This window comes from Lotus japonicus, chromosome 4, assembly GCF_012489685.1.
Source record: "Lotus japonicus ecotype B-129 chromosome 4, LjGifu_v1.2".
In the NCBI taxonomy this organism is placed as follows: Eukaryota; Viridiplantae; Streptophyta; class Magnoliopsida; order Fabales; family Fabaceae; genus Lotus; species Lotus japonicus.
The window spans coordinates 76707909-76777878 of NC_080044.1; the positions used below are offsets into that span (position 1 = coordinate 76707909).

At 34.0% G+C, this 69970-nt stretch overlaps 9 protein-coding genes, 1 long non-coding RNA gene and 1 pseudogene across 14 annotated transcripts; 6 read left to right on the forward strand and 5 right to left on the reverse strand.

Annotated features, from left to right (window-relative positions):
• Positions 1 to 891: 891 nt before the first annotated feature.
• LOC130714552 (legumin B-like) lies at positions 892 to 4246 on the reverse strand (annotated as a pseudogene).
• A 1241-nt stretch (positions 4247 to 5487) lies between these two features.
• Positions 5488 to 12579, reverse strand: LOC130714180 (uncharacterized). The gene is made up of 4 exons (XR_009011186.1): positions 12138 to 12579; positions 11810 to 11996; positions 11193 to 11285; positions 5488 to 5664 (listed from the first exon to the last, which is right to left on the reverse strand). It is a non-coding gene; the product is annotated as an uncharacterized LOC130714180 (long non-coding RNA).
• Positions 7713 to 10782, forward strand: LOC130714179 (uncharacterized protein At4g14342-like). 2 transcript variants are annotated; one of them, XM_057564072.1, is made up of 4 exons: positions 7713 to 7846; positions 7976 to 8061; positions 8154 to 8247; positions 10430 to 10782. In XM_057564072.1, the coding sequence occupies exons 1-4, from the start codon at positions 7841 to 7843 to the stop codon at positions 10475 to 10477; spliced, it is 234 nt and encodes a 77-aa protein (XP_057420055.1). In that variant the 5' UTR covers positions 7713 to 7840; the 3' UTR covers positions 10478 to 10782. The 2 variants fall into 2 exon arrangements, 1 of the variants encoding a protein (XP_057420055.1); XR_009011185.1 differs by lacking the exon at positions 8154 to 8247 and having other exon boundaries at positions 7731 to 7846.
• Positions 12580 to 14660: 2081 nt separating the features above from the next.
• LOC130711113 (phosphatidylinositol 4-phosphate 5-kinase 7-like) lies at positions 14661 to 22121 on the forward strand. 3 transcript variants are annotated; one of them, XM_057560604.1, is made up of 12 exons: positions 14661 to 14809; positions 15051 to 15094; positions 15198 to 15284; positions 16281 to 16444; positions 16577 to 17650; positions 18134 to 18301; positions 19208 to 19373; positions 20356 to 20466; positions 20550 to 20737; positions 20918 to 21072; positions 21170 to 21314; positions 21581 to 22121. In XM_057560604.1, the coding sequence occupies exons 4-12, from the start codon at positions 16428 to 16430 to the stop codon at positions 21861 to 21863; spliced, it is 2307 nt and encodes a 768-aa protein (XP_057416587.1). In that variant the 5' UTR covers positions 14661 to 14809; positions 15051 to 15094; positions 15198 to 15284; positions 16281 to 16427; the 3' UTR covers positions 21864 to 22121. The 3 variants fall into 3 exon arrangements, with proteins under 3 accessions (XP_057416587.1, XP_057416586.1, XP_057416588.1); XM_057560603.1 differs by having other exon boundaries at positions 14665 to 14860; XM_057560605.1 differs by having other exon boundaries at positions 14666 to 15094; positions 16572 to 17650.
• A 4060-nt stretch (positions 22122 to 26181) lies between these two features.
• Positions 26182 to 28971, forward strand: LOC130715272 (transmembrane emp24 domain-containing protein p24delta4-like). Its single transcript, XM_057565352.1, has 4 exons — positions 26182 to 26508; positions 27537 to 27749; positions 28458 to 28534; positions 28650 to 28971. Exons 1-4 carry the CDS (start codon positions 26299 to 26301, stop codon positions 28792 to 28794), a joined length of 645 nt encoding a protein of 214 aa, XP_057421335.1. The 5' UTR covers positions 26182 to 26298; the 3' UTR covers positions 28795 to 28971.
• Positions 28972 to 31079: 2108 nt separating this feature from the next.
• LOC130715806 (F-box protein At1g10780-like) lies at positions 31080 to 33888 on the reverse strand. Its single transcript, XM_057565927.1, has 4 exons — positions 33583 to 33888; positions 32275 to 33036; positions 31610 to 31890; positions 31080 to 31518 (listed from the first exon to the last, which is right to left on the reverse strand). Exons 1-4 carry the CDS (start codon positions 33584 to 33586, stop codon positions 31282 to 31284), a joined length of 1284 nt encoding a protein of 427 aa, XP_057421910.1. The 5' UTR covers positions 33587 to 33888; the 3' UTR covers positions 31080 to 31281.
• Positions 33889 to 35964: 2076 nt separating this feature from the next.
• Positions 35965 to 37538, forward strand: LOC130711979 (60S ribosomal protein L30-like). The gene is made up of 5 exons (XM_057561791.1): positions 35965 to 36123; positions 36266 to 36371; positions 36479 to 36580; positions 37163 to 37231; positions 37313 to 37538. The coding sequence occupies exons 1-5, from the start codon at positions 36103 to 36105 to the stop codon at positions 37351 to 37353; spliced, it is 339 nt and encodes a 112-aa protein (XP_057417774.1). The 5' UTR covers positions 35965 to 36102; the 3' UTR covers positions 37354 to 37538.
• Positions 37539 to 44032: 6494 nt separating this feature from the next.
• Positions 44033 to 45483, reverse strand: LOC130715948 (basic blue protein-like). Its single transcript, XM_057566110.1, has 2 exons — positions 45234 to 45483; positions 44033 to 44377 (listed from the first exon to the last, which is right to left on the reverse strand). The coding sequence occupies exons 1-2, from the start codon at positions 45406 to 45408 to the stop codon at positions 44178 to 44180; spliced, it is 375 nt and encodes a 124-aa protein (XP_057422093.1). The 5' UTR covers positions 45409 to 45483; the 3' UTR covers positions 44033 to 44177.
• A 2563-nt stretch (positions 45484 to 48046) lies between these two features.
• On the reverse strand, positions 48047 to 49714 carry LOC130715429 (basic blue protein-like). The gene is made up of 2 exons (XM_057565527.1): positions 49446 to 49714; positions 48047 to 48527 (listed from the first exon to the last, which is right to left on the reverse strand). Exons 1-2 carry the CDS (start codon positions 49612 to 49614, stop codon positions 48328 to 48330), a joined length of 369 nt encoding a protein of 122 aa, XP_057421510.1. The 5' UTR covers positions 49615 to 49714; the 3' UTR covers positions 48047 to 48327.
• Positions 49715 to 59812: 10098 nt separating this feature from the next.
• Positions 59813 to 60580, forward strand: LOC130713384 (uncharacterized). The gene is made up of 2 exons (XM_057563156.1): positions 59813 to 60002; positions 60342 to 60580. The coding sequence occupies exons 1-2, from the start codon at positions 59813 to 59815 to the stop codon at positions 60578 to 60580; spliced, it is 429 nt and encodes a 142-aa protein (XP_057419139.1).
• A 3753-nt stretch (positions 60581 to 64333) lies between these two features.
• Positions 64334 to 69899, forward strand: LOC130714267 (UDP-arabinose 4-epimerase 1-like). Of its 2 annotated transcripts, none has more exons than XM_057564169.1 (11): positions 64334 to 64559; positions 65413 to 65571; positions 65812 to 65936; positions 66799 to 66912; positions 67008 to 67115; positions 67220 to 67311; positions 67961 to 68102; positions 68201 to 68295; positions 68771 to 68900; positions 69185 to 69329; positions 69423 to 69899. In XM_057564169.1, the coding sequence occupies exons 2-11, from the start codon at positions 65511 to 65513 to the stop codon at positions 69659 to 69661; spliced, it is 1251 nt and encodes a 416-aa protein (XP_057420152.1). In that variant the 5' UTR covers positions 64334 to 64559; positions 65413 to 65510; the 3' UTR covers positions 69662 to 69899. The 2 variants fall into 2 exon arrangements, with proteins under 2 accessions (XP_057420152.1, XP_057420150.1); XM_057564167.1 differs by lacking the exon at positions 64334 to 64559 and adding an exon at positions 64636 to 64655.
• Positions 69900 to 69970: the final 71 nt, after the last annotated feature.

Genomic DNA, 69970 nt, shown 5'->3' on the forward strand with positions numbered 1-69970 from the left:
TGGAGTCACTTTCTGGGCGCGACTAGTTGAAAATTGGGACAAGAATTTCGCCGATAAATCCATGAACCCTGCAATTGAACGCGGTGGGAGCGTTGTAAACCAAGTCATTGCTGACTTCTTAAGAGTTGAAGGAAGCATTTTACACTTCAGAGCATCTGAAGCGCCCACAATAACCATCTTGGTGTTGAAATACACCAAATGATCCTTGGGGTCAGAATCTCCGTAATAAGAATCAAGAACCAAAGTCTTCAAATTATCTGGAACGGTTGTGTTTGCAATGTCTTCTATGAACGGTTGGAAATCTACCACCATCTCTGCCATTCTACGATCGCCCTCATGCAAGCCCCGATCTTGGTTGATCTCAGCAAGTTGAGTTTGCAGTTGTTGATTGTGTTGACGAAGATCAGTTAGATCCGCCATGATCTGTTGCAAAATGTCGGACGGAACATTTTCATGGTTAACATGATTGTCCCTTCCGTTTGCTCCAGATCGATTCACCATTTTCAGTGAGTTTGAAGCCTAGGATTGAATTCCTCGGCCCCACGGTGGGCGCCAATGTTCCGGTCTAAATCTCCGGTCAGGGCTAAGCAATTAAGCAACCAAAGTAGAAAATGACAAGATAGCAAATGAGTAAAAAAGTGTTGGATCCCCCACCGCATGGGCGGTGTCCTCTTTATATATTATGAAGTTTTGACCCGTTCGGGTCATGGGTCGCCTGGACCAATAGTACAAATTCGGTAAGCCCACCTGATACAAATATTGTAAGCCCAATAACAGTACAACAATGATGTTTCATTCATGGAAAACATGTAAGAAATGAGTTTTCCAATCTCAACTCAACATATTATAACAGAAATGGTAAATTTAATAATAACAGAGATAACTTTTAAGCCAACTGGGTTTAATTTTTTTTAACAGAAATATGCAGATATAATTCTGTCATTTATATCAATAACAGAAATGAGGGCAATAATGAAAAATAATTTTTAAGCCAACTGGGCCTATAGACTATCTGCTTGGGCCTATCTCGAATGGAGGCAACTGGCCCAATTATTGGTGTATCAGATAGACAGATGAGCTTCTCAGCATCAAGCTTTAAGCCAAGTCAATACATATACACAAATGATCCAAACTAAATGGCAGGGGATATGAGATTTGTGCTATGCTTGATCTTAGATATGATAAGTTTTTGAAATTCTGAATCCACATTAAGAGCCACTTGTTGCACAGTAGGTGATAAAGTTACCCAAACTGATTCCTTGCCGGCTAACTCTTCAATTAAAGGCCTGTAAATGGATACAAGCACAAATTTGTTAGCTGTACTTTCAAATAATATGATCAAACCAATCACTCTCCATATAAATAAATACATTTGTACAAGTTTCATTTTAACCAAAAGCTACACACAAAAAATATGCATTAATTGTTAATTGTACTTGTCATACTTTCAAACACTATAGCCAAACCAACCATTTAATGTCACAATTTCATCTCATATGTTATTTTTTTAATTCTTAATCAATAGAGAGCACATATTTGGATACAAGGTAAAAAATCACGATAAAAATAAAATTACGAGATAGTCACAAAAGTTAAGGAGAATTGTTTCTCTCCACCGTGATTTTGACACACCATAATTTTCCAGTCCATACCTAAACATGCACTAATTCTATTTAATGTTCAAACAACTTACTTTGTAGTTGTTACAATAGAGTAACTCTCCATTCCTTCTTCACCTGCCATTTCAGCAACCACAAAGAACTGAGGCACAACAAGCAATTGGCCAGCCTCAACTTGAGTGTCCAATACCCTCTTTCCATTCAAGCCCACAATTTCAATCTTGCCACCTCCTCTAGCAATGTAAATCACTTGAACCGCAGGGTTGGCAAGGTATGAAGGTGCCTTAATAGCATTAGAGGGGTGTACAAGACCCGGCCCTACCCGCCAACCCATCCCGACCCAAGCCTTGAGGGCCGGGTTGAACCCGGCTCGATCATTAAAAGAGACCGGGTTCAGGTTGATCTTTGAGTTACCCGACTTCGGGTAGGGTCGGGTTCGGGTTGACACTCGGGTCACCCGGCCCGTCCCACATATATATTTTATAAAATTTTAATTTGTTATAATGATTAAAATGTGATACATGGTGCTCAAATTTATCTTACCATGTAGATGAGATTAAAATGTTTAACATTTACCTTATGAATTAAATAAACGTTTGTCAAACTATGGACACTTTCATGCTCTAACAAGAGAAAATCATGTGTGTGTATTATGCATATGTGAGACAAGTGAAGAAATGATCAAACAAAATGTAAACCTCTCAAGTGCAATAGATTATGAAAAAATTGGATCATTTCAAGTTATTTCTTCTAAAAAATAGTTCCAACTTATAACTCTTTTAGTATGTTATTATCTTTAAATCTTACAATTATTATCAAATAGTCTTAAACTTATTGTCCCTCGGGCCAACCCGGTCCCGTCCTACATAGACCCGTCATAAATTGGACCCGCATAATGTCGGGTTGCTTCGGGTCTAGGGACGGGTTAGGGTCTATGAATTGACCCGATCAATATTTAGGGCCGGGTTAGGGTTAACCAAAACCCGTCCCAACCCGTCCCTTGTACACCCTTAATAGGTTCAAGTTTCACTCTAATCACACTTAACCCAACATCACCAATAAAAGGAAACTCTTCCTCTGTTAAGGTCTTCACTAATCCACCATTTTCAACTTCAATTTCAGGGTGTGCAAGATCTATGTTGTAGATTAGCTTTTTTGTGAGGTCAGTTTGGGGTTTTGGCATGGGTTGACACTTTTCTACCTAGATTACCACAATCCCAGTTTGGCTTTTTGTTAGCTTGTTAACCTCATCATCCCTGTTCAAATGATACACTTTGCTTGTTAACTCTGTAGAGAAAGCTCCTATGAGTCCTTGAACTCCAGTTAGAAAGAAATAGTTGAATTGGCCAGGAACATTAGTCTTTGAAGTTTCCCCTAGAAAAACAATGATGAGATCTGAGTCTCCCTCATTGAACCACCATGAAACAGATCCATTTGGTACGGGTATGACATCTCCCTGCTTAAGCCTCAAAACCAGTTCTTTTTTAGTGTTGGGGAGCACCATCCCAACCCAACTATGCCTTGAGTTCCTGCATGTGTTCCAGAGTCAATAATGATGACATTGTAAGGGAAATTATAAGGATAAAACACCAATCATTAATTCTTTGTTTTTATGTTTTCATTTAACACAAGGAACCTCCACATCCATCAGTCAATTAGTTTTCGTGTTTGCTATGGTACCTTAACCCAAATCAAGGTATGATACTCAAAATGAGATAATTCAATAATAAAGAAGCATGTACACGTTATAATTTTGATGTTATTTTATAATAATGATGCAACTTTTCATTCTTGGAGACATGAGATTTGTAGGTTATATTTTTTTAAGCTTTGTTCATCCGTCAATCTTGGTCATTTTGCGCGCATCTCAATCATCACCGTTCATCTCTACACTAAACCATTTTTCATTAAAAAACAAATTTCATGAGCTGAAACTAATTAAATAGTAAAATGAAATGCGAAAATATAAAATTTACCTAAAAAAATATAATAATCATCTATTGAATTACTCAACGCGCGGGTACCATACCCAAAATATTTCATGGGTACCACAGAATTTACCATTATTTTTTATCTGAGAAAATTTGTATCCAGATGAAGTTGACTCTCGCAAAACTTTTTTTTTCATACACTGAACTCAAACTTAAAATCTTACTTAAAAAAATCAAACATGTATCACCTTAACTACCTACCCCTAGTACTAATCATTCTTTATATTAATACCAATTGTATAATTCGAATTAAATTAGAAAATATGTTAAAAGAAATGGTTTTGTATACGGTGGAACAAGAAAAATATGATTCACATGTTAAACTTATGTGCAAATTAATTTTAACACATAAGAAACAAGCAATAGTAAATAATTGGTAAAAACATAATTCATGATTAGATGAGTTTTTAACATTATCTACCATAAAATTGCAGTAGTACCTTGAACAACATAACCAACTTTGGGTGAATCTGCATAGCGGGGAAGAGCGAAGCCCCGAGGCTGAAGCAAAAGTCGACCAGCACCTACTTTGGCCGTAGCTAGCAGTGGCATTTGAGAACTTGACCAGATGTAGTAACCTCCACCATCTCCCTCAAACATGGCTTTAGCGGTTTTTGACGTCAAGTCCAACTCCATTGACATTTTTGGATACCTTATTATTGAAGCTTATCAAAACTTATTTACTAGAAAATGTACTGAATAAACTCCAATAAATAAATAGTACTCTTGCTTCCAAAGAAGTATGTGTACCTGAGATCTATAGAGAAAAAAATATAGAGTGCTTTCTGAAGAAGTGGAGGAATCGACCCGATGAGGCATGCAAAATTGGGGGGTTATTTAATTTATATAGTTGAGAATTTGGTAAGGTAGCGTTCCTGTCATAATGTATTTAGTCAATTTCTAAACTAGTTTCTCTAAGTTGAGGCCATTTTTTACTTCTCTTTTGAGGTGATCTGGCGTGTTACACTTACTCTTGTAGGTTTTCATTTGTGTTGTGCGATTTAATATTTATTATGTAACTTGAATTCACAAAATGCCATGGTGATTACATGTTGATTTAGAGGAAACTTATTTTGGAGTCTTAAAACAATACATATTTAGCTTTTATTTGAAAACTGAAGAGCCCACGTTGATTTAATTTCTTTGCTAACCTTACAATTTATACCACCATACCCATCCAATAATCTAGGATACATACGACTCCATCTTAAGAAGATGAACATTGAAATAAACATTTTATAACATATTTGTTCGTCTTCATTGAAGTATTTACATTTAAAAGTTGTGACAATGAGACTAATATCTTATTACACGGTCAACACACTTAAATAGTATGAACATTTGTCTATTAAAAAATATTAAAATAACAAAACTAGGAATTACACATATTAAATGACCTATATTAATATCATCAAGTTAATCGAATGATCTTTAATTTGTTTAGTTTTCTCATTCGGGCTTTTGTAACCATGAGTAATTTGCCCCAACAAATTGTGAAACATGATGATTATGAGTTTATGATACACACCTAATGATAACGCGCTAGTTGCCCCTTCTGTACCTCGATGGGGATAAGCAAATAATGGGGCCTATATCTTATCAAACATGCATATGGCATGGAAATGAAGATGCATGCAAGTGCCTCAACTTTAAACAACACTTCTGTCATTTCATAATGAGACATTAATACTGTCACCTAAAGTTTGTCGTTTATGTATAGAGAAGGATTCATTTATATAATAAAAAAATGTTTGATTTCATCCTTCTTACCTTTAAAAATAATAACATAAAACTATTTACATGACACTTATCCAATAATTTTTTTGGTAATTGATTCTATAATATGATATTAGAATCTTTATAATCTAACGGTTGGTCTAGAGTTCAAACTTAATAAATACATAGGTATGCCAAACTAAATAGCAGGGGAGATGAGTTTGTGCTTTGCTATGAAAAGTTTTTTCTGAATCCACACATTAAGAGCCTCTTGCTGCACAGTAGGTGATAAAGTGACCCGAACTGATTCCTTCCTAGCTAACTCTTCAATTAAAGGCCTGTAAATGGATACATGCACAAATTTGTTCAGTTTACATGTCATACTTTCAAATAATATGACCAAACCACTCTCTATAAATTAATTATGTATTTAGAATTGATTGTAGAAGAAATTTAAAAAATACACTAATTTTTGTAATTTTTATTAGTTACATGTGTCATGCTTTCAAACACTAATTTAATCTAATAATTTCATGTCATGTGCTACTTTTTGGATTGTTTGATAGAGATTTGAGATGATTATAATTTTGTCAAATTATGTGAAAGAAATCAGTTTTTGATGGCGACAAAATCTTAAAGGTAATTGGTTATCAATGTAAAGATTTTTATTAATTAGTAGGTAGCCTGTGCGGGTATTTTTAAAAATACTTTTAATAGGAAAAAATGAATGATGCAAGATACATAGACAAATTGATGAAAGGATAATTGAAATTGAAACACGTTGAATTAATTTACGGTGAGTGAATTAAAGAGTTTTTTATTGAAATATTTGAAAACAATAATTTTTTTTACAGAGATACTTGAAAATTGAGTTTTTTTTATTTAGATTAAAAAGTTTTTTATTAAATTTTTTGAAAATCGATTACGTAGCTTATTGTCAAAGTGAGTTTTAAATAAAGTGTTTCACTAATTATAATGAGAACTCTCTTCACGCAGTTTCATAAACACGTACGCGTCACAAAGTAAAAAAATAATAAGGTGGTGGCACTAGCTCTCTACATTAAATTTATTTTATTTTCTTTCAAAAAAAGTTATTTTTTTTTTTAAAGCAAAAGAAGTTTACTCAACAATTCTCTGTTAAGATTTTTTTTTGTTAATCTCTGTTAAGACTTTTGAGAACATGTCTCTCAGAAAAAAAAAAAACTGCATAACACTCACCAATCCAAAAAAAAAAAGCCAACCAAAATAAAGAACCAGCTAAACGCCCACCGATAAGAGAAAAAAATTCTTCAAAGAGTTCAACAAAATCAAAGCAAATGCCCCACCACAAAAAACCAAAGATCAACGATAAAACACCAACTCCAAACTTTCGTGTAACTCTCTCTTGTTAACTTTGGGCCTGAGTCCCTTATAAAGATTAGACCACGACAACACATCAAAATTTTGAGGCAAAGCCCAAAATCCATTAAAGTTTTGTGCAATTGTTGCTCTCTTTAGCTAGGGGTGTATAAGGGACGGGTTGTGACGAGTTTTGGTTAACCCTAACCCAGCCCTAAATATTGATCGGGTCAATTCATAGACCCTAACCCGTCCCTAGACCCGAAGCAACCCGACATTATGCGGGTCCAATTTATGACGGGTCTATGTAGGACAGGACCGGGTTGGCATGAGGGACAATAAGTTTAAGACTATTTGATACTAATTGTAAAATTTAAAGATAATAACATACTAAAAGAGTTATAAGTTGAAACTATTTTTTGGAATAAATAACTTGAAATGATCTAATTATTTCATAATCTATTGCATTTGAGGTTTACATTTTGTTTGATCATTTCTTCACCTGTCTCACATATGCATAACACACACACATGATTTTCTCTTGTCAGAACATGAAAGTGTGCATAGTTTGACAAACGTTTATTTAATTCATAAGGTAGATGTTAGACATTTTAATCTCATCTACATGGTAAGATAAATTTGAGCATCATGTATCACATTTTAATTATTATAATAAATTAAAATTTTATAAAATATATATGTGGGACGGGCCGGGTGACCCGAGTGTTAACCCGACCCCGACCCTACCCGAAGTCGGGTAACTCAACTATGCCGTGCCAGAGCCACTTTTGAGGTGCAATAACAATAGCAACTCACATTAAAATTTATCTCAGAGAGCAACTCGATAAATTTCAGTGATGTTGATGCTCTTGAGATCATTTATTTGAAAATATAGAAGATATGACTGTAGTCGTACTCGATAGGTTTGTCTCAAAAGGATAAATTAATTAATTTTTAAAATATAATTTTGTAAACCGTTTCAAATCGAAAAACCACCGATTTAGACCGGCTTGTAATAGTACGGTTTAACGGTCATTCCAGACGGTAACCGATCCGATTACCGGTTAAACCAGCCGGTCCTGTCTTTTAAAAATTCAATTCTGTAGTTCTGTTCATACCTAACCTAATTATAAAAATTTCTTACTCTGAACAGCACTTTGAGAGAACTCGTGAATCATGCAGGTATTCCGAATATCTTCAAATCGTTCTCTTCATCTTTCTGCTCACTGTTTCGATTCCAACCTTGACGCTGTTATACGATTTCGTTTCTTTCTTCTTGTTTCACTGTTTCAATCTATACGTTATATGTAGGCCAGTGACAGGTTTAACATCAATTCCCAACTTGAGCATCTTCAAGCCAAGTATGTTGGAACTGGGCATGCTGATATGAACAGATTGTAGGTCTCACTCTGTGTTTTTCCTTCAATTATTGACTTCAATTTTTTTTTTTTAATTTTTGTGAATGGGCCGTGAACATTCAACGTGATAGCTATGCTTCATATATGGGTCATTACCCCTTGTTGTCATACTTTGCTATTGCTGAAAATGAATCTATTGGAAGAGAACGTTACACCTTTATGCAGGTTCTTTCCCTTCTTTGTCTATTGAAAACCCTAATTACTTGAAAAGTTTAAATTCTTTGCTGTTGAACTTGTGTTTGTTAGTTACCCAGTGTTATTAATTGCGGATTGAATAGCGGTGAGCCTTCAAAGCGCTACGCGACAACACTGTAGTTATATTTGTTGTTATGTTATTAGGGAGGATAATTTTGTCTTGTTACTGCTTTATTTTTATTAGTACCTCTATTTGCCCTATTTTTCTGAGACACGGTCTTTTCCTTTTTATATCTTTTCCCATTTGTGTATGCCAATGGTTTTGAGATGGGTCTTTAGTTCTATGCTCTGTAGATGCATGTTGTTAGCTTGTTATTCTCATTCATGGGAGATAGATAGGACTCAAATATGCATTATGTTAAGTAGCAGCAGTTTGAGTGCCCCCTCTTACTTTTTTGGGGAGGTTTGTATCATAGGTGAAGTGGTTAAGTGAAAAAGGACAAGTAGAAGGAGGCATGAGTATATCTGAGTTGTCAGATGGTTAGTATTTTCTCTCATAGAGCTTATACCAGTATTTTTTGGCAATTTTGAAGGAAGCAGTAGAGTTCGTGGCAAAACATTGGTAGATATGTGTGAATTGTGAAAGCAGGATCTTTTATGATAGTGAAGAAATTTCCCTTTCTAAATGGAGTAGTTTGATTAGGTTAAGATTCTCAGAGTTTGTCATGAGATTTAGCAATAGAGATACATAATGGATTCCTATAGACATCAACTTGTGGTTGGTTGACTTGCTATTAATTGATTACATGTACAGTACATTTTGATGTAGTTTAATAGTATATCAACCTTTTCCTTGGTATTTAAGTGTATGCACAATTGATTGTTTCTTGTATGCAGTGGCTGAATACTATTTCATCATTGTCCTAACCTGTTTAAATTAGTCTGCCCTCTCAGCCGTACACAATTCCCTTGGGGTTAGTCTCGCAGAAATACCTGTAGGAAGGCTGTGGTCATAAATGGAAGGAAAGAAAACCCTGCCCTTCCATTGACATGCTTATCTTCTAAGTTCTAATAAGTGGTTTGGATTTTTTTTTGGCGGGGGGTTCAGAAAAGAAAGAGGGATGCACTTTTTTAATGTTTGTGAGTTTTAGTCTTTAGAGGGGAACAGAGGGTCAGGGAACAATGGCCTCAGAAAGCTCTTTCAGAGTTCTTCCTTTTCCCACCTCAGTTTGTGAGCTTTTAGATGGTAGATGGTTATCTTTCATTTTGTTTCTTTCCTTTTAAATCCTTTCTTCTCTCCATTTAATACAGAAGAGGCACTATTAGATGGAAGAAATAAATCAGTACGTTAGCAGAGAATTATAATTTCTCTTTAGAGAAGATGAAGAAATACAGAGAAGAACACACAAACTCATCAGCTAAGCAAAGCTAATTAAATCTCTTTGCATGTCCGACAAATATTTCTTTGATATAGCTATGGTTAGCACCATGTAGAGGCTATGAAAATATCTTATTAACTTTATCTAATTGGATAAGCAGCAACGAAAACTTGTGCTCAAATTTCAGGCATTCCTTTCTAATAATGAGCACCAAGCTACAGCCTACATTATATACTCCTCCAATTGGATTTTTACCTTTATTCTTCCCTAAACCTTGGAAGTCACATAATAGAAATTGCTTCAAACTCTCTGCACAGTTCCTAATTTCACGAATATTACCAGTCTAGTCCTCCAAAGATTACACTAAATTAGTCCTTTTAAAATTAAGGTCTCGCCATCTTATTTCCTTTGGGATTTTATTTATCAAAATTGTGACTGAATTTAATCATGCAAAGTTGTAACACTTCAATATTTGAAGAATTAATTTGGTGACAAAAATCATCGAACTTTGGAGGACTAACGTGGTGGCAACTTTATCTTTGGAGGACCAAATTGAGAGTTAATTCAATCTTTAGTTTACATGACACTAGTTTATTGTAAACCATGAAGAACATTCTTGATACTATATTTGCCATGCAGTTCTGAACCAGTTGAACTTTGTAGTTTTTTTCTATTTTTTAATGTTAATGTCCTTATTTAGGGTTTCTTGTCAAGTTGCTTTCTGATTCCTTGTTACTAAACACTGAGCTATTGGATTGGAATAAAATTGTCTACTGGCATCCATACTTTTAATGATGTTGTTACTTTTTTGACAAATTCTACCTTTTTCACAGAAAATGCTCCTGCCTTGTGGTTTGCCTCCGGAAAGAGAGGAGGATTAGAGGTTCCATCTGGATGACAACTGGATCATTACTGTGTTAGTAGACACTGATCATTTGTTGTACTGTGTTATCTGATTCAGGAAACAGATTGTTGTGTGCTACTTTGATAAGAGCTTGTTCCATTTCACTTTTTTTTCTTCTAGATGCTTATGTTTCAGTTGCTATGGAGCTTCAAAAATTTGGTCTCTGAGGTGTTGAGTTTAGTTTATTAGCTGTTGTGTTGGCATACCATGTTAAATGTGTAAATGGTTAGTGAACAAGAGTCTGTTAATTTATTGTTATACAAGAATAGCTTTGAACTACAATTTAAGGGTTGTTTGAGTAAATGAACATTCTTTCTAGAATTCACTGATTACAATCTTAACAACAATGGGCTAGTTAGTTACAAATACAATAGACAGCACCAGAAGCAAACTTTGAGGTCATTGGCAAACCTACAATTCAGATAAGTCTACTTCTAGTTTTGACAGAATTGTTCCCCATAAAATAACAGAGATTAAAGAAAGACTACACTTCGGAGCATTTTATTGGAATGGAACTATCAGATTTTTAAGCAGGTGTTTTTTATCCTTGAGGATTTTTTATTCTCCCTTCTCTTTATCTCAGTGAATTCCTTCTTTTATTCAGAAAATAAAAAGAAAGAAGGACTACATATGCTTATAGTATATGGAGATTCCTTATCACACTAAAGGTTCAAATCAGAGGCAAGACTTACCTCAGTCCCTAACCGCTTATTCAATGCTTCATTCCACATATTTGCAGAATAAGCGGGCTGCAATCTAGTCCACATAGACATGACAGAAATTACCTGCACAGAGAACAAGATATTCAAAATCAGACATCCATAGCACTTGAAGTCTGAGCCTAAGAGCTTAATGTTAGAATTTGTTATATGCAGGGAAGTGAGGAGGGTGTAGATTGGTTGCTTCATGTGCTTTTAGGTTCAATATTTGCACAAACACAGGGAAGAAAGCGAGAACCCTTTCCCTTATAAGAGAAAAGATAACATGTATGTATCACGAGCAAAAAGCAAAATTCATCAAAATTCTTGATGCCAACATAGTCCTTCTATCCCATTGTCAAGTACCTTTCTGTGTCTCTAGCAGTAAGGGTGTTGCTTTCCAATGTCAAAACCTCTACCTATTTCTTCCCTAAACTGTTTTACACTTTTTGATTCAAATTACCTTCAAGCAACCAGTTCAAACATAATTGTTTCATAAAATGTACAGTAGTCTACTCGAAAAACAGTATGTTGTTCATACAATCTGAGGTTACATTGGATATTCTCATTGTATATTTTTGTGTTTTAACCAATAAGGAAAAGTTTACTACCAAGTGAGCATCAAGAGGTGGAGGATAGTTGTCAGCTACAGTGTGAATCCAGCTGCAGTGGAGTTAAATTTTGCACGCAAGTCTGGATGCAGGGGAAGTAAGGGCAGGCTATCTGTGGATTGGAACTATCTTTAAGAGCCAATTCCCACCACTCTTCCCACGGAATTACCACTATTATTTCTTCACCCTGAACAGAGACAGACCACAAAATAAGGCTATCAATCTACTAAAATAGATCAGACGCGTTACCATCCTAAATGACCACAACATTCTCATTTTAGTAAACAAATAAAAGGATATTCTAGAAAAACTACATCCTGTTATATACCTCTTCATTCTCATGCCCTGATTCGCCAACCCATAAATTACCCATACCATCTTTCAAACAAACAAACTGCAGTATGACCGGCGAAGGAACCGGTTACCCACTTTTCTAGTGTCTCAAAACCACCCCACCTACCTAGGATTTTTGACACAGCTAAGAAGTCTCCTGAATGAACATCCAGGTTGGCTTTCTGACCCCATGCATTGTTAGCGAACAGAGGCAAAACATCAATCAGAGAAACACAGAAACCCCATGCTGCTTCACCTGTTCAATACAATAACAATAATGATCGATCAGCAACAACAAGATTGCAAAAACATACAAATCCATGCAGGTCCAGCTATGTGCAGCCTCAGTCTCTAAAAGAACAAACAACTACTTGTCACCAAAACCAAATAGTACTAACTTGACATCATTAAATTAAAATAATTACTTCAATTAGTCTTTCTAGAATATAAGGAAAATTACACTCAAAGTCACCCAAAGTTCCTCTAAATATGCATATTGAATGTTTTTTTGGTGCTTATAGGCATCCAACACTCGAGGAAATTCCGTTGGAGCCGGTAACATCCATATCATGATGTTGCCAACTCTTCCAGTAAGGATTTTCTTCATACACAAGAATCGAACTCGAGACCTTATTTAATGAGAATCAAACATGTAACTCAAACAACTATTTGTCACCAAAATAAAAAAACTACAAACTTGACATGATTAAATTAAACTAACTAGTTGAATTAGTCTTTGTAGAACATAAGTAAAATTACACTCAAAGCTCCTAAATATGCCTATTGAATGTTTTTTCAGTGCTTATAGTTATCCAACACTGAAGACAATTTTGTTCTAGCGAGGAACATCTCCATCATGGCGGAGCGGCCAACACTCCCAGTGGGGGAATTTATTTCATCCACAATACTCGAACTCAATCGTGACATTACTTCAAACGAGACATTACTTCAAACGAATTAAACATGTAACACTTAAACCAATGGTTCGCTGGTTATTTAATGTTATATTGTGCCTATTAAATTAAATAAAATTAATTTAATTCTCCAAATTTAGGAAGGAAAAGAGATGAAAAAAAGGAACCTGGAGATAGAGAACGGCACCGCCAAAAGGCGATGATGAAGAATGATTTGTGGGAGTGAACTCAAGAGTAGCTTTGTTATCAAAGAAGCACGCCCCTTTCCATTGAATTGAAGTTTGATAGATTGTTCTTAAATCTCATTTTTATGTCACTTTGTTTACTATCATCAACTAGTGCATTGATATGTCCTTTTAAAATGATAACCATTTTTCAATCAATGTAGAAAAAATGCTAATAGTCCAATTAAAATTAACTCTAAGTACCAACAATAATGATAACCATTAGAATTTAAGTACAGTGTATAAGAAAGCTAGTCCCATAAAAATAAATGTGGATGTGCACGAGACTTGAAGACAAGATCATCTAATAAAATCAATTACTAACTTGATTACGTGATAATTGAGGAAGGTAGACATGCCAAAAATGTCAATAATGTTGCACGTGACATGTCTGCACAGGGAAAGGGAACCCGAAGTCTATGTTTTTTGGGCTTTTCTCAAAGTGGGACACAAGTATATATATATATATATATATATATATATATATATAGAAAACACTTTCACTGTCATGCAAAGTTTTAGAAAAATTGTTCAACCAGTAATTGAACAGGATGGAGGTTTATGATGATTCAAACAATTAAACCAATAGTTTAACTAGGTGACATCACACTTGAAAAAGGATAAAATTACAAAGTTGTACGAGTCAGCTTATTTCATTTATAATTTTATTTATTTATTTTGAATTCAGAGTCCAATTGTTTTAATCCAATTGTTTTTTATATTATATTGTTACCCGGCCAAGTTGATATTTATCCGTAATTATTGTTCTGGTATCCGGTAAACTGATGATTGAGTTGTTTCGGTCACACACATATGACTTTGTTCTCTCACGTCACACGTCTTGGAGTGCGACCCTGCTAAACGAATGGTCATCGTACTTAAGCAAACCAAATCCATTCAATATGACCGATTGTGTCCCACATCCGACAATGTATACTTCACGCCAATTAATCGCTCGCTCTAGCCAACTACCGGCATCCACCAAAACTGATTTTGCGCATCTCAAACCGACGGCCTCTTTGTAGTGGCTTTCCTCGACCGAAAGGCACAACTTGACATGTCTCTATTAATCATGTCTCATATCAAGTGAGCGATCCTCTAATCACGGGGCGGGTAGTCGAGCACGATGCTCAAAGTCTTGCTATAGTGCGCAAACGCTCCCAATCAATCAACACCCTTCTAGGTGGTTTGGTCGGACTCATCCAATTAGGTAATCTGATTTGTATGGAATATAAAATTGAAGCAATCAAATCATTCTTAAAAACGCTAATCAATCAATAATTAACTAAAACAAAATCGTGAGTGGGACAGTCGCATGCATTGTCCTTTAGGCTTTATCCCTTTCGTGTCAGATACTGTTGGCACTTGTGCATCAACTACAAGTCTACAACTCTTGTTGTGCTGTATCAACAACCTGACACGTGGTTCCAGATTCCAAACGTCAAACGACGCCGTACCCTCTTCCTTCGATTAATTCATGTTCACAATTTCCTTTCGTTTCACTCAGGCATTTTCACAAACACAAAGAGGTCATGACTCATGACATGATGTGTTTGTTCTTTCTCCATTGATTGAACATGGTACATAGCGTATGTAGTACCGGGTCGAATAATTTTTTTTGGTGGTGGTGGGGTAGTGTCGGCTACAGATTCGAATAGATAAAGCTAGTTAGATAACGATTGTTTGAGCTATGCTTATCTCACACTGTTTTTCAAATTTGTTTGCTTCTTCATGTTTCTGATTCTTTGAGGACTTTTTCTCTGGTTTCAGTTTTGCTTCAGGGTATTAATTTTTGGCATTCAATCCATCCAAAGGTGAGTTCAGTGTTTGTTAATTGTTATCTCAATTTTTTAATTTATGGAATTTTGAATATTTATATGATTACATGTTCTGGTTTCCTTGTTTGTGGGAGTTCAGTGATTCTGGGAGAAGCTATTGATAGTAGCTTTTGTGGGGGGATAAGTGATTTTGGAGAAGATTAAAAGTGAATTCAAATATGCTGCTGTAAGTGATTCTTTCAAATCTCTCTTATTGAATTAATCATCCAGTTATATTGGTTTACTTTTTCAGTTTTATTATGTAAATGGGGTTGAATCTGTGTACTAGCTTTTAGGAAAATATTGGATTTTTACTACTGGTTTTGAGTTTCTGTTTTGTGATGGATTTTTCTGGACTGGTTCTGATTGAGGTTATGTGCAGTTTCTCTGCCAGTATGAACTTTGAACTCAATATGGTTTGATTTGAGTCATTTGACCATTCATTTACAGCACAAACTCAAACCATCATACACAGATGCTTTATCCCAAAAAAAATGAATATATGGTTTGTATGTTTCTTTATTGATTCATAAGCTTCAAATGGGTTATTATGCATTTTAATGGGAGGGAAATTCAAAATGATGCTAAAAATGGAGATGATGTTAATATGGCTCAGCTATGATGTTAATTACAGTCCACTCCTTTGGTAATGAATACAGAAAGATTCATGGGTTGTCACAGCTTTTGTAAGAATAATATTTTAGATTCAAATTTTAGAGTGTTATCATAGATGCAGTAGTCTTGACCTCATATTCAATTTAGAAAGAAGGAGCTAGTAGATTACATTATTATATTTATGTTGGTGATCTGCAGGTTGTGTGTTTGTATTTGTAGCAAGTTTTGAGATAGTTGAGAAACAAATCATGTGATATATGCCTCTCTCTTTATTTCATTAATAAATTATTCTCTCTAAACATTATTGAAAAGAGAGGTTAGTTCTATCTATGTACTTTTATAAACAAGTATTTCATCATAATCGTCATCTTACATATAATACCACCAGATAGAAATTTCAAACATTTACTGCACATACATATTAGTACCCAACTTCTTTACCTTCTTGTCAGCAGTGGGTGATTCTTCACTCTTAAGGATAGAAACCTGCTAAAGGATTTACTGTGAGTCTGTGACTTTTTCTTCTGTTGCATTTTGAGACTTATTATGATGGTTGTATATGTTTCAGATTTCACCATTGAGCACAGTAGTGTCATAAAGGTGAAAGCAGAGACGAACTTCCCAATCATATCAGTGTGTTACATGTTTGAACTTTTAAAGGAAATAGCACAGAGTCTCGGAGTTATCCTAATGAATCAGTGAAAGTCTGCAAGTCATGGAGGATAGTGGAAGGTAATATTCATAGAAACTCCCTCTCTGACCCATTGAACCTCAAGTTCTGCATTTTATGTTGTTTTGACTGTGTCTATTCTGTTCTTTAACCATATACTTAAATTTCACTGTTTCTTCTCTTGTGAAGTGTAGGTTTGAGGAGAAGTCCTTTTCAAATGGGGATGTCTACATTGGTGAGATCAAGGGTATACTTCCCCATGGAAAGGGAAAGTACACATGGTCAGATGGAACAGTATATGAGGGTGATTATGTAAATGGAAAAAGGACAGGGAAAGGAGTTATTACATGGCCATCAGGAGCAAAGTACGAGGGTGAATTCTCCGGGAGTTTCCTTCAAGGTTACGGAACCTGTACAAAACCTTCTGGGTTTGTTTATACAGGTGGCTGGAGGATGGGTGCACATCATGGGATCGGACAGAAGGTGTATCCTAATTCAGATACTTATGAAGGATTATGGAAAGAAGGAACTCGTGAAGGCTGCGGAAGATACTCTTGGAACAATGGAGATATGTATATTGGGAATTGGAAAAGTGGGAAAATAGATGGTAGAGGGGTTATGAAGTGGGCTAATGGTGATATCTTTGATGGTAGTTGGGTAAACGGGCTTAGACAAGGATCTGGAGTGTATAAATTCGCCGACGGGGGGATTTATATTGGGACATGGAGTAAAGGTCTAAAGGATGGAAAAGGAACATTCTATCCTGCTGGTAGTAAAAAACCATCTCTAAAGAGGTGGTGTAGTGTTCTAAACAATGATGATGATGATGATTCGATATTGAGTTCAAAAGAACACGTAGCTCCAAAATCAAGCATTAAGCGTAGTCTTTCTGAAAAGCTTTCGGTCAGTGCTAGATCAAAGAGTTCACATCATGGTCAAGTATCTCACAGGACTGCATCATCGGATGCAAATTGGAGCATTGAAAATCCTGCTGGAGATTGCATATGTTGTGATTCTGCACCCACATTATCGCAGACCTTAAACGAAGGTCAACCTGAGGCATCTGGTAATCGTGCTTTGGTTTATGAAAGGGAATATGTGCAAGGAGTTCTCATTATGGAGAGAGTTGGGAAGTACTCAGATGTATCACACAAAAACAAACGGCCAAATAAGTTTAGTATGAAGCAAGTAAAGAAGAGTTCATTTATGGACATTCTTGGAGGCCGCCGAACCTATTATCTGAAACTTAATTTGCAGCTTGGCATCAGGTAAATTATTTGATCTAACGTTACCCTTCTATACTATTTTTTGAAAAGCTGATAGTATTTTATCATCATGGGTATTATCACCATTGTTTCAATCACATTTTCCTTATTGTTATTGTAAAATCATGAATATGCGTAGAAAGTGCTTGGCTAATGAATTAGATGACTTCAAGTCACTAACTAATGGCTGAGAACTGTTCAACAAGTTCTTGTGAAGTTAGAGTACATTAATGTATTGATTCTTGCTTGTTGCTTGAATCACAGATAAATATAAGGAATCATCTATAACATAAATGGTGAGTTCAATCATTCATGCATAAACTGCCACAAAAGAAAACGTTCAGTACTTTAGTCAAACTGGAAGACACATTGAAAGAACTTAATATAGAAAAGAATAAGTTTGTTTTTGGTTTCAAGTTAAAAGAAACTGACTTAGTTGTGTTTCATATGAAGTTTTGATTTAAACAAATTTGAATGAATTCTCAGGTATACTGTTGGAAAAATTACACCAATACCTGCTCGTGAAGTTCGGTCATCTGATTTTGGAGATCGGGCTAGGATAAGAATGTACTTCCCCAAGCAGGGTTCGCAGCTGACTCCTCCACATTGTTCTGTGGACTTCTACTGGAAAGATTATTGCCCTATGGTCTTTAGGTACTTCTTAACCATTTGCTCTCCATGCCTTCTTAATTGAAGATTTATATATTGAGCACCATGCATTAGAATCTTTTCCATATGGCTACATGATGATCAATTTGTTTCATAGTTATAAGATATAAAATCAATCATACCAACTATCACAAAAGCTTAAGCTATTAGGTGAAGACACATGAATTATTTTATATTACTCTCCATGTTCCTATTTATAATTCGACACGCCCCCTATGCAAAAGCTCATTGGGTTTGATTCACGGACAATGCACAACCGACCTATCTTTGTACTGAAATTTAACTTTTTATCAGAAAAATGGGGACAACAATGATTGAATTCTAGACCACTTGGTCATAGAGACTTTGATACCATGTCATGAATTGACTATTTTAAAAGTTTAAGTTGTTGGGTGAAGACATATGAATGGTTTGATATTATAACAAAGGCATTATCTCCTCTTAAATTTTATTTGCTGGGTTTAGTTTACGAAAAATTTGGTTGATCATGATTTATTTCCCTATGGAGAACTACCAAACTGGTGAATCAATGTTGAAGTTCTGTCAAACCCGTTTCCTTAGGCATAAATAACGCAAAGAAATATGTCCAATTTAAAATTTGAACATTATCATTATCAGAATAATATGTATTAATTTATGACAACACAAATGCATGATTTTATTGGCACATTAGAGTGCTCAGTCAATTCAAGGTTTTTTTTCTTTCTAAAAGCACATGTTCTTTCATGATCAACAACCTTAGATTTGCAAATCAACACTCAACCCATTTAATTATATTGAAGGTTTCATGTGCTTGACTAATTTATGCGGATATGCCTCCACAGTTAAGTTCCAGTGTCTAGTTTGTTTCTTCTTCTTTCTTTGCTTAATTGCACAACCACACATTTCCAGGAATTTGAGAGAGATGTTCAAATTAGATGCTGCAGAGTACATGATGTCTATTTGTGGCGATTGTGGTCTAAGAGACTTAACTTCACCTGGAAAAAGTGGCAGCATCTTCTTTCTTTCACAAGATGATAAATTTGTGATAAAGACACTGACAAAATACGAACTGAAGGTTTGCACTCACTTTTTGTTTTCTGCTTAATGACCTGAGAATTCATCATAGTTATTTTGTGTTGGATTCATTAACTGGTATATGAGCTTGATTTTGTATTATTTCTGCAGCATACAAATAAGAATATTAGATGACATATAGACAATTGAGTGATTAAATACAATTAGCCTCATACCTGCTACCCAATCCCACAGTCACCAATAATACTTTGTAAAGCCACTATTCTGATGGTATATTTTAAGGACAGGGTTCAATTAAATCCAATGCCAAAATGGACAACTAAGGCCATTTGGGTGGGAATTTTCTGGAGAAAATATTTTCTCTGTCAAAACATCACTTTTAAAGTTTAAATAGTTGATTGCCTATATTTCCATCTCTGATAATCCATAGGCACCAGCAGTAGAACTTACTAGTGCCACTAGTTTGACGATAACTTTTAAGCACAGAGTTCATGACATCCAATTCCAAAATAGCTAACTAAGGCCCCATTTTGATGGACTATTCCAGGATATAAAAATGTTTTAAAAAAACACTTTTAGGGAGAAATATAGTGTAGTTAGGAAACTTGGTAGTTTTTCCTGTTGTAGGAGGAGTGATTTTGTGAGAAGCTACTAGGAGTATCTTTTTTGGGGTGAGAAGTGATTCTAAAGGTTTAAACATGTATCCAAACACACTGATAGATGATTGCCTATCTTGCTGTCTCTCACAGTCCATAGACACCAACATTATTCCCGGTGATGATCTGATGGCAGTTTTAATTTGTAGGCATAATTCATGAAATCCAATGCCAAAATGGCTAATTGAGGGTGCATTTTAGATGGTCTCTTTCTTGAGAATTTTTTTTTTTATATTACAAATTCACTTTTATAGTGAAATTAATGATTGCGTATGTTTCCATCTCTTGTTAAAAATGTATAGATTTCCCCAATTAAATGGAAATTCCGAAGTGTATGATTATGTACATGTGTTTCACTTCTTTTAGGTTCTGCTCAATATGCTTCCCAAATACTACAATCATGTAGGAAATTATGAGAATACTCTTATTACAAAATTCTTTGGGCTCCATCGAATAACACTAAGAGGTGGGAGAAAGGTATTACTATGAATATCTATCTGTAGCTTCTTTCTCCTTGTTAATGGGTTTAACTAAAAAAAATTCCTTCTTTTCTTCATTAGGTGCGTTTTGTAGTCATGGGGAATATGTTTTTCACCGAATTGCATATCCACCGTCGTTATGATTTGAAGGGGTCTACTCATGGAAGATGTACAGGCAAAGATAAAATTAATAGCAATTCAACATTGAAAGATCTTGATCTAACATATGAATTTCATATGGATAAAAAATTGCGAGAATCCTTGTTCAAGTAAGTCCCCACTCCCCACTTTGCAAGAGTCACTTATGTTAAAGGAATCAGTATGCAATGTGTGTTTATATAGCCAAGTGAGGAGTATTTGTTGACACATTTTTAAAGGAATTGGTATTCAATGTATGTTTATTCAAGTTTAACTTCTACTTATGACCAGAATTTGTTTATCTGGTGCAGCCAACTTTCTCTAGATTGCAGTTTCCTGGAGTCTCAGCAAATAATTGATTACAGTCTTCTGTTGGGATTACATTTTAGAGCTCCAGAGAATCTAAAGGCTTTAGCAGAATCTCCTGAATCAATGCAACATCAGGATAGCTTACCTTCTGGAGATGGTAAATTCATCCTCTGATACCAGATATCTAGAACAAGTTATTTTGATGTTAATACTTCTAATGAACATATTAACATCTTTTACTTTTATACTTCCAGTGATTATTCCTCAAGGATTGTTATTGGTTGCCCATGAACCAAGCTTTCACAGCACTTCACCTGGAACCCACATTAGAGGGGAAACATTGAGGGCATACTCCATAGGTGGTCGGGAAGTTGATCTTTTACTGCCTGGTACTGCAAGGTAGCTTCTATAACTTTAGTTTCTATTGTGCTCTATATCATTCTGATTGTTTCCATTACAATGATATTCATTACCCAAATTCTCAAGTTCTTGTTTGCCAAATTAAGATTTGCCAAACTGGCACCTTTACAAGTATCTTCATTAGCCATAGACTCATAGTAGCATAGGTTACTTAAGGTCACTAAACTAGAATCTTCTTTTTCTTTTCTTATTTTATGTCTTTGTGTGTATTGGATTGTGATAACTGATAACTGCATGTTACTCAGGTTGCGAGTTCAATTAGGAGTAAACATGCCAGCTCAAGCTACTCGCAAGCTTCAGGAGGATAAGGTGGAGGAATCAGAAGTGGAGCTTTTTGAGGTTTATGATGTGGTACTCTACATGGGCATAATTGATATTCTTCAAGAATACAATATGAAAAAGAAAATGGAGCATGCCTATAAATCACTAAAAAATGACCCTATGGCTATATCAGTAACAGAACCCAAGATATATGCTAAACGTTTCCTCAACTTCATGGAAAGAAAAGTTTTCCCTGAGACTCCCTGAATATATGTTTTAGTTTCCTACCTTTCCTTTTTTATTTAATCCTTCTTTGTAATTAATTTTTTCCAAATGAAGAGTATTTTATTTTGTCAGTTCAATTTTGTTACATTCGATATAATTTTTTCATATGTATATTTTCTGTAATTACAAAGGTGGTCTGCAATTCAAACAGATCTCAGAACGGCAGCGGCTTAGTGCCATTTAAGATTCTTATACTTGATAATTGCTTTGTTGAGCTTCACTTGACACTTAATTATTTCAGTGATTAGTTGCTTCTGAATAGTTACGTTTCTTTTTTTTGATATTAAATAGTTACGTTTCTGTTGTCAAGAAAGACTTGTCATCACATGATAATATTAGTGTACTCTCGCTGATTAAATATTATTTATTGTGCACATGACTATTTGAAATGTCAGGTTTACCTAAAATGTACCCCTAAAAATAATTCAAATTTAGACCCTCATTTTTTACTGGACGCAAGGAAAAAGTAGCATTGACGTGACCCACTGGTCATCATTGAATTTTAAATGGCTTAGTCTTTCTTGAGTTAGAAATATGCAACGTAAAGATGCATTTGATGACGGTTGTTCCGGTAGATGCACCTGATGGTGGTTGTTCCGGCAGTTGTCCAGAACTAGCGTTAGTATGCCCAGAGGCACCAAATTTGCCACTGGGCATATTAATGAGTCGTCCAGGTGAAACTAAATTCTTTTAAGTATTCCTTTATGAGTCGTTCAATCTTCGTTCGATTCAACGACAATAACTTAATGAGTGCAACGACTGCACCATATCTCCAAGTCATAAAAATGAGATTCGGCAGAAAGAGACACTCACAATCTCTTCATTTGATGGTATTGGTCCTTCTAAATAAGTTCACATTTAGTTTTAACCCTCATATTTCAAATCACCTAATTTTCGTCCAAAAATGTGGTAATATACTAATTTTGGACACTTACGTTGACTCTTTTTCCAAAAATATGACATGGTTCATAGAGTTTCACGTAACACTTTAGCATGTAATTAGGATTTATGACATAGCATCATACATATTCATTTTCATCTTATTTGACTCTAGTTACAACAAAAAAATATAAAACCTAAATTTTCATCTCTAAACCCATCATCCAACAAGATACCTTTTTCCTCTTCTTTTATTCACAACCCCCTCACTTCCGCACAATCCACTCCTCCACCACCACCAACATTATTTCCCTTTCTAACTCCACAATAAGTATGTCTTCTAGTCACTCTCAAATCCCAAAACCATAATACACTTTTCATTCTCCACATTTCATGACCAAACGCTCCCATCATCTGCAGCAAACACCAAATATTAGGGTACAATAATTTGATGCTAAGGTGATGTGAGTCTCGAATTTGGGCATACGACATGGGGTGGAGTATGGGAGTCTAATGGCTAGATATCTGGTGCAATGGTTGTTGGTTTGCTTGTGGTGTGAAGAGTGGTGGTGTTGGTTTGGGTATGGGGGTGGTGGCAACTTCACGTACTGGAGGAGATATGAAATGGCATCGCAATAGATGAAAAAAAGAAGTTATTTATTACTTTAATATTAATTACCTTTTAGTTATTCAGTCAACAAAAAATAAAAAAAATTCCTTTTTAATGATATCCAAATTTCTATCCATAATATTATTAAATTACTTATCAAATATTATTTAAATATATATATATATAATAAATAATAATATTTTATTATTTAAAAACTCAACAACTTATGAGTAATAAATAAAATTAAAAATTATTAATCTTAATTTGGATTTATAAAAATATTAATTATTTATAATTAATTATATATATAATATTGTTATTAATGTAAAGGTCAAGTCAATTTACTAATTATTACTATTATTTTCACTATTATTTTTATTATTATCATTTAATTTTTTTACGTTATTATTAATAATAAAAATTTAAATAATATTAATTTTGAATATTAGAATTTGAATTTTTTTACCAATTAATAATTAATGTACTTAATAATATGAAGTGTTTTTAATAACCAATTAATGTGTGAGTCAATTTGAATTTTACTTATTGTCATCATTATTAATTTTAATTTTTCTCGAATTTTGATTAATAATTAAAACTTAAATAATCATTATTTTTATTTCTAAATATGGAAAAATTAAAAAATTACAACTAGTAGTTAATATTTTTAGAACATACTATTAGCAATTAATATAATGAATAATATAAAGGTTTTTACTAACTAATTAATATTTTAATTAATGTATTGATCAAGTGAATTTACTTAATTATATAAATTTATGGATTATTGATATTGATATTGATTGATGTAATAAATATTTTAAATAGTATAATATTATGGATATAAATTAAAATACTATTTACAAAGGATTTATTTTATTTTATGTTGACTTAATAACTAAAAGATAATTAGTATTAATGCAATAAATAAATTTTGTTTCAAGTGTATTAATTTGAGGAATATATGTGAGTTTTATAGAACCCATTATATATTGTATGTACTAGCCCTCTCTTCTATTGTGATGTCATTCCATATCTCTTTTAGTACGGGAAGTTGCCACCACCTCATACCCAAACCAAAATCACCACTCTCCACACCACAAGCAAACCAACAATCATTGCACCAGAAATCCAGCCACCAGACCCTCGTACTCCACCACATATCATATGCCCAAATTCGAGACCCACATCACCTTAGCATCAAAATTGTGTACCCACACCAATTAGATCAGAGTAGTTCCTTCACTAAGCCGCCATTGAATCTCTCTAAAACGCAAAAACCATGAAGTCGCTCCTCCATATTCTCTGTGAGCCCTATCGCCCCTGCTTCTTCTCAACTTCATTCAATCTATTTTTATTTCTCTCTCTCTCTCTCTCTCTCTCTCTCTCTCTCTCTCTCTCTCTCTCTCTCTCTCTCTCTCTCTCTCTCTCTATATATATATATATATATATATCCTCTCACTCCTCTTCATTCTGATTTCTCTTATTCTTTTCCTTATTTCCTCGTTGTTTAAAGCACATGATGTTATGAATTCAGTGGATAAACACAAAAAATAAAGTAATTTTGGTCACTCATATTGACTCTGTTTGCAAAAAATCTGGCATGGCCCGCCTTTCACTTAGCACTTTTACAATCAATATTAATGACAAAACATTATACATGTTCATTTTCATCTCATGTGACTCTAATTACAATAAAAAATCTAAAACCTAAATTTTCATTTCTAGCCCGTAAAAAAAAAAACAAGATCTTTTTTTCCCTCATCTTTTATGCAGAACACCCTCACTTCTGCACAACACACTCCTTCCACCACCACCAACATTATTTCTCTTTTCTAACTCCACACTCAGTAGTGCCTCTGGTCACTATGATATCACTTATCTTTATCATGTTATTTCACATAACTATAACATACTTTTCATTCTCCACATTCCATGCCCAAAAACTCCCATTGCCTGCAAGAAACCCCAGATTTCTCCCTTACTTTACCAAATTTAGAGAAATAATTGACCTACTCTTAGTCTTAGACCAAGTGACCAACACATGACCTTTTCTCAACATCTTCGTATTTCCAACATCTTAGACCAATTAATATTATAGGATTTGGTTGCTTGGTCTAAGATTTTTGGCATAGGAAGATATTGAACAAAGGTATGAGATGGTCACTTGGTCTAAGACTAAGAGTCATTGGTGTGTCAATTATTTCTCTGAATTTGGTAAAGTAGGGGAGAAGGGAGAAATGTGGGGATTCTTGCAGGCAATGAGAGTGTTTGGGAATGGAATGTGGAGAATGAAAAATATGTTATGGTTCTGTGAAATAGCATGAGAAGGACTAGTGAATGAGAGTGACTAGAAGATAACTACTCGGTGTGGAGTTAGAAAGGGAAAAATATTGGTGGTGGTGGAAGGAGTGAGTTGTGCAGAAGTAAGGGTAAAAGAAGAGGAAAAAGAATATATTGTTGAATGAAAGGTTTAGAGATGAAAAAAACTAATAAAACAATCTATATGGCCGACAACGTAAAATTTTAGTTTGGTTACATCTTTAGTCTTCTTCTCTATGCGAATAGGTAAACGAGGTTTTCGTGTTTTAAAATGAGCGATCTAGGTTGTGTGCTAAATTTAGGTCCGAGTCCCAAATCGGTCATGTGGAAAGTTAGGAGTCCGTTTACATATTCGCATAAATATAAGGTTAAATGCGTAGTTAAACCTAAATTCTTTTTACAAAGTTAACCGATTAGATTTGAACCCATGGATGAGGAAGTGAAACTGAAAAATTGAAGAAAACCTAAAAAAACTGAAATTATAAGACATGGATCACCTAGTGATCTATGTCCAGATCCCAAGTGTTATTATCACCTTCAACCTTAGTTGCACCAAAAACCAAGATCTGAGAGAGAGAGAGAAAGTGAAAAGAGAGAGAAGAGGCTATGGAGATTAGAGCTATGTTAACGTTGCTATTCCTCTCTTTCTGCTTCTTCTCCACCAATCTCGTTCCCTCCGCTCTCGCTATCTGGCTCACCTTACCCGTCACCGGCACCAAATGCGTCTCCGAAGAAATCCAGAGCAACGTCGTCGTTTTGGCCGACTATGTCCTCGTTTCTGATGATCATTCCCACAATCCCACCATCGGCGTCAAGGTACCGCCTTTCCCTTTCTTTCGGACACCCTTTTGAGATTTCTTTCGTGGGTCGTTCTTCAATTTGCAACCCCTTTCATTTTTTTTTTTCGTAGAGATGTGTAGTTACTAAATTTGCGAGTTTTGTGCCCTAGAATATTAATTGTTTGTGGATTTGCTAGTTTGCAGTTTTGGAATATTGTTTATTTGCATTTGAAAGGTGGAATAAATAGTTGTTAGATTTAGCATTGATCTTGTAGAATTTATTGATGAAAGTGACATGCTTTCCATTAATTTAACATTTGACACTTTGTGGTGAGTTTGCATGCCTAATTTATTGGTTGGAAGATCATATTTTGGATCACATTCAGGAGAATGGTAGATTTAGAATTTATAATCCTAATTTCTTTTGATGACCCATAATTTTCTATTGTGATATTTTACATGAATGCATGCTTATCTTGTCTGTGGTGTTATAATAACTAGTAACAACTGTGACATGGATCAGTTGCATGATAACTCCAAATAAATGTCTCTATTCTGCATAGAGATGGGGTTGAATAATTGTGAAAAGCAAGCACTTCATGGAGATGGAGTGCGAATTTGGATCAACGTTTGTAACATTGATTTTGGTAAAATTGATTACAGTAAAGTGGGTTGAAAGAAGTGATCTATACTTGGATATATTTATGAAAAATGATTTTTGCTGGGCAATTTTGTTTAAATTCGCTTGTAAAATCTCATAATTGTTTATGTTCAACGCATAAACTACTCTCTTTAGTTTCCCATAATTGATTCTGGGTTTGAAATCAATTCTCCAAAATGACTCTCAAACATTGATTCTAGCCTCTAGGGTTTCCCAAGAGGCTGGGGAAACCAAACACAGTCGTAGACATTCCACATTTCTATTATAGTTTAATTTCTGTTGTTGAGACCTACTTTATCAAGACATAGCACTGTTTTGATCTTGAATGACAACCATCTTATATCAATTTGTTAAAAAAGGTTCATTGCTTGTCTCTTGGTTTTTAATAGTAATATGTTTTCTAGGTGACATCACCAAATGGAAATAATCTTCATCACAAGGAGAACACAACACATGGTAGTTTCGCATTTACAACTCAAGAGACTGGGAACTACCTGGCATGCTTCTGGATGGATGGGCAAAAGCAAGGAGGTGGCGAGGTTAATGTGAACCTTGATTGGAAAATTGGAGTCGCAGCCAAGGATTGGGATTCAGTTGCTAAAAAAGAGAAGATTGAGGTAACATCTTTGTGATATGTATATATATCATTTCTTATTTACCTGTTATACAGTAAGTATCGTGTTAGATAAAACTTATGAGTTTTAAGGGGGAATATGAGTATAGGGGGGCGGGGGGGCAGCTTAAGAAGAATATGGCATGCCTACAATGGTTTCTGCAGCTCCGCCACTGCCTCAAAAAGTGGGGGGATTTAGGGGGAAAATATTTCGGGTGACAAAAATATCCCTTCTCATGTTTTAAAACTTAAAACCCGTATCTTAAAATTAAGGGCGATTGAAGTAAATCTGTTTTAAAATAACTCCTCTCTTCGCCAAACATGATAAGAATTAAATTCTCTACCCTTCCCTCCCTTCAGTTGAACCAAACACACCGTTAGAGCCTCAGTGATTTGTACTGTAAGCTGGATAATCTTTTACTGATTTCAATTGAACTGAAATGTTGAATTTTTAAAGGATTTTGATCCTCTAAGGGTTCTTCTTTCATGTTGTGAGAGAGAAACACAAATGCAAGTTTTATGGACCCTACTACAACTACAAATAATGGTAGCACTTGGTGTAGCTGCTTTTCCGCCTTTCTCTCTCAGATCATGAGAGCAAGGAACATGAGAGGATCCACATCCAACTTGAAATGTATTCCTCTTCTTTTTGCTTTAGAATGCTTCTTTATATTTTTGCTGATTTCTGTCTGTACTTGTGATTGATACCTAGGGAGTTGAGCTTGAGCTAAGAAAGCTAGAAGGAGCAGTAGAGGCCATCCATGAGAATTTGCTCTATCTGAAGGGAAGGTAATTCCTATCATGTCAACACCTCAATCTCCTAAAAAGAATTCTTTAGCGCATTATTTTTTGAGTTCTCATATATGTTTACAAATGCTTTTTTTTTTTCTGGTTATTTGCTCAGGGAAGCTGAGATGAGGATCGTGAGTGAAAAAACTAATGCCAGAGTAGCATGGTTTAGTATTATGTCCTTAGGAGTCTGCATTGGCGTTTCAGCTTTGCAGTTGTGGTATTTGAAGAGATTCTTCCAGAAGAAGAAGCTTCTATAGATTGTGGTCATGTTAATTTAATTTTGTTAGTAAATCATCGAACATATAATAACATACATTTTTTATGAACTCTACTTAGTACTTACACGTAGTTGACAGGAATTTTTTACACCACCTTTATAGTATCCAACTTTCCTTATCCACAGATGTTTATTATAATGGATTTAGTAACTGCCATCTTCGTACTTGTTTATGAATGTTCTGATTGCTAGTGTTACTGAGGATGTGAAATAAATGTTTGTGTTAATTTTCTGATAATAATATTATCAGGGGGAGTAAAAGGTGAGTTAGAGATGAAAGCAAGGAATGAATTATACTTCAAGATATTTGTAATGCATTAGATCAAACTTGAAATTCTTGTTCGCCTTAGACAGATGTGTTACACAATGTTCAGGACATTGTGCAGAACATGTACACAACAAAACACAAGGTTAACCGTGATGTTTAAGTAACAAGAACAACAAAGTAAATAACACAAGAGTTGGTAACCCAGTCCGGTGCAACGTCACCTACGTTTCGAGGGCTTCAGCCCGAGAAAGACAATCGACTATTATAGAGAATCAAGTAAACAAAGGTCTTAATTGAACATGTTCACAGTCTTTTTACCTATTTCTACCGGTGACTTATTATTTAGAACTCCCTCTAAGTATGAGGACCTCTCTCACTTTCTCACCACAATCACTGCCACAATGATTGAATCACAAAGAACAGTATGGTTGTAGAGAATTACTCTCAACGAAACACAACAACTCAGTATTTTTATAATCAACAGAGCACATGAGTTGATTACAAAAACTCACACAATGGACACAAGAAAAAAAAACCTAATAACAAGCAACACAAATGATATCTCGCGTCCAGCTGCTAGGGTTCCTTGAACAACTTAAATAGATGCTCCATCGTCGGTGTCTTCAATGGGTTGAGCATCAAAATGTCCATGTAGCAAAATAGAAGTGAATCTTCAAAAGATCTCCTTCTAAAATAAATACCCCAAGACCAATTTATCACAATAACTTGGTCCACACGAATTAATCATATTTCTCCAAATAGATTAATTCTCCTGATCACATAAGATATGTTCAGCTTATAAAACGCGTAGAATCACCGTCATATCTTCACAATAAATACTTCACGTAGATACGCAGATATCACACAACAACCCGAATCACAATGTTCTACCGGAAGACTAGAACATTTAGTTGCACGTCAGACAAAGACAATGTTGTTTATCACACCATAAAATATATCAAACATCTTAGACAAAATGCAGCCAACATCAAGATACACTTCATCAAGACAAAATACTCAACAAAACTAAATCAACATCATGATCTCAACATTGAGTATGTGTCGGTCTGGTCTAACCCAATCTGAATCGAACTAGATCAGACCTAAACTAGACAAGACCAAATCAGATGGAACCGTAATAGATCACACCGAACTAAATTGGTTCAAATTGAACTAGACTAGAAGGTAGGACCAAGTCTAACCTAATCGAATTGAACTAAATTAGAGAAGGTAGGACCAAGCCTGACCTAACCGGATCGGATGAAGGTGGACTTAATTGAATTGGAACATATGGGACCAATGCATATGAGATTATATTATTATTTCTACACACCCCCTTAAGCACAAATATGTTTGAGTTTGACTGTTTGGACTTGAAGCGTGGAGAGTGCACGTGCCAAACTACCATGTGTTTTTTTAATACTTTTATTTATTAGAAGAATTGTAGGCGGTAAGGATCAAACTCTAGACCACTTGATCATAAAAACTCTAATAACCAATTATAATAAAAGTTTAAATTGTTGGATAAGGCAACGTGAATGACTTTATATTATTATTTCTATCACAATTACATGAATCTATTTAATTTGTGTGAATTAAAACTTAAGATTGACTAAGCAAGTAGAACATTGGATCATTCTAACCCAAGTAAAATCTCGAGTTCAAGTCCTTGTACACACAATTATAATAAATACTTGATAGACCGAAAATTGTCTTTCATAGAGATCCTATTCAACTCGGTGTAGATAATTGTTGTTTAAGAAAAAACACCCCACTTACACTATCCCAAACTAGATAATAGGCTTCCATATAGCAAGTATCGGTAGGTTATTTTGACAATGACACAACAAAAAAGTATTAAGAATTGTTTGGTTTTAAAAATTATTTGTTTTTAGTGAAAATAACATTTTTTCATTTCGTGTTTGAATATTCAAAAACACAATATAAAATAAAAATGAAGTAACATTTTTATAATTAACAAACATAAAAACTTATCATACCAAATAAACTCATTCTCCAAATTTTCTAAACCAAGAGTCGATTTTCAAATGAAGTTCAAAACAAAACATAGAACAAATTAATCAGATCCCGCAAAAGATAAAAGTCTAATCAGTTTAAGCAGCTCAGCTGAAACAGAAAACCAAGATGAACTGTCTAAAATTAGGAATACATCAAGAAATAGTAGCCCCTTTATCAGCTTTATTGTATTCGAACTATGTTGTGGTTCATGTATCTGAACCTGCAAATCTCATCAAAAAAATCATCAGTGCTGTTATGGCAAGCCTTCATCTCAAGAATCTTGATTACCATGGTCCTCAGACTCTTCCCGTACTTCAACAAGGATTCAAGAGTACTCATTTTCTGTTCAGCATTTAGCGGTGACCTCACTGTGATCACAACCTCCTCCAAAAATGGTATCGCAAATCCTGAATCCACCTGTAAAATAAGCAAAGTATCTTCATAAATGAGATATTAAAGATCCTCAATCAGAAAAGTGATATCAAAGTTGTTACTAAAATGACTTTACATGTTTGAGGCTGTTCTTCTGGCATAGTGCTGCAAACATGGCTCCATGAATATCAAACTTTCTCAGCTTTTGATGGCTGTTGAAAAAATCAACAAAATCAATCTCTGGAAAGGGTTGAAGAGCCTCAAAGTCCCCAGTGAATTCAACCTTCATGTAGAGATGTTTCACCTCACTAGCCAATTTCAGCATTCTGCATATTGCATCCCAGCACCACTGGACACCCCTCATAGACAGGAACTCCAGAGCTGAAAGGTTTCCAAAATCAACCATATATACTCTCCCTGGAAGCAAAATCACATTGAAAGAGAAACTGATGTAAGTAGCTTTTGGATATCAGAATTGATTCTGAAAAAAGAAAATTTAATCCAAACAAGCAGCTAGCTTTAAAATGTGGAAGCAAAAAGTTTGAGGATAATGATTTTAATGCATGTTTGAGAATGCATCTATAATTGATTTCAAAATCACATTAGATGAAAAGCTCATGTAAGTAACTATTGGATGTCAAAATTGCCTATGAGAAAAAGAAAAGTTGATCTAAACATGCTATTAGCTAAACAAAATCCTAAAGGACAAACCTATACGGGATTACTTGGAAACAAAGGGAAAAATAGATATGGGCAATGAGAAATATGTAAATTTATTAACCACTTAAGATAATTAATTACCTGAACTATTGGATATTGAAAGGTTCCTCAAATGCTTGGTTTCAGAGACCTTAATCCAGCTACAACCTTGTATCTCAAGGGATTCAATTTTCGGGGAGTTCAAGGTAAGTGAACAGTTCCCCACGCCATAAAAATCTAGCTTACACTGCTCTAAGTATGGCAGGTCAATTGAGATTGATCTAACCCCTTCACATCCAAGCAGCAGCAACCTGGTGAGAAAAGGACACGCCTGAAGCACCGCAGTTAACACATGGTCCTCCAATCTTGCACCAATTACTTCCAGGTTCTTGAGATTGGGAAAAACATCCCATTTTGGGGAATGCACCATCAAGACACCCCACAGTTTCAGAGATTCCAAATTCCTCGCAGCACCAACACACTCCGACTTTGAAGGGGTCTCATGGGAGCCTTGATTATGGGCAGCAAGGTTGTCCATTCGAAGCTCGAGCTGGCGAAGAGACAGCCCCACAAGCGAGAGCCATGATGCCAAGCCAGAAGGGGAGAAAGGGCTATACACAATCAGCTCTTCCAACCGCAAGACCCTAGACACCATTCTTCTCACAATGTTGTCAGAAGCTTCACCAACACCACCCGAAGAAGAATAGTTGTCAAACGAGCTGCGAGGGAAGTAGAGTGCTCTAACAGACGTCGTAGCGTCCCTCCACCGCTTAGAAACGCAATTGCAGGCCGCCACATCGCGAGCATTGCTGATGTGGGACAAAATGTATTGGAGAACAGCATCAGGGAGAGACTCAATAGTTGCTGAAAGCATAAATCAACCATAATTAGTCATTACATAACAAGTACACAGATTCCACACCATCTTTCAAAATCAAAACCTTGCAATTGTGAAATAAACAAAATTCTCACAAAAATGGCGCGCTATCAAGCGAATGATTTTGCATTATAATTCTAACATGACTTCTCAAGCACATTGCCCACAAACATTGGGTAAGAAACACGAAATTCAACATTTTGATTAGAATACTAGGATAAGATGGATCCAATCATCGAAATCTAAAGTATTTGGTGATAGAGATTCTACTTCTACATGAATTAATGACTAATTATCAGCTAAACTATCAACACAAATTTATACAAATAAAAGCTCAAAAAACAATAAAAAAAAAGTCTGAATGGATCAGTAACAATAAACATAGGCATAAATCGTAGATGCATAATGAAGGGGATTAATGAAGGAGCATGCATTTGTGAAATAAATAAAATTTGCAGCATAGAGAGTGAAACCCTAAAGCAGCTGGTAGTGATTAAAAAAAATGAAGATGAGAGGAAGATAGATTAGATTACCCATGAGGAATCGGAGTAAGATCTGGGTGGAGAAGAGAAACACAGATTCTCACACACACACACACACACACACTCTGTCTCTGTTAAATCTGGAATGGGGATTGAAAGAAAGAAAGAGAGAGAGAAGAAGAAGCGGGACTTTGGAAAATGAGGGTTTTGATTTCGATGTTTCGAATTTTGAAAACGAATGCAAGTACTGCTATTTATATTTTTGAAAAAATGAATCTAGATGCTTCACGCGGCTTAAATTTAGTAGGAGCCCGCTTTCCACTTTAGAGATTTTTCAGACACCTTCATCTTCTTTAGTTGTCTGTTTTTTCAAAATTTGTTTCAGCTTTCTTGTTTCTTTGTTTTGATTTCCGAGGTACCAAAAAAAAAAAAAAGTATTTGGAAATTTTCATTTTTTTTTAACAAGTCAAGTTGGTTGCGTGAGAATTTAAAAATTGAAATTTAAAATCGATAAAAATGACTTAAAATGCCGTAATAGTGGGTGCATGGAGGCTTCTGTTATTTATGGAGAATAAACTTTTGTTACTGTCATTTCTACGAGGCGGTTGATTTCGCGCTCGATGTATGCTGTGGTTCAACGGCCCGAGAGATTGGTTTAGTGGTCCGCTTATGAAGTTTCCATTTTGGCAGTTAATGTGGATTAGAGTGAGGCTGGAGATTCTTGCAAGGCTGGCTTTGGAGGTTGCTTGTGCTTGAGAGACAATCTTGACGAGTGGGTGATGGGTTTTCATTATTTATTTTGGGTATCAAATATACTTCATAGAGGAGTGGTATTTCGCACACGCGAATATGCACAACTCATGCACTACGAGTACGTTTGGTTTGGAAAAACAAAAATTAAGTGCTATTAATTAAAAGAACACAAAGTGATCAGATCCAATGGCAGATATGCAATCGTCGCGTTTCGTCTGTGAATCTGTGGTGTCTTTTGTCATTATCCTATTTCGTATGGAGTTGGTAGCAATTTTCCATGGCTTATCTCTACCATGAAACAAGGGGTTCTCGTGTGTGTAGTGCTTCTCATAATTGTTACAAGTTGTTTTTGTAATTGTGAATGTCCCTGATCACTTTCATAGGTATTCTACTCTCATCTAGGATATTAAAGACTTGCTAGCAAGACGATTGTCAATTAAAATTTGCCACATCTTGTCAATTGAAATTAGTGCTTAGTGTGATATTGAGTTTGGTATCTTCGAAGATTCTCCGAGAGAGTTAGCAGCTAGAATGGGGGTTGATACTATAGGAACGATGTTTGTTCGTACTTTGCTCCGTTTTCTTTTATCTCTTAAGGGCCCGTTTGGTGGTCATGATAGGATATGATAGGATATGATATGTGAACAGGATATCAACAGGATAGGATAAGAACAGGATAAACTCTTATCATATCCTGTGTTTGAGGTGCACATGATAAAGACAGGATATGATAAGAAAAAATGTATCAGATTTATATTTGAATAAGAAATACATTTAAAATTGATCCTTCTATTAAATTTAATTTATTCACATTTTCCTGAATGAGTCTATATTTTAAAATAAATAAAATTAATTTAAATTTTATTAATTAGCCTATTTTATTGTTTTGAAGATGCCCTATATTTTAAATAAAATTATGTAGTTAACCGATTGGTTTTCACTTAGCTGTGACACGTGATAATTAACAATAAAAGTTAACTAAATTAAGAATATTATTATTTCAAAAGTACTTTATATTTGAATTATAAATTATTATATAAGTAGATAAGTACTTTTAAATAATAGGAGATGAAAATAAAAAAATTAATCTATTACTATTAAAAAATCAATATTTGTAATCAATGTTTTTCACTTAGTTGTGACACGTGATAAACAATAAAAATTAACTAAATTAAAAATATTATTATTTCAAAAATACTTTATATTTAAATTATTATATAAGTAGATAAATAATTTTTAAATAATAGGATATGAAAATATTAAATTAGTCTATTATTATTAATAAATCAATATTTATAAGTGAGTAGTCTATTTTACTATTTTTGAATAATAATTTTATTTATTTTTTATTTTAGTTAAATTAATATTTTATATTTATTAATTAATATTATTATAAATTATAAATTATATAATATTAAAATAAATTAATTTGCATTTAGGATACTGAAAGAAAATATATAACTGATATTCTATCCTGCTCTATTCTAACTCCCCCTCAGGATAGGATATGAGACAGGATAGTGTTATCATATCCTGCTGGCGCAACAAACAACAGATAACAACAGAATATGATTATTATCCTGTCCTGGTCACCAAACGGGCCCTAAATGTTTTTTTTTGTTGTTCTTTAGGGCATAACCCATTCTTGCACCAAAATTTGCCTTGCTCTATAGAGTATAGACATTTACGAGGCCCAAGTCTTGAATCTAAATAGTAAATACAGCCCAATCGAAAACAAAACCCTGACTCGCCTCTTTCACCACCACCGTCAAGTCGAAGTGTTCATCTTCTCTGCACTCTCCTCTGAACTCAGCAACAATGGTTGCCGCCAAGAAAACCGTACGCTCTCTCTCTCTCTCTGCACGCACTGTTGTTGATTTGTTAATATAGTTCCCCTTGTCAATTGGTTTCAGATTCAGTGTTTTTCGATCGCAACTCAATTTTAACTGGTCTCTCTGATTTTTTTCCCATATGAATACAGAAGAAGACTCATGAGAGCATTAACAACAGGCTCGCTCTTGTGATGAAGAGTGGCAAATTCACTCTCGGCTACAAAACCGTTCTCAAATCCCTAAGGAGCTCCAAAGGTATTGCTCTGGGTTTTGTGATTTGCTTTTGAGCTATTGTGGATGTAAGCTTTTATTCTTGATTGATTTGCAGCTAGTTAGTGAATATTTTGTGAATTTTCTTGCAGGGAAACTGATTATCATTGCTAACAACTGTCCCCCTTTGAGAAAGTCAGAGATAGAGTATTATGCCATGTTGGCAAAGGTTGGAGTTCATCATTACAATGGGAGTAAGTTCTTAATCTGTCACCTTTCTTTTCCTTATTTTTCGAAAATTTAATATGCATTACATTATAGGTTGACAAATCTTTCGTATTTTATTCATTTGTTAGGTTAACATGCTTTGCAGGACTAGTTTAATTTAGATGGGGTGGTATGTGTATGTGGGCCTATTGACAACAAATGACAAATCTTTTAGGTTTATGTGATCTTATTGGATTTAACTTGGGATATTGTGCTGTAGAACAATGGTTGTACATTTGCATCTTACAGCACTATAGGTGATCTAGTTTTTCCCCATGCTTTGAATCAGGCCAATATGTTTTTATGTATCAATTTTTGTGTGCTTCTAGCCGCATGTAAATAATGATCTAATTCAAATCTCCGTTATGAGAAAGAAACATTAGTCTCAAGTCATATGGTTGAATATCCTCCATCATACCTCCTACCATGGTTTCAATGGACTTAGTTTTATGTATAGTAAATAAATTTATATGATCTGCACTTAAGCTCTGATACAAACAGTTATTGACTTAGAGGCTCAGCAGTTGCATCTGAAACTATTACTAACCAAGTATTTGTTGTTATCATAGATAATGTTGATCTGGGCACTGCTTGCGGCAAATACTACAGAGTGTGCTGCCTCAGCATTATCGATCCTGGTATCTTATGCTTCCCAGAACTGTTTGAATATGAGAAACTAGTTTTATGTTACTGATATTCTATTTGTTTCTTCTTTTCAGGTGACTCAGATATCATTAAAACACTGCCTGGTGACCAGTAAAGCGGTCTTGAAGCTTGATATTTTTGTGTTACCAGTTTATTTTAGACATTTGTGAAAGATAAACTGATTTAGTTATAGACTTTGATGTACGGCTCATGGTTCTTGGTTATTCTACCTTGTTGAGCATCTAGTAATTTTGACTATGCAAAATCTTTTTCATCTAGTAATATTCTACTTTGATTATACATGCTGTTATTGTGGTTGTGTCCTAAGGCTGATTAGACATGATACCAAGGTTTCATATGAAGATGGTCCTCAAGAATTTATCCGGATGCTAATTAAGAAAAAAGAGAAAAAAACAGGAAGGAGAATCTCTTCTTTGGTAAAACATGCCTCTATGCTGTTATTGTGGTTGTGTCCTAAGGCTGATTAGACATGATAACTAAGAAAAAAGAGAAAAAAACAGGAAGGAGAATCTCTTCTTCTTTGGTAAAACATGCCCAATTGTTGGAGGATTTAGCTAATTTAAATTGAGCGAGTCACTTTAGAGAGTAAATATGATAGCTATTGAGATTGTGATCGCATCCTCACAGACATAATTTGCTATGAAGGATTTAGTTAATTTGATCGCATGCGTAAAATACTTTACTTTCTAAAGTGTCGTTCAATATTTTTTGGGTCAAATATGATTTGCTTTAGAAGAGCTAAATCCTATGTTTGAAACCTCAAATATTGAGATAAACCATTTTATCATCCATAAAAAAGATGGAAAAAACCTTCGGTTACAAGTAACATATTTTGGCTTATTAAACATGTTCACTATCAAACACCAAACCAGAGCTGTCCATACTTTCAAAGGTTTGCCAACTTCAAAGCCAATTTTATTTTTTAAACAGTAAAGCATCATTTTGCTCAAGTTGGTCTGGTTTAATTATATATATTCTGTCAGAAATTTTTTGTTGATCCTTGATATACACATTCTCGTGCATCTTAGCTCTTTCAGAAAGATTTGTATTTTTATACACAATATTTGAACTCGAGATGTTAGCTTAATCAAGGTTAGAAACAAAGGCATATAAATATAATGATCTGTATGAATTAATGAGCATGTTACAACTCCACAAAACTGTGATGATTATGTAATAGAAAATGATTTATTGATTTTTTTAAAATAAATCACTACTATCTAGGAACATTATAAATAAGAATAAATAGATGTGCAAGTTCTTTTCATCCAAATGAACAAACCATTTAATAGTTTTAAATGATGTAATACTTTTCTTTAAGGTAAATGCAGCACCATAAAATGTTAAAGGTTGAACATAAAATTAACAGTGAGTTGACAAAGTAAGTAATTAGAAAGTGAGTGGGAGACAAGGCCAGTTCATTTTGCATTCTCCTTTTGTAACAAGTCAAAAGCACAGTGAAATCAAAAGGCAAGCACAAAACAAAATCAACAACTATGGTCAATGAGAGCCTCAATATCTGCGACATCAACATATGCATGATAATAAGTTGCAAAAGGTTGCACCTAAAGGACACCATAGTCTTTAGCACAAAAGAGAAGTGGATTCCTGTCACAAATGTACAGTATGTAAGCAGATATATACATGAAAAGCCTTTTACACACAGAACCAAGGGACTGAATTAAAGAAAATGAAAATGTTCTGTTGATACTCCAATTACATTCATACTCTGAGCAAAATGGGCATAGAAGAAAGAGAAATGAAAAATATGTTATTTGAAAAGAAATGACATAGAGATAAGAAGAAAAATCAGTATAAAATAATTAAGATGGAAGAGAAAATGGAAGGAAAAAAGTTTTCATAAATGTTAGTTGTACATACATCTTTCAGCGGCATTCATTTGAAATAGACAATTTAACGGTGGTTATTAGTACTAATTGTTTTTAACCGTCACTAAATCAAATATCGATTGAATGTCGTCTCAAAACATATATAATCACCCAAAAGTTTTTGAATCAGTCATGAAGCGCCGAACATATATACCCTAATGGACTGTACAACGCCATGCAGCACGCTTAAGCACCATCTTTCTACAAAAAGCCACTCATATTTCAAAACACATTGTAGAAAACGTGTTTCATTATTTCTCTTTCACAACTAGCTATGACATCTTCTCTTCAAACTTCAACTATAATGTCCATTTTCTTACAATTTCTATGTGTAATTCTTTTCTATCTAGCCTCAAGGGTTTCTCAGAGGCCTTATTCCATAGCAATTTTGGCATTCTGTCCACCTCCACATGATAAGAATCACCCTAGATGGTGACAATTGGAGGTGGCCAGTAGGCCAAACGGGCTCTGAGAATTAGTCTCTGACAAACCCAGCATTGAAGGCTCAATTCTCTTTCACATGATTTCTTCTGAATGATTATCTTCTTTCAGATCTTGCACTTGATTGACTGAGTTATTATCTACTATGCCTCCTTTTGGTTTATGAATATATGCAGCTTCTTGCATATGTGAATCTAACAGGTTTTCATATTGCACTTCTGCAGTTTCCTTCCAGTCAAAAACACCATGCTAATGTCTCCTTTCTTGACAAATGCATTGAAATGAGATGAATTGCGCTCATAGACTTGTTGAAATCATCGTTCAAAATAAAGTTCATATTGCTAGTGTTGGTATTTTCCCTATTTTCAGTATTTTGTTGAGCTTCTATGTCTTCTTTCTTCTTTTGGCCGAATCATGTCTTCAATAAGCTGGATCCACATTTGTATGAAGAATCCACAGAGCATGAAGTTGGATTCACATAATTTCTTTGACTGAAATACTCGACATAAGGAAATAAGAATACTCATAGCATGTTGAGGTAGGGGTCGACACACAATTCAAAGCACATTTACCTTGAAAGCTAGCTACACTTTCTATGCAGAAGTGTTGAAGTTCCCACCGCAGAACAGAACACACTATCAATATTGAAAATACCAATGGAGGATGTGCTTTGAAGTTTGAAGGTACAAATTACGTTTATGTTTTATTTTTTTTCCTTGTAAAGAACGATTCTGCTTGGAAGTCAGAATTTTTCATTAATTCATAATCATACCCTATTTTTTTTCATTTTTCTGGTGTAAAGTCAACTTCCAAACTTGAAGGCATGTGAACAAGTATAAATATTTTTATTTAACTTTTCCCTTTTTGTTAGTGTGTCCTAAACTTTTGTCTTGCCTTTGATGGGGAAGTTACACCTTTTGACAAATTTAAATGAACTTTTAAGCATTATGGATAATTGCATGCTTCTCCACTTGTTTAAAGTCCATTGGCACCACCAGAAATTTGAGACCCTTTGCTGCAGTTGTAACATTGGATTCCTAGAAGCATTAGAGTAGTGTAGTTTGGACTTAGAAATTATATGAGGCCATTATAGTTGTAGTGTTTCAAATAGTTACCAAGCAGCACCACCCACCACCACTAACATAAAAGTTAATTTATGTCAGCTCCATCAATTCTATGTCAATGGGAGTGGAATCTATTAGTGCTCTTTGTAGCTGACACATATATATCAGTCAGCAGTATATCATCATTTGATACAACAAAGGATAGGTCTTCAGGCTTCCAAAGCAGAAATTGACAGTTTTAATGTTTTTTGTCCTTTTATGGACGCCTTCACCGGTTAGGAAACTGTAACTATCTCTTCCAACAAATTATCTATCCGAAATTTGAACTTGTATTCCAACACTTACGGGATTTAGATTGTTTATCACTAGACTAACACCTTATTGGTAGAAATTGACAGTTTTAATGTAATTAATTCAACTAACATAATGATTACAATTTTTCAAATTGTACCATGATCTTCGCTCCTGCTATGACTTTGTATATGTGCGCGTATGTATATACTTTAATTTGTTCAGGCGGGACCAACTTCAGCTTTCACTGTTATAGACACTTGGGTCAGGCCTGAAAGAAATTGATGACAGGGAGTTCCTTATGTTAAAGTTTAGAATGATTACTTGATTATGCAATTGCCAATTTGTTCTACAAGCTATTCTAAATTTATCCCCCTCGGTTGGTTCACAAATTTTCTAATTGTGTAGCAAATGAGAGAGCCTAGGCGCAACGGTAAAGTTGTTGCCGTGCGACTTTGCGGCCACGAGATCGAGTTGTGGAATTAGTCTCTTACTAAAATGTAAGGTAAGACTGCTACATTAGATTTACAAAGTGAGTCCGACCCTCCCTATACCTCGCTGTGTAGAAGGAGGTTTATAGCACTAAGTTTGCGATAAGCCAAACTTGGAGTAAATGGACCCCTCCTCTAATATGATTGTCTAGCATACATAATCTAACCTTCTTAGCATAAGGTTATCCCAGCAACTACAAATAACACATTGAAAACAAAATACACTGCTAGTTATACCAGAAACAGAACATGGCAGCAAAGCAAACCAGAACAGAAAACATAGGTACTGCAGAGACCAATGATATGACACCCTACACCAAAGGAATGATCTCCTTGTCAAAGCTATGAACACCTTTCCACAGCCATAATTCCAAGCATTTTCTGCATTTCAACACCTTAAAGCACCTCCTTCCACAATGTAGAGTAGGAAAACAATTTGCAAGATTTAGAAGCAAACACAAATCCCTTTTCGTCATTCCAAGAAGAGGAGCATTATAATTCAACAAGAAATGTATCACACAAATCAGAGGAGACATTGCTTTCCCAAAAAAAAGTCCATGTATCACACAAAAGGGTAATTATTCATTGTGGGCCTTAGCCCATATTTCATTTCAGTTTGGAGGGTTTAATACCCTTGTTGACGAAGGTGAGTAATGAGTTTTCCAATTCACCAAAACAATAAAAAGTGAGCAACAGCGTTTAGATCAGGAAGGCAGCCCAAAGGTTCCGTAGTTAAGTGGACACTGTGTTGGAGAATTTGTCTACACAATAAATTAGTGTGTTTTGAATTTCAAATCAATTTCACATTTTGTAATTTGTTTATACATGTAACATTTGTGCATCATGATTAATAACAAAAATCTGTATTCAGAATCTTCTTTATGGTATCAGAAGTCCTACTGTTTCACTATCCTTTTGATCCTCATGGCCTCCTTCCCCTCTGCTTCTCTTATTGAGTTCAACACTACCCACTAACCTTCTGATCAAACTCAATTCCACCAATTATTCCGAATGGTGTAGTAAAATAATTGTAAATTATTTACTTAATTTTAGGATAACTTTTCTATACAATTAATTAGTGTGTTGAATTTTGAATTTCAAAACAATTTTATTTATAGTCATTTTTATATGTAACATTTATGTATCATGATTAATAATAAAAATCAGCATTTTTAATCTTCCTTATGATATCAGAAGTCCTACTGCTTTATTATCCTTTTGATCTTCATGGCCTCCTTCCACCCTACTTTTCTTGTTGAGGTTAACACCACCACCAACTATCCTGAATGTTGTGGTAAAATAATTATTAATTGTTTTTTTAATATTAGGAGAATTTGTCTATACAACTAATTAGTGTTTTGAATTTTCAATTTCAAATCAATTTCCTTTATTGCAATTTGTTTATGTATGTAACATTGTGTATGATGATCAATAAGAAAAAAAGTTTAATGGTTGTGCACTGTCAGTGTAAAACATTGTTACACAGACGTTCAATAACTAAATGACACGTATTCAAATGTATTTAGGATCCTTTTTATTTTAATTAAATTAAATCCTTATTTTCTGATTTACCAACCTATTATTGGTTGTTTGTGTAGAAAATATTTACATTGACGGTATATTTCCATTAAATTTTAAGAAAAATCAGGATAGTTAAGGTGGGTGTAATATCGTCGAATAGTCAACGGAGCATACTTAAACCAACATGCAACTAACTATCATATCAGCAATTATACATATAGATTATAGAGTTCATCAATGCTCGGCACTTCAAATATGACTCTCACCATGACTACACAAGTTTGATCGTTCATTTAGATTAACATTACTCATTTTGTTAACTTATGATTTTTCTAAGAACTTGAGATTCTTTCTCTTAGTTAGAAGCTAACTTTAGTGCCGACGAAGTACAATTAGTACAACTTTGAAGGACCTTGACTAAACTGCAGGAATTTTGTTTTGTTGTTCCCTGTGAAATTTTGTATAGTCCTCCTGGGAAACATCATTTTGATTAGTGAACTCATGTACTCTTTTTCCTTCACCAAGTTTTCCCAAGGGGGTTTTTCCTGGTAAGGTTTTAATGAGACATGTGTTCTTTAATCTGTTTCCATGGAGGTGGTGAGTGGTGGGTCTTATACTAGCAACGAGTTCATTTTGGTTATTCTGTAAAGTTGATACTCTCAATTTTTCTTTCTTCTCTTTTCCTATTTGTATTGGGTTGAAGTACCTCTTGTGCTTCATTCAATATTATTCATGTTGCTTATAAATAAATAAATAAAGTAGGTAAACCACCCCTCCCTATCGTTCATCACCAAGCTCCACCATCGACTCACCCTACATCCATTTGTGCCGAGATTGGAGGTGCTTGAAGTTCTCTTTCGAGAAGAACAAATTTTTTCCCACTTTAATTAGGCTTCACCCAGCAGATAATTAAAAAAGTGGTTACTTTTTGTTCTAACCTATTGTCATTTATTGTTCACTCTTTGGTTTATTCATCATAACTCTCAAATTTCGTTTAAATTAATAAATTCAGGGCTGGAATATCTTCTATGAGCTAGGGGATTTAATAGACTAATTAATCAAACAACTCTAGCCACTAAGGAAATGATATTAATTTTTTTTCTGAAATAGGAAATGATATTAGTACATTGGACATACATAGAGTGAAGGAAAACAAGAAAAACTTTTTTTTTGAAAGTACTACATTATTAAAGCCAAATGTATCAATCCAGTACTAAATTATCACACAGCATTAACGGCAACTTTCGTGCCAGACTCGCAGTGACCAGCAAAATTGCAGATGAAGTAGTTTGGTCCCTTGGCAAGCTTGATCTGATCACTTCCTGAATTATATGTTTTAGCACCTTTTGGGGTCTTACATGCACTGTAACTAGCTTTATTCACAGCCACCACATTGTGAGCCCCAGGGCTGTAGTTGAAAACTGCATACAAGTACATATATATTTATCAGCCATACACTTGCGATAATTGAAATTTTATTTACCTAACAAGACAACAACAAGGAAAAGTAGACAATTAATTAATTAATGATAATATGTTGGTCATGTAAACACTCACATTTTTATGAGGCTAACTCTCTTGGATTTTTTTTTTCATTCCCAAGATAATAGAGCGAAATTCTCTATCAGGCAGATCTAAAAGAACTAAATAGAAGAGCTAAGAAAAAGTAAGGACAAAGTAAAATAAGAGCAAACAACTCAACTTTTTCTTAGTAATTTCTTAATATTGAAAATGGAATACAACATTTATAACACCATTTTTCTAGAATCAAAGTTGGTCTTGGACATGTTCCAACAATCAGAACATTCTATAATGAAATTAAGAGAAATCACATAATAAAAATGCAGAATTTAAGTGACCCAAGTTTAAGAAATTGTTTGATTGTTGGTTTTTCCTCAATTTTTCCATACCAATATATTAAGTGTCGTCTTGCTAGCTAGCTTCTAACTATAGCCAACCTTCTTTCTCACAATAGGTGTTGAACTTCGATCCTTGATAAAATGATCGTGTTTGGATTCAACTTTTAAATCTTTTATAATCACTTTTCACTATGATATGAAATTTTACCAATTTCCAAAACACACACTCATTGAAATAAAATTAAAAAATGACATATCTCATATTTCATATATCTAATTTATCTTGTTTTTTAACCGAATCCATTCGGCCATTCCGACACATATAAATTAATTACTCACATAAATTTTTTCTTAAAATTGATTTAAATTTTATAACTAATAATAGAAGTATTTTCAAATATGCGCTAAAGATACTAACCAAGTGTGTCACCGGCCCTAAAGCGCTTCCCTTTAGGCCAACCCACAGTGTTAAATGTCCAACCATTTGCATCCCCAACTGTGAAGGTGGCTGCATGAGCCATCTCAAAGTGAAGCACCAAACATAATGATAGTACTGCTAGATCTACCATTGCACTACCTTTTCCCAGGACCATGTTCTTTTAGATACAAAAAATAGCAAAGATTGAGAATTGCAAATTAGTAGCAGATCGATTTAATGCAATAAGACTAGTTATGTGGATAGTTCTATTTATAGCCGAAGTAGCTAGCAAGTGTAATGGGGTGGTTGAAGAGTGATGGGGTCCATGTGTCTCAAAAATGATAGCTCAAAGGCACGGGTTGGGGTAGAGTCATTAATTCTGTTCTTAATTTGAAGTGGGAAATATTATACCCACTCCTTAATTATGAAAGGCTACAAGCCTACAACTAATGATGATGAAAGTCTTCAGAAATTTTACTACTTTTAGATTTTAATAAGAATTTTAGTACTAATGGTTAGAAACCAATATGAATATAACTTTTTTTTAACGTAATATATGAATATAACTTTACACTTTTAGGAATTGATGAATTAATTAATAGGGTTTAATAAATATGTGGTTTAATAAATATGTACTGTCAGTGTAAAATAGTTTTACACAGATATTCAATCAATGTTTGCCATGTAGGAGAGAGAGAGTTACATTCATTTTTAATTTTAATTAAAATAAAAGCATACTTGCTTATTTGGCGGAATTCAATTAGATGTCAGTGTGCATATCCATTAAATTCTAATTAATATTCTATAGTGGATTATCGAGAGACTAAATTGACCCATATTTTTAGGATTTTTTATAAATTTCATTGATAAACTAAAATCATGGACAGCTACATTTAGCTTGGCTGTGTGTTAAGTTCTACACATAACAAGTTGTTATTCCCTCCGTTTCAAAACTATTATAGTTTTAACTTTTTTATTTTGTTCTAAAACCATTGTTGTTTTACATATTCAAAACACTTTATCTCATTATGTTTCATTCATGCCCCCATTTAATATTACATCACCCAAGTATCACCTCTTAATTCCGTCGATCACAATTCTCATCAATTAGTTGACCAATGATTTTCATTGTCTCTCTTTTATACTCCCTCCGTTCCTATATATAAGTCACAAATAACTAATTCTCTTAGATTAAGAAAAGTAGTTACTAGTAATAAATTTGTAAAAAAAATGATTTATTTTCCTAGATTACCCTTATTTACTTTCCTATAATTTTCTCTCTCCAAGTTAATACTTCTAAAGTTTATCATCTCTTTCATATTAAATATGAGGGTGAACTTGGAAAAAATTATTTAATGCTTCCTAGATATTAGAAAGTGACTTATATTTTGTAACAATTTTTTTTCAAAAAATGTGACTTATAATAGGGAACGGAGGGAGTATAACTCATATTAAATAAAGGTGTTTCAGTCAAACTATAACATCAATTAATGAATTCTTAATTTTTATACATAACCCTTAAACTACAATAGTTTTGGAATTGATGGAGTAAGTAACTAAAGCTGAATGATATCATAAATAATGTTTGATAAAAATGTATTATGTATTTATATATTTTAATAACATTTCACTCAAGTGCCCGCAACAAGGAAGGATAGGACGGATCGGAGATGGATTTCGTTCTCTCACCCCCCCCCCCCACCCGTTAATAGAGGCATGGGTCTGGAGAGGGTTTGAGAAATGTATAATACTCAATTTTATTCCACATTAGGTTTGTGAGGAAATCCTTGGGAAAACTCAAAATATTCATTATTTTTTATTTAATTTCTCACTTATATGCATTTTTTAATAAATAACTTTACTTCCTTATGGACCTTAACCCAATTGCCCTTTTCAACCATCACACAATGGGCCAGGGCTACCTTTCCCTTCCCCCCACTAGACCTAGCCTCCTTCTTCCCTTCTCTTCTACCTCTCGTCGTAGCATGCATCAATATGCTTACCTTTTGGCACCAAGGTTGAGTCGCACTTCTCCTTCTTTCTCATTTCCTTTTGTGTTGCACATAGAATGATTCAAAGAATCTTTGCCTCTAGTAGATATGCTCAGAGTCTTCATTGACACTCAATTTGAGTTCTTATCACGTTGCGAAGAACTCAATCTCAATTCACGTTCATTCCTCTCCACAGTGCCTTGAACCATCAATGACCATGTCGTAGAGTTGAAGCGTTACAACGACCTAGTGTAATTGGAGGTTATTTTGACTGTTTTATGAGTCCAAGACTCAACTTTTCTATGTTTCTCACTCTCGTCCCCTTTTTTTTTGGGAATTTATGGATTAGTGTAATAATGTAGGGTGGATCCAAGTTGTGAGTTTTATGAATTAACCCACCCGAATTAACCCTAGCTCATTCAACTCGTAACCCATAAAAATCGAAACCCTCAACTCAACCCGGTCTTTTAAGGTTATTGTGTATTTCTTCCACCGGACAAAATCGAAACCTTGGATCCGAACTTGATTAGTGTATATCTCGGTCAATTCACATAAATTTCAATCAATTGAAAGAATATTAAAAAGTGAGTTTAAAGTGAGTGTCATAGATCAAACTTTATTTGCACCCTCAACTCAACCCTATCTTTTAAGGTTCAGGTTAATTTGGATTTGATTTTTCTCTAAATCAAGTCAAATCAGCTAATGAAGTAGGAATTGGAGTGGTCGTGGTCGAGTGTTTTATTGTCATCCATAATCTCCCTCATTAATTTTTGGAAATAAATAATAATACAAGTGGTATATAAAGAGGAAGCAGAAAACATATATATCAATGACCGCGACATATATATTTATTGATACTAGAACCATGACTCATACATCGCACAACTTTTCTTCACACTCTCTCCTATATCTCCCATGATCACTTACTGACCCAGATTCAGGAAGTGAAAAGAGAATTTAACAGTAGTACAATTAAAAAGTAGCTAGTATATGCAATTAACATTGCAAATACATTCATTCATTACGTACGTATAATTAAGTATAAAAGCGTACACAGATAATTATAAGTTTGTCAAGTTGAAGTAGTACAAAGAGGCAATTAATTAAGCAGCGTTGATTGCAATTTTCATTCCAGATTCGCAGTGACCGACATAATTGCAGATGAAGTAGTTTTGTCCTCTGGTGAGCCTGATCTGATCGTTCCCTGACCGATACACTTTTGCTCCTCTTGGAGTCTTGCAGGTGTCATAAGCTGCCTTGTTCACCGCCACCACATTGTGTGCCCCAGCGCCATATTTGAACACTGCACCACCACCGCACACAAAAATCAAACATATATACAGTAAATGCTTACAGATCTCTATCCATATATCCTTATTTGGGTTGCTTAGCACCGAATGAATAAAAGGGAGAATTGAAGATGTATATTTTTTAGGAGTACAAGTTGGTGACAATATTTAAGTGGAAAAATGGAATGCATGATAAATAGCTAGATGTACATAAATGAGTTATTTAAATGATCAATGATAAAATTTGGGTTAAATAACCCATCATCCAATCATATTAAAGATAAGTGTGGTGAAATTTCTATATTTTATTTATTAATTTATTTCCAACTCACTTATCATAAATATGATTGGATGATGGGTTATTTAACCCAAACTTTATCATGAGTCATTTAGACAACCCGTACATAAAACATGTTTTACTTTTCACATAAAACGTGTTACAAAAAGTGATTGTGAAAGTAAGATGCTAGCTCCTAGCTAGTAGCTAGCTTTTGAAGATTGAAAAAGTGATTTTAAATGTGAAATCAGACATGTTATTATAAGCTTCATAAAGTTTATTTTCATCATAAGCTTTTTTATCATTTAATAAATTAAAACTTGTATTTATTTATAAGGTTTTTTTTTATATTCATCATTTTTCCAAGTGAAAAAAGCACTTTTGTGGTAATTAAAAAATTAATAGATAAGCTCTTGAATAGTGAACTTATTTATACAAATGTATTCTTAATTATAGTAAAATCCTTTAATTTAATAAATATAGCTTGAACAAAAATGTTGGGTAAACATCTAATAATGAGTAGACAAACACCCTAAATTAATAAGGAAGGTTGTGATAAGGAAGAAAATGTAAAACAAAAATGATCGAGTTGTATGTGAGATCGATGTTTGAGTTGTTTGAGTGTATATAGCTAGAGATCGGAAGATGTACATACCAAGTGTGTCCCCAGCTCTAAAGCGCTTTCCTTTGGGCCAGCCAACAGTGTTAAAGGTCCAACCTCCTGCACCTCCAACAGTGTAGGTAGCAGCATGAGCCATCTCAGAGTGAAGCGCCAAAAAGCAGACAAGTAGCACCATTATTGCACTGCCTCTTCCCAAAGCCATCTTCTAGTTACTGATTTGCACTATCTCACTGATAGAGATCACACTGCAAAATAAAGAGAGAGAGATTTGGAGGTGATGATGAGTGGATTGGGAATGAACTACTACAAGGTTTTTATAATTGAAGAGTGAGTGATGAAGCCGGCAACTTAATGGGTAGTTGGTTAGCCATAGTAAATACCATAACTGCCTATAAAAAAAATGTAAATACCATAGCAGCCAGCATCTGACCAAATTAAAGGTTGTGATGACCATGACATATGGGGTATGCAAAGGACAAACCTTACTTACGTACATTTTTTTATATCAAAATATTACTCCCTCCGTTCCAAAACTATTGTAGTTTTAACTTTTTTATTTTATTCCAAAACCATTGTTGTTTTACATATCCAAAGCATTTTATCTCATTTTCTTCCATTCATGCCCTCATTTAATAGTGTATCTCCCAAGCTCCACCTCTTATTTCCACCAATCAAAGTTCTCACCAATTAGTTAACCAATGATTTTCATTCTCTCTCTTTCAAATAACTCATATTAAATAAGGGTGTTTCAGTCAAATTATAACATCAATTAATGAACTCTTAAACTTTGTGAAAAAACTAAAACTACAATAGTTTTGGAACGGAGGGAGTACTTGTTAGAAATGTTAGTGAATTAGTCATTCTCAGAGTTTGAACTCTCGATCATTCACCCTACATCCCACCCAACCCTTATGTCCATAGCTCTTTACCACTTGAGTTATCATTCGAGACACCTTACCTACATACATATATATAATGGGAAAATAAACTCGTTTCATAATTTAAAAGAGTTTATTACCTACAAATTTAGCATATATACAGTGCTTATACGTAACCTCAGGAAGTTAGGGCGTTGTTCACCTTTGGACACGAACATACTCTTTTGTTATTAGCGTAAACCAGCCTTAGATATTGCACGACAATAAGATATATATAAGTCAACGTTCAATCTAAGGTAACGTTGATAACTTGTAGTGAACAACTCCCGATCAAAAGCAGCCTTCGATACTTAACTTAAGCAGTTCACGTTTAGAACCCTTGCAACTATGATAGAAAGCCATTTAGGAATATGGGGAATTCATTCGATATAACAGTAGCGCCGCTTAACACAAAATGTAATTAAAAAACACTTTAGCAGAGACTTTTACCACCTTTAAACATGGGTACTCGTAAAAGAAAATTTTGTGGTGGTCTAAAACCCCGCTAAACTACGTATTTTTGTTTTGTTTTGCATTTTGTGTTTACCCATCGTCGAAAAACCACTAACCAATGTGAATATTAATTGAATATCATGGATTTTCGAGGTTCAACCATCATTATTGTTAATTTAAAATAAAATTTAAATATTAGTAAAATCATTATTCATGATTAACAAATCATTTTTTTTTATTTTCGTTATTTTTTCCCGGCCTCTACCGCTTAGTGCGCTGACCGTGGGGCGAGGTATTAGTGTCACGACTGTAGGCTGTGGGGATATTTTGGTCAATAAAAAAAATCATTTTTTAACATGGCACCCCCTTAAAATTGCTCATTCTATCAATATGATATTTTCCTTTTTTCCAACACACGTATGAGGTACTTTCAAAAAAAAAAAACACACGTATGAGGTTAAAATTAGACGATAATAAGAACAATATGTATAGAAGTGTATCTAACTAAGTTTCTTTTTCTGTATGCAAATGGCGAGAGACATTTAACTTTTTGTTGTTGTATTTTCATTTTTAAACATATATAAAAGTCTTAATTCATGCCCCACAGGGGGAAGAAAGTCTGTAAATCTTCTACCCATTTCAAATCTAGAGTTCTAGATGCACGTATTTTCAGCTATACTTGTTCTGGGTCTTCACTTCTACTGTAATTTATGATATACAAATGAAATGATGATAGTGGTTTAAGCTACACTCCACTATATATGGTAAGTATTAAAGTCAAGCAGTGGACTTGGATAGTTTTAACCTTTATTGGCATGCCATCATGCCATGGGATTTCGAGGAATACCTAACCCATTTATTATAATTTCTACAAGGATACATTAATTAATGACCGTTGAAGTGGTCTTCGATCTAGTACCAGTATCTTTAGTCCACAATTTGGGCTCATGAATATCATGTCGGTTGTTTGGGTCCAGAAGACCTCAAGAAGAATGGAGAAATAAACGTCTCAATTGCACGAAAAGAGGATCGATCCATATGATGACCCAATTAGTAAGTGTGTGTTTGAATTTCCGTTGAATCTAATATGGATCAACATCGAAGCTAATATGCTAAAATTCAGCTTTTTTCAATCTATGTAAAACTCAACGTAACAAATACTAGCTATCTATCAGCGTCTTGAAATACATAAAATTGTATTTACGTTAATTCTAACGTAAAAACAAATTCAACTAACATGATTATTATACCTGATTGCTTGATATTTTTTTAATTAAGAATACTAATAAATTGACGCTCATTCTCTCTTTCATTTCATTATCATAACTTTTTCTTTATTTTTTATTCATTTTTATTACATCACATAATATCTTTCACTTTTATACTCATCTATATCCATACAGGTGAAGTTGAACTGTGGGAAAATAAATTTCCTTTATGCTGCTCTTGGTAAGCTTCTTCCATCTTCAATTGAATAATTGGATTTCTTCATTTAAATGATTTCGGTAGTTATTATTCTAAAATCTATTTCTAGTCAAAAGATCCAAATAACATTTTCTTATTTATGCATAGTCAATTTGCTTCTTGAAATATATGAAAAGTTAATCACTTTAGTCGTTAAAAATATAAATGAGCAAACTAGTATATCAGAAATATAAAAGAATATCAATTAAGTTTATGAAAAATAAAAACTACGATAAATCTATTTCCTTTTTTTAAAAAAATTCATTCATAATAAAAAAAGAGACAAAAGTCTCAGATACAACGAAGAAACATACAGAAATTAAGGCTTGTCCAGAAAAGCCCAATAATATCCAACTCTTTATTTTTTCTTAACAAATATAATATCCAACTCATGAACGAGGAAATTCTATTCATACAAAAGGCTATTCATCAGCCCACATACGAATTCGCTCTCCATTCTCTGCCCATTGTTGAAAGTGGATATAACAATTAATGTTATCTCCTCTTGCGAGACATATTAAGTCTTTAATTACTGAAGATACCGCTCGTGCCGAATTAGACCTCAAGTGGTAAGAGTTAGGGACAAAATGATTAGGTGAGATGAAGGGTGAAGAGTCTAGGGTTGAAACTCTGAGGATGACTAATTTATTAACATTTTTTGATAGGCCAATGTTAATTGTTAATTGTTACAGTAGTAAATTAGTTCATTCGCCAGGATTCGAATTCTGACCCTTCACCCTGCAAATCCCTTAATTCCCTTAGCTCACCAAGTGAGCTACCATTATTCACTAATTTATTAACATTACTAACAACTAACATTTATCTATTAAAAAAAACTAATGAGACACCTCAAAATGACATTTTTTTTTTTTGACAAGCCAAAGAAAAGATGCATAAAACAGCACAAGGTGTGCAAGAAGAGAGATTACAATGTTCATGACCCCCATGTTCTAATAACATAAGAACCACAGGCAGCCAAGGAAAAAACGAAAATCATAACAGACATAGCATGCAGAAGGTTTGTAGAGAGCTATACTAATAGCTCATCGCTATACAATAGCACCAGCCCATTTGAAGGGCATCCCTTAAGGCCAAGGAAGATATAATTATTGTAAATCTTAGCTCCCCATCATGCAGATCAGAGGCTCCTTGTCCCACTCGTAGAAAGATGATTTGAAGCTTTGCATCAAAGATTTGAGCCACAACCAAGACCTCAATTTCACCATATCCACTACCTCTTCCAAATTTACTTGTTCGCCTTTGAAAGCCACTGCATTCCTGTGAACCCAAATGCTCCAAAATAATAATGAGTTCTCCTCAATGTTATACCCCTTACACAAGACCCTTCCCCAAAACACCCACTTTTCTACTTCAAATTAAAATGCCAGTTTCATTTCAATAGCAAAGCCTTGTTTTTCCCACCCAACAAAGCCTAGGCCCAATCTGCCTACTTGCTTATTCCTACAAATTGAACTCCAAGCAATCTAGCTAATTTTTCTCCAATGATCACTCATTCACTCTTGTGCCATAAAAAGCTCCTCATCAATTTTTCCATCTCACCCACATGAGCCTTATAGATTGCCATGAAATAAAGAGGCATGGCCTTCAACATAGTTTTTAGCAAGACCATCCTTCTGCTGAATGAAGTGAAATTGGAATTCCACGATTATAGTTTCTTCTGCATTTTCTGTAAAATAGGTTTCCAATGGATATGTTGGTTACTTGCAAGAGGAACACCAAGGTAGGAAAACAAAAGCTCTCCTTGATGACAACCCACTGAAGAGGCCAATTCTTTTGACCCCCAAGGCACACAAATTAGAGCCAATTAAAATTTATTGAGTGAAGTTAATTTTCAAACCTGATAAGAGTTGAAGCCGTCCAAGAAATCCTTAACTACCTCAACTCTTCCTTATTGTTATTACTGAATATTAAGGTGTTGTGGACGAACTGTAAATATATACTTTATTTTTTAATCACAGTCGTGCACATTTCTATCATCCCTGCCCGAATCCGTTAACTGAAGAAGGAGGCACGAAAGAGTGTTGGCACTTGGCGCACAAAATTAAGAGCAACGTGGATAATAGAACCCTTTGTGCATAGGAAGAACTCAAGGGGGGGGTGGTCCATTTACAAGGACCAGGACCGCAAGGGATGGAGAATAAATGAAATTATATAATCACATACACCACCTTCCCTCAAATCTCATTTCTTTTATCATATGCATGAGGAATCCTTAATAAACGTTGTAACAAGCCTTTTCAAAATCCACTTTAAAGGCAAGACTACCTCCTTTCGCCTAAGGAAATCCACTACTTGATTAGCAACTATAATGCGATATGTAATTTAACTCTCATGAGTGAGTGCAAATTAATTATTTGTGATCATATCTACCATAAAAATTTGCAACTTGTTGGCCAATAGTTTTACCAACAACTTGTGAACTCCTCTATTAAGCTTATTGGCCTGTAATCGGAAACACCCTCTAGAAAATTATTCTTAATTAAAAGTTAACTCAATGAGTGTCGCATTCATCCCTCTTACTAACTTCCCATGACGGTGAAATTCTAATAAAAAATGCAAGATATTTTTTCCATTCCTCCTCTCTCATCCTTGTGTTCTGTTGCGAGTCGGATATGGGCTGTGATTTTGAAATTTGTACTAATATGTGGGGTTCTGAGATCTTACCCTTTAGGGTTTGCCAGAAAATTTATACAAGAAAATTGTGGGGTTTCTAGATCTTACTCCTTTAGGGATTTTGAAATTAATACTGTTATGTGTGGTTTTCTAGATATGGAGGATGGCCAGGTTATAGTTCAATGGGGTGTTTTCTAGATCTGGAGGATGCTCAAGTACTGGTACGTGTAGCTTATAAAAAAAAAAGTGGGCTTTTCTAGATCTGGATTATGCACTGTTGCTGAATGTGGTGGTGGGATGAGGATGAAGAGGAAGATTGAAGAACAAGAAGAGGGAAGAACATGGAAAATAATTTCTCTTTTTTTATTTATTTATAAATTTCTTGTTAAAGATCAAAGAACATGGAGGAGGGGAGAACATGAAAAAATTTGGGCTTTTAATTCTTGGAAATGCATGACTATGGAGGAAGGGGAAGAAGGAGGAAGGGGAGACAAAAAGGTGGAAAAAGAGTGATAGTAAGTGATTAAAAAATTTTAGAGGGACCAAAATTGAACCGAAAAGCTACATGTAAGACACCTGCACGACACTCGTACGGCACCTGCACGACACGTGTCATACACTTCTTCGCGGTGTGTAGTTAAAAAAATATTTTTTGCGGCTCGGACACTTGAGCCGACACCTCTTCTTGGCTGAACACCTCTAGGACACTTGAATTTTTCAAAAACATAATTTTTATGAGTGAAACATGAAAGATATTGCTAATTTATCACTTGAAGAACCAGAGTCAAATACATTTTCAATGATGATGGTCAATAAAGGAATGAATTCAAGTAGATAGATTAGCTCTTTTTGTAGACAAGTTAGCACTTTTACAAACAAAACATCAAAGCAATTTTCTAAGCTTTATGACAAGAGTTTCATAAAAAAATATCAAGCGATATATATATTTATATATAGGGCGTATGAAGTGAGAACAATGTTTATTGTGAGAGATCAGGCGAGAGCATCATATCGTGACAATTAAATCTAATGAACGGTCGAAATTAAAACATAAAGTCACATGATTATTTTAAAAAGTCACATAATCATTAAATGACATTAAAATCTTTGTGTCTTGCCTTTTGGATTTTATGTCACATTACCGGTGTCGTGTCGTGTTCGGTGTCTGAGTCCGTGCTTCATAAGTGACATGTAAGTATAAAATGGGTTTTGTCATTAATTTAAATAAAAAAATTATGAGGAACAATAAATAAAGGATTTTTTTTTTTTGAATAACCCAATTTGATTCCTCTTATAAAATTATGCACTTAAAACATATTTATGGCAAACATAATGTGCTTACCCTAGTTCATTTTGTACCTATAAGACAATAGTGCAAATAGACATTTACAAGGCTTACCACCCTTTCTCCTATGAAATGGAGCACGGGTTAATTGCTTAGAGACAAAAATTGAAGACAATAAAAAAGCTAGAAAGATAGAAAAGAAAAAGTAAAAAGAACAGAGAAAAAATAAGAACAGAGAAAAAGAATTGCTAGAACAAGACGAGATTAGAGAAGTAAAACAAGCTCACAAGGAAAATCACACATGAAGGTAAGAATTTCTTCTAACCTTGTGCATTTATGCAACTACTGTTTACTGTGATTATAAAGTCGTCAAAATCATTTATGGGGAGAGACTGAGTACTGTATACATTGTGATAGAATTGATTTTGAATTTTTTCTATCCAAACATGTTATATATACATATATGCTATGTAAATTCCACAACATAATTTTTGAGGGGTTCTTTTATTTGTAAATTTTATTTCAAGATTTTTATGAAGCTGTTTGTTAATATTTAATAAAATTCTGAATTGCTAGTGGGAGAAAAGGATTTGGACAAAGATGGAGAAAAAGGGACCTTGCTGGCACTGTGGAATAACATGTAAGTCTTCTTCATGCAGCTGGTCAGAACTTCTTTGTTTCATTTTTTTTTTCATTTCTCTTCAGTTTAACTTTCATCCCCAGTCCAAGTCAATTGATGAATTGTTTAATTTAATTATTTTTAACATTTAAGTAATTAATTAGATTACATTAAAAAACTGAAAACTTGAACAAGGCATGGTGGTATTTATGAGATGAAAATGACATTCTAAAAAAAGTTACAATTTGAAATAAAATATTTAAAATTTTTATTCAGAAAGTTTTATAGGAGATTAAAAAAATATATTTCCTAGTTCAAAAAAAAATTTCCTAAGATAATAGGGACTTATTTATTATTACTTATTACCTTTAAATTAGGTTCAAGGAAATTGTCCTTGAAACTAATTAATATTTACAATTTTAATTATGAATATATATATAGGTGATATTAAATATATAAATTTCAAAAATTATGGTAATTTATTTAATTCATTAAAAATTTAATTTTTATTTATAATTATATCATCATCCCAAAATTAATATAAATTTTAAATATTGATTAAAAAATTAAGAAAAGTTAAATTTCTTTTAAAATTTAATAACTGAGTATATGGATTCCAAAAAAAAACTGATTATATAAAGAAGAAATAATATTTATTTGATTTAATATAAAAATTAAAAGATAAGTATTTTAATATTAAATATATGAAACTATATGAAAATAATAGGACATTTATTTGTTTTTTTTTGACAACCATTTATTTGTTATTATTGACTGCGGATTAATGTTGTAAGGACATTGGTTAAAAATATTTAATACACCCTATTAAATGCCTTTAGTTTCTTAGAAAAGACAAATCTTAAATAATTATTTTATTTTCATGTTATAAATATTTGACTTTATCTATCATGAACCAATAAAAATTCAGTTTAAAAGTTTAAAAGATTTAACAGCAAATTAATTTTAGCTCACATAAGGACCATATTGTAAATAAAATATATTAAATGTTAGTAGTAAAAATATAGTGCATTGGTTAGCCAATTTTTAATATAATCAAAATATAATTATATTAAACTTTTCACTAAATATATTAGGCTTTTTTTAACCTTTTTTTTTTTCAAAACTCAACAAATTAAATTTATTATTAGTCTTTGACTACAAGATGTACATACATAAATGACATACAAGAGGGATCATAATAATGCGACATCTTCACGATGGAATGGCAAAAACTGAACCATAAAACATAAACCAAACCATTGATATTCCAACGTCATGCTAGACATTAGTTCCCCATTACATCATGATCTCCGTAGGTTAATGAGATTGGATTAATTCAAATATATTAAAACAGTTCTCATTTTTTTTTTTAAAAACTAAAATATTATAATAGGTAAATATGTTTTATGTTTATGTTTTTTATTTTTAAATTATAGCTTTTTAATGTTAAAAATATTTTATTCAAATATTTTCTTTTTGAAAAAAAGAAAATTTAAAAATAAAATAAAACTGTAATTAAACAAGTCTCAAGTGTAAAAATACTTTGCTGCCATAAATTCCCAGAGTGGAATGTAGTTTTCTCTCATCCCCACTCCCCAATAAATTTTTTTGTGCAATATTTTAATTTTGTTAGCCACACTTAAAGGAATTTTAAAAATGGAGAAATTACTTGCTAGTGAATACTTTTATAGCCATATATATATATATATATATATATATATATTTTACTTACTAGTTATTTCAAAAAAAAAAAGAATACTAGTACAGTAGTACTAGTAAAAAAAAGGCTTAATTGCAACTTTGGTCCCTGACATTTATCAATGCCACGATTTTGGTCCCCCACTTAATTTAATTACATGGATGGTCCCTGACGTTGTAGGCCGTGTGCAACGTTAGTCTTACCATTTATTTCTTAATGGAGGAGGTTTACGTGGACTTCCAGTTAGAGAGAGAAAGGAGGTATGAGGAGAGAGGGAAGCACGTGAGTATCACGTGACCCTTATCTGAACCCATTATACCCAAACCCCTGACCTCCTTGGAACGAAGAAGGTAACGCGATTTAGATCCCTAGGGTTTCAGATTTGGGTATAATGAGTTCATATAAGGTTCGCGTGAGTTCACGTGATACTCACGTGCTTCCCTCTCTCCTCAGATCTCCTTTTTCTCTCCAACTAGACGTCCACGTAAGCCTCCTCCATTAAGAAATAACCGGTAGGACTAACGTTGCACATGACCTACAACGTCGGGGACCATCCATGTAATTACATTAGGTGGGGGACCAGAATCGTAGCATTGGTAAACGTCGGGGACCAAAGTTGTAATTAAGCCTAAAAAAACTAGTACCAGTTTAAACCCTTAGAATTTCTGTAAGCACACACAGAATTATAACCAACCATTTATAGTGTACCTTTCATAATTAATTTCTTGTATGTACTGCTAATACAATTAACCTTAGATAACCAACAATTTCTCTGTTTATAACCTGCTCTCAATGATTTATGGGTAGGGAGCTGAGGACCATTTCAAATTATATTACGATATAACAGGCCAGGTGATGTACTGGTCATTAAATGTATATTTATCCAAGTACAGCCTATTTCTTTGAAATATTAATTTAGTAAAAAAAGCTGTAATAATACTAATATAGTTAAATATTATTAACTTTTAATGAGTAATTTATGACGAAAATATTTGAAGGATTACATTAATGACATATTGTAATATTTGGACATCCAATTTTGGAATTTCCCGACACAATCATACGAAAAACATACGAACATGTCTACTCATTTGAAATTAATAGGTACAAACAGTTTTTTCAATTGAATAAACATTAAAACATCCCCAACCATCGTGCCTCTAAGAAAAGTTATACATGTAAGAAAACAAACACATGCATCTCTTTAGAACCAAGGTGTGATTTATAAATGGGCATGTACACACCTTCAGCATAAACCATCAGAATTTACAATCCTCTCTTTTTTGCAACATCTTCTTCCAAATTATTTGATCTTAGTGAGTGACTAACATGGTTAAATCAGACACTCCACTTTGGCGTCATGGACCAAAAGACAAGCCAGTTTTGTGCAACGCATGTGGATCAAGATACAGGCATGCGGGACACCTTGAAAACTATACTCCCAGCCATTTTCGACCAGAGTATCTCCATAACCTTCAAAATCTGAAAAACCCTTCAAGTTGCTGTATTGCAACCTCAGGTAATATAATATTGCATGAGTACCCTAATATTTATTATATACATTCCATGGCTTATCCAAAAAAAAACCCCTGATATTTATTAGGTTTATATATTTTTCTTTGTCTACCATGGATCAAGAAAAAACCTGGTTCCTCACAAGTTAAAAGGGGCTTTCTGGAAATCAATTCCATTACATTTGAAGCATATTTTAAATAATTTATACAAAATATGAGTAAAAACATGTTTCATAATTTATACAAATCATTTGCCCTATTAATTTAGATTATATATGCTTGTATTGTTGGCTTCTTATATTTTTCTAACAGTTAATCATCTGTACATATTTTATCATAATCAGTTGGGAAATACTCAAGTCTTTGGGGCTTTAAGATCCCTTCAAGGAAACGTTCAAAGAGGAAGTCACCAATGCAGAGGTTTCAAGAAGATCTTCTGAATCTATACATATCTGAAAATCCGAAACCAGAGGAGTCCTCCCAGGAAGGTGTTTTGATCGAGCAAAATATGAACAACTACATTCCTAGCAATGAAATTGGCCTTGGAGTCATTCGTCTTAAGCCAAATGATACTTCAAAGTAGAAGGGGGCACAATATATCCTTCATCAATAAATTACCAACTTGCATTTTTGAACCATTGTATGAGTTTATCAGAAGTTTAATTAGTTGTGTCTGTCTGGATGATGGAGTTTTTTTGAGAATGTTAGAATAATCGATTTTCATTTAATTTATGGTTTAGCAAGTGTATGAATATATTGGGGCTGATTTCATTTAAAATGATAAACACCCTAATATTTATTGTTTATCTTTATAATAAATGAGTAATTTTATGAATATCCGCAATAAAGCTCTTTCCCTAGCTAGTATTTGACATAGCTATGGAAGGCCTAGCAGGTTGTTATTGTTAATAAGAGCATTGAAAATAAGAATTGGGACTTCATTGCTGAAACTGATCTGATCTTATTAAGTAGATGTTTTAAGCATTTGACATAGCTATGGAAGGCCTATCAGGTTGTTATTTTCTCCTCAAGTCAATATATCTATGTCTGCGTGGTGGCTGCTAATAAGGGCATTATATTAAAAATGAGAATTGGGACTTCATTGCTGAAACTCTGATCTTATAAGTAGATATGTTTTGGTTAATTACTATAGTTTCTTGCTGGATCAGTTTGGTGTGCTGGTTTTTGTGTGATCCTAGACATTTCCATGCTTTGTGTGACTGTTACCTGAAACCCTGTTACTTTGGTGGTTTTCATCGAGGGATAAAGGCTGCTGCTTGGTGCAGGTGATGTGCCAATTGCTATTTATTCTCCTCGTTGGGTGAATCAGAGTGATCAGCTGTGAGCAGTAGTGATATTGGGTGGGTTAGTCCACTTTACTGGGATAGTACCCTTCTTTGACTCTTGTCTAGTTTAATATTGCATCAGTGCTGAATTATTGTTTTTTCATTTTTCACCTTTTGTATAGGGTTTGAAACCCCTAGTGCTCCCTATTAGTTCTATTTTACTTGTATAAAAAAGCTATATATGTATGTCGGATGTTCCCCTAACCCAACTCAGAAACGTACTGTCTAGGGCTTAAAAAATCATTGATCCAAAATCACTTGATCTACATATTTGTGCAGTAAATCATAATTTTTGAATGAATAAAAATTTGGTTGATTCGACTCTAGTCACCGCCATACATATAGGTCAAGACATATGCCGCATGTATCATTGATCGCTTACATAGATACTTATAGATTACCTGTGCAACACAACTCTCACACCAGATTTTCTCAAAGTATATGAGAGTAAAGTGGGAAACAAGTTGATGGAAATAAAAAAATTATCGAGAAATTTGATCTTGTACCATTCCTTCCCTAACTCGTATGTCGTACATCTCTTTACACTTAAGTTATCATTTGGAAACCATTGGAAATAAGATACATACTTCAATTATATGCTTTGATTCGAAGCAGTGATCTACAAAAGGTTGGGAGATGAATTAATAGAGCAGAGAAAACAATTTAATTTCATAAAAAAAAAGGTAAAAAAATTTGGAGAATTAAACTAACATGCTTATTTTCATTTTTTGAAAATAAGAATTATGATAGTCTAAATCTTGTAATAGCTTCTAGATTTTTACTTATGAAGCACCTTTATGCGTTTTATACTCAATTCATAAACTGAAATATCCATAATTGGGGACAATTAATAGTTATTGTAGATTCTAAAATTTGGTATTTAGATTTGAGCTACCAAATTTTATTCAATGGTTAATGTTTTAACATCACCTTTGTAAATATAAGTTTTTAGGATTGAAATTAAAATATATATCAAATTCAAAAATCCAGTTCATTAAATCTAAGCTACCAGATTATAGAAGTTTCTATGTTTTTTTTTTTTTGGTGAATAGAAGTTTCTATGATTCAAAAGCTTCTTGATTTTAATTTCTGGAAGAGATGATGAAAAATATTGTGTATAGTAATAGACCATAGAGGTTTTGAAAGAAAAGGACTATTTTGAAGTTTGTTTTTGTCCGAGATCGCCATTATTCATTCGGCCAAAAAGCCTATTACATACAGTAATAAAAAGTTCAGAACCTAAGATAATAAAGCCCATAATCTAAGAAAGCCCAAAATCATAAAAGACATAGATCTAAAACTAGCTCTGCCTATTGTTGTTCACAATCAAAAGTAGTTCCGTCCAACTTCATGCACAGATCACAGCCCATAATTCAAAATATTTAATAATTACTTTTTATACTTAGAAAATACCCTATAGCATTTTTCCCGCAGATATTTCACGGTCGGCAACAATGAGACTAATTTAATAAGCCTCTGATCGAAATTATATTAAGTTGGTAGACCTCTTCTAACAAAATTTATGTTTCTCTATACACATTGTTAGAGATCGAACTCTAAACTAGATACTTAAGGATTGTACTACACCTTGTTGGTATACCACTATACCCTAACATTTTTACAAGAGGACCCTAATAACATTTAATCACATATCTCTTTTTTACTCATATAGTAGTAGCATTAAACAATGTGACATCTTCATATTTCAGGTAAGTAATACTGATAAATAAATACTGATACGTAATTATTATGACTGATATTTTCACCTATAAAGATGAACTCATCACCGTTTCAAACATGTAAACATCAGATCAAAATCAAAACGATACCCAAAGTCATAACTCAGTCATCTTCACTCTCAAAACTAGCATCCTCAATGCCAACAGAAACCATCTAAAATAAGAAAACTTTATTGTTTAAAGTATAATCATACTTTTATGATGAATTATTTTCAAATCCAACAAAGATCCAAAAGAAAAATCAAAATGAATTGGTCCACATTAAAAAAATTGAATATCATAACGACACGTAGGTCCTAACTGGTACATCGCTGTTCCTGCCGCGCATGAATGATGGCATGCAGATTGTGATTATCATTACACAGACCAAGCTCCGTGTTCTTCGTACACAGTACTCAACAAATGGTAGCATATGATTGGATGCTCAAAAAGTGCATTTGCAATATTAAATTCACTTCATTCCATTAATTATTATGTTGGTTCTATAGGGAGTAATGTATATGAGCGTGAATAATCTTTTATTCAAACTTTTAAGATGAGTAAAAAGATGTGATAGATGACTTGATTGATAAATAAGAGAAAAATAAATAGAAAATAAATTAAGGTGGAAAAAATGTGAGAGATGTGAATGAATCACAACTCTATGAGCGTTGCTATAAAATTTTGATTATACGCATTGAACTATTTTCCATAGAATTTGAGTCTTAAAGAAATATTTATTAATTTGAAGTTTTGAAAAACAAAAAGTAAAAAAAAAATGAACATTTTACTCATAATTTTTTTACTCAAATTAGTAGACACAACTATCTATGAACACAACCACCACAAAGTTAATTAAAATAAAAATTGTACCGTCACAAATTACACGTGTTGCTAATTTAAAATTAGTGTCCAACGACGTCAATTTGATATTATTTTTTCATCTGATAACAAGACAAGACAATGTTATTTGAGTTGAGAACTAGACTAATTCCTTTTAATAGAGATTTTTTTTATCTCTTTTTTGATAGTTTTTATTTAGAATTTAGAATACTTGTACAGGCTTTTCAAGTAAAATTAAGCAGACCACACATTGTCATCCTTTTTTTCTTAACCAATGTATTCTCAAAGTTGATAATCCTGAGAGTATTTTTTCGCTCTATCATGATCAATGGACTAAGCGGTATGGTTAACACAAAAAAGTTTTCTTCATTTATTATTATTATTATGAAGAGCGCAAATTTAGGTAAAAAAAAGTGATCCTAGGACGCTTTGTTGTTCCTCTCATTTTGGTGCAGCGATGATGGTGTCTCTCTGCCTCTAACGCATTGACAACATGGACTCCACACACAGCCTCTACTTTCTCTCTCTACTTTCTCTCTCTAGACCACCCTACGATTCTGGACCCCTCCTTCACCTTCCTTATTTCTTTGCGTTCCTTCATCTTCCTTTCCATTTTCAACCTTCTCCTCCTCTTTCTCACTACCATCTTCATCTGGTACACATTTCTCTCTTCTCTTCTTTTTCCTTTTCCTTTTCCATTTTGAGTTTTCTTTTTTCCTCAATGTTCATAACCCACCCTTTGGATTTCAATGTAATCATCAATCTTTGTAAGATCTTGTGGGGTAGTTGATGCTGAATTTCTGTTTTTTTTTCTTTGATTTTGTGTTTTCTGGGTGGTTGTTGAATTTTAATTTGTGGGTTTGTGTGTTCAAGTTTGATTGTACCAAAGCTATAAATGATGGGTTTTTTTTGTTTCTTTCGTCACGTGTTGGATCTTGAAGCAGTGTTGTCATCTGGGTTTGTTCTGTTTCAAATATTGGAATGTTATTTAGAAAAAAAATTGGATTTTTCTGTCACTGGTTAGTGTTGCTTGAATTTTGAAATGCGGTGCTTTTCTTGGTTGGGGGAGCGGTTGGTTTCGTTTTTTTTCTACCTTCCTCATTGCCTTTAATGCTCTGATTCATGATTGATTTGCATGTCTTTTGTCAGTGCTGTGAATTCTGACTTTAGCTTCTATGTGGCTTTTCAGTCACATGATGGTTTCTTTCTTCTTCTAATGGTTTGTCAGGATATTGGTGTTCTTAAAATTTTAAATTTGTTTGCAGGCTTCTGTTTTTGTTTGCATAAGTTTTATGGTCATTTGAATTCTATGTTCTTTCTTTTGTTTTGATTTGTTCCCCACCTGTTTGATCATTTGCTTTCATGTCAGGCCTTTTTCATTTTGTCTGTATTTTGGGGTCAACTGTTTGCTTGTTTTGTTGGGTTGGGTGGTTTTTCATTTTTACTTGTAGGGGTTGTTTTCCATTCTAGAGAAGAAAGTTTCTTATATGGTCTGATTTGAAATGCAGTATGTCACTCAGAATCTGTCTTGGAGTGGAGCTTGATTTGATCATTGATATCAAGGGATAAGACATCACTATCCACACTCAATAATAGGGATTTGCAAATGCTAAATTTTGTCAGGTCCAGAAGTCAAGCAAGGGCAACTAGACCTACAACAATGGGAAGTAAGATTTTGTCTTTCTTCTTCTCCCCTCTAGGCTTAAACTTGGGTACTTATAGTATTATAGCATGTTTGGAAATCCTTCTACACTTGATTCTAACGTCAAAATCAAATGCGGAGAAGCTGTTGTGAGTAGCTTCTGAGTGCTAGGATTGATTCTGAGGATACATTGGGTCCAGAAGTCTGACATCTTATTGGTGTTTGAAAATGAAGTTTCTCACATTTATGTTGTTCTTTCTTCTAGGCATGGATTATGTGGATCAAAAAAGGAAGGGCAACTTTGTTGGAAAAGTTTTTCTTGCTGCAGCATTAACGACTCTATGCATAATCATGATCAGGAGATCTCCATCTCTGAATTCCCCCAGTCCGGTAATCCTCCATGACAATGGCCAATCATTAAAATGTGCACTCCTTAACAATGGCCAACCACTATATATGTGTGTGCATCACTGCATCTGTTATGTCTGTTGCATCTGTAGGTTAAGGTTGTACTGTTTATTGAGCTGGGAAGATATAGGGATAGAGCCTGTTATGCATGTAAATACAATGTTTCTTGACAGCAATAATCTATCACATTTTATTCGATCATGTAGGATCTAATAAAAGACATCTATTAGGCCATAGATCTTAGAGATCTGATGCATAGTGAGGCCATGTGGTATAAGGCTTGATTGTTATTGTTGTTCAATGTGATTTCTGTATAGATCATTTTTTGCACGCCAATTTATGGGTAGAGAAGGGAGTCACACTAATGTGTTCATGTTGAGTTAACTGAAGTTATCAAATGTATTTTAGTTTCCATCTTTCTACTTGTGCATGGTTAATATTGAAATGTCAGAAGATAACACTTTTTGGGTAATTCTTATGAGAGCTGTATTCTTTAACAGTTAAGTAGGTTCAATCCATTTTTTTTGGCTTTTTATTGTCACCTATTGAAAGATGCCCTAAAATGGTAGATCTATGATACAAAAATACTATTTCTTACCATTTATTCAGCTAAAGAATGAAGCTTGGGTACGTTTAGTTGGTGTTTGCCAGTGCTGTCAGAAAGATACCACCAAGATAGAAATAGATTAGAGGTGAAAAGATAGAGGTAGGTTTTATATGTATGCATGAATTAGAGGTGTTAGTTACTATGGTGTTCGTTACTTATGGACCTAACTCTTGTGCGGTTTCTCTTTTATTCATCTTGCTGATTCTTCTTTTCTATTTTTCGTTTCCCCCTTTTCAGTTTTCCGTCCATGAACCCGGGGTCACTCATGTTTTAGTAACAGGGGGTGCAGGCTTTATTGGCTCACACGCAGCTCTACGACTTCTCAAGGATAACTATCGTGTTACCATAGTAGTATGTCTATTTATTAAATGGACTGGTTCTCTGTTAAAGCCAATTGCACTGATTGATGTGGTTGCTACAAAGATAACAAATTTTCTTTATGACAGGACAATCTTTCACGAGGAAATTTGGGTGCAGTCAGGGTTCTCCAAAACTTATTTCCAGAACCTGGAAGGCTTCAATTCATATACGCTGACTTGGGAGATGCAAAATCTGTATCCTTTACACTTTTGTTACAAGAAATGTTTTGGTTTCACACTTTTACTTTTATTGGTGCATATATAGGCCTAGAAAGATTGTTTACTTGACTGGTTATCAGGTTAATAAAATATTTTTGGAGAACAAATTTGATGCTGTGATGCACTTTGCTGCTGTTGCATATGTGGGAGAAAGCACTGTGGATCCTCTGAAGTAAGTGCTTCTGGATTTTGTTCAGGCATGTTAATTTTAGTTGAATAAAATTGTGGAAAGTTGCACTTTGCTCAGTTTCACTATCTATATCTAAGTAGCAAATCACATAGTACAAGTTGACATGTTGTAGATTATTTGAACTCAGGTACAGATATTTCTAATATATTCTTGCATTTGTCTATAAAGTGACGCGTCGGGGCACATAAATTGTGATGCATGATGTCTGTATTTCTTAATATATTGGTTAAATATTGAGTTTTTTATTTAGAGTTCTTCATTGTGGATAAGAGCTACTAATACAAACCAAGCTTAGTTGTTGATATTATGTTTGCAATTGCAATGAGTACCAGACTAGTAACACATAGTAAGACCATTTTCTAAAATTACCTTATCAAGAGGGTCAAAAGCTGCAAGTGAAATCACAGTACTGTTGCAACCAAATTCAGGTTTTTCTTTGAGAGTATGCCCGTATTCTCCACTCTAATGAATGCATTATGCAATTGATATTGTTTGTAATTAACTAGTTATGATTTAGTTGAGAGTTTGATCCAATTCTAGTTACGTGAGTGGTCTGGAATGGTTTGGTTTCATTTGCCTCAGTTTTATTATGATATTTATTTAATTTATTTCTAATTTTCATATTTGTCAGGTATTATCACAATATTACATCAAATACCTTGTTGGTATTGGAGTCAATGGCCAAACATGATGTGAAGACATTGATCTATTCAAGTACATGTGCAACATATGGGGAACCTGAGAAGATGCCTATTACAGAAGAAACACCGCAGGTAGGAAATTTTGTTTTTTTTTTTCCCTTGTATCCTGAATTAGCTTAATGCCTGTGGAGATTTAGTTTTAAAATTGATTTTCTTTTTCTATATATCAGTCCCCCATCAATCCATATGGGAAAGCCAAGAAAATGGCTGAAGATATCATCCTTGATTTTTCTAAAAATTCAGACATGGCAGTAATGATTCTAAGGTTTGTCTTTTACATCTATATTTTCCCTTCATTTCAGATATTATCATTATCTAATTCCATATTCCTTTTGTTGCTTAAGCTATGAGTGGTTCTTATTATATCTGAAATATTAAGAGCTCTTGCAAAAGGGTGCCATGTTTGTGCTATGGATGCATTCAATCAATACACATTTCTCTTTGATTTCTCTTTTTCCCTCATTTTTAAATGTTGTGTGGTCAGGTGTGTTGGGAAGATTTTATGGAGTCCCCGGACTCATTTATTTGCATCTACCAAAACAAAATAAATAACATTTTTACTTTTGTATCTAATTATCTATTGGTGTGACAACTTTCCACTTCATGTTCTTTTAACTGTTGATATACATTTTGAGATCTGACTACTTTTGGAAAGATGCCATTGGAACTTGATAATATTTCTGAATTAGCTACACTGAATTACTGATAATTATTGGTAATTTTCTTTTTAAAACCACCAGATACTTTAATGTGATTGGATCAGATCCTGAGGGAAGATTGGGTGAGGCTCCTAGACCTGAACTGCGAGAGCAAGGTCGGATATCAGGTGCCTGCTTTGATGCGGCTCGTGGCATTATACCAGGCTTAAAGGTATGCTAATGTTTTCGCTTTGTTTTTTTTGGCTAGAAAAGGATTCTTCACAGAAATCAAGGATTACAAGAATCGGTGTTGTTAAGGCGATTAGCAGGGTATATTTGATGTGTTTCTAGGAGAACCAGTAAGAGGCAACTAGTTAAATGCTATATTGTCCAGAGTTATCAAACTATTGATAATTCTTCTATTTTCCATACATTTGACCTAGAGGAGCAGACTACAAGACAAATAATATCAAATGTAAGAAGTTCTTGAAAGTTGAAAGTGTTGTTACTTTGCAGGTTAGAGGAACAGACTATAAGACAAGTGATGGAACTTGCATACGAGATTACATTGATGTGACTGACCTTGTTGATGCTCATGTGAAAGCTCTTGAAAAGGCACAACCTAGTAAAGTTGGGATCTACAATGTTGGCACTGGAAAGGGTAGGTTAAATAAACACTTTGATTATGAACATAGTGCATTGATTTTCTTAACTTTGCATATTTCTTAAATTAACTGGTTCTTCTGTTTACCAGGTAGTTCAGTGAAGGAGTTTGTGGAAGCTTGCAAGAAGGCTACAGGGGTGGACATTAAAGTGGAATTCCTTCCTCGCCGTCCCGGTGATTACGCTGAGGTGTATAGTGACCCGGAAAAGATCAAACGCGAACTGAATTGGACTGCAAAGCACATTGTTCTTCAAGAGAGTTTAGGGATTGCATGGAGATGGCAGAAATCACACCGTGATGGTTATGGGGTTTCAAATGCAGTAGTTTGAATGATTTAGAGTTCTAACATAGCAGAGGACTAGAAGAAATCCCAGCAGTATCCATGTTAGCTGCACTTAGTTGCTGCTATCTTAGCAGAGGGGCTAGAATTTTTTTTCTTCTTCATTCACTACCTAGTGATTTGGTATTGGTTAATTTTGCCATTAGGGAGTTGGTAGTCCATTCGTTACATGTATTGACCACATAATATAATTCAATAATATGATGCCGGGCTTGGTAATTGGTATAGCTTTTCTTTATCTTTTGATTCTTCCCTTCTCATACATTATAACACTGTTGGTGTATGTACATAAAGAAAT

Bases quoted from the DNA above. Each gene is read 5' to 3' on its own strand.
- LOC130714179 (XM_057564072.1), top strand. The intron at 8,062-8,153 runs GTAGGTCTCACT...TCAACGTGATAG, and splicing joins CATGCTGATATGAACAGATT to CTATGCTTCATATATGGGTC. The intron at 8,248-10,429 runs GTTCTTTCCCTT...CCTTTTTCACAG, and splicing joins AACGTTACACCTTTATGCAG to AAAATGCTCCTGCCTTGTGG.
- LOC130711113 (XM_057560604.1), top strand. The intron at 17,651-18,133 runs GTAAATTATTTG...ATGAATTCTCAG, and splicing joins AATTTGCAGCTTGGCATCAG to GTATACTGTTGGAAAAATTA. The intron at 19,374-20,355 runs GTTTGCACTCAC...CACTTCTTTTAG, and splicing joins TGACAAAATACGAACTGAAG to GTTCTGCTCAATATGCTTCC.
- LOC130715272 (XM_057565352.1), top strand. From the start codon at position 26,299: ATGGAGATTAGAGCTATGTTAACGTTGCTATTCCTCTCTTTCTGCTTC. The intron at 26,509-27,536 runs GTACCGCCTTTC...TATGTTTTCTAG, and splicing joins ATCCCACCATCGGCGTCAAG to GTGACATCACCAAATGGAAA. The intron at 27,750-28,457 runs GTAACATCTTTG...ATTGATACCTAG, and splicing joins CTAAAAAAGAGAAGATTGAG to GGAGTTGAGCTTGAGCTAAG.
- LOC130715806 (XM_057565927.1), bottom strand. The intron at 31,891-32,274 runs GTAATTAATTAT...TTTTGCTTCCAG, and splicing joins TTCAATATCCAATAGTTCAG to GGAGAGTATATATGGTTGAT. The intron at 31,519-31,609 runs GTAAAGTCATTT...CTTATTTTACAG, and splicing joins AGAAGAACAGCCTCAAACAT to GTGGATTCAGGATTTGCGAT.
- LOC130711979 (XM_057561791.1), top strand. From the start codon at position 36,103: ATGGTTGCCGCCAAGAAAACC. The intron at 36,124-36,265 runs GTACGCTCTCTC...ATATGAATACAG, and splicing joins TGGTTGCCGCCAAGAAAACC to AAGAAGACTCATGAGAGCAT. The intron at 36,581-37,162 runs GTAAGTTCTTAA...TTGTTATCATAG, and splicing joins AGTTCATCATTACAATGGGA to ATAATGTTGATCTGGGCACT.
- LOC130715948 (XM_057566110.1), bottom strand. From the start codon at position 45,408: ATGGTCCTGGGAAAAGGTAGTGCAATGGTAGATCTAGCAGTACTATCA. The intron at 44,378-45,233 runs GTTAGTATCTTT...ACTTGTATGCAG, and splicing joins TAGGGCCGGTGACACACTTG to TTTTCAACTACAGCCCTGGG.
- LOC130715429 (XM_057565527.1), bottom strand. From the start codon at position 49,614: ATGGCTTTGGGAAGAGGCAGTGCAATAATGGTGCTACTTGTCTGCTTT. The intron at 48,528-49,445 runs GTATGTACATCT...GTGGTGGTGCAG, and splicing joins TAGAGCTGGGGACACACTTG to TGTTCAAATATGGCGCTGGG.
- LOC130713384 (XM_057563156.1), top strand. From the start codon at position 59,813: ATGGTTAAATCAGACACTCCACTTTGGCGTCATGGACCAAAAGACAAG. The intron at 60,003-60,341 runs GTAATATAATAT...TATCATAATCAG, and splicing joins TTGCTGTATTGCAACCTCAG to TTGGGAAATACTCAAGTCTT.
- LOC130714267 (XM_057564169.1), top strand. From the start codon at position 65,511: ATGCTAAATTTTGTCAGGTCCAGAAGTCAAGCAAGGGCAACTAGACCT. The intron at 65,937-66,798 runs GTAATCCTCCAT...CCCCCTTTTCAG, and splicing joins CTCTGAATTCCCCCAGTCCG to TTTTCCGTCCATGAACCCGG. The intron at 66,913-67,007 runs GTATGTCTATTT...TCTTTATGACAG, and splicing joins ACTATCGTGTTACCATAGTA to GACAATCTTTCACGAGGAAA.